Here is a 54738-nt window from a genome sequence, read left to right as displayed (position 1 = left end):
ATTTACACCGTTTGATACATCTTCACTTTAATATTAATTTAAATGTTATCATAAAATGCGTTTAAAATGTCAAATAAACTTAACAAAATTTGACAATAAGGACTAAATTCACGCATTTTTAAATGTGAATGACTAAATTGGTATAAAATTTCAAAGAGGGACTAATTCCAAAATTCACTGAAACTTGAGGACCAAAAACATATTTAACCCGTATAATTTTAGCAATTTTTTGACTTTTTTTTTTAGCTAAAACATCTAGATAGATATAAATAATATTTTTTTTGTGATGCTTTTTTCTGTAACTAAAATCACTGTCATGTGCAGTAGAAGCTAAGATCTATGCAATGTGTACGAGGCTATAAATGTTCCCAAGAAGAAAAATTCTATACTTTGGAGTTTATGTGTATCCACATTACGAAAGTGAAAGGCATCTCTGTTTTTTTTTTTTTTTAATAATGTGAATAATATGCATTAATTTTGTTTTTCTAATTGAGTAATGTTTTAGGGAAAATAAAGAGTGTACATCTAGAGCTCTTCGACTGAGACATAATTGCTTAATCTTTTTAAAGCATAGAGAGTTAAAGATTTTAACAAAAATCTAAAGACATGATTATCTCTTACTAATAGTAACCTTAATTAACCCTTTATAATTTGAATATTTTCAATTATTTTTTTAATATATTGATTACTTAAATTTGTTATGATTTTTAATTCAGTCATTTTTGTTCAATTCTTTTATTAATGATTGGTGCAATTGTTTATAGTCTTGCTTATTGTCTCTACATATTAAAAAAATGTGAGATTCTTTATTAATATAAAACAATAATGTGATTAAGTAAAATGACAAATTATTTTTATGGTTTTATGTTAGATAATGAGATTGTTATATTCTTCGATACCTATGACTAAAGAAGTGTCACCATCATCATCATTAATATGAGTGACAATTGTCTCTTATTAAACAATATGTTTTTAGTAAAACACTATAAGAATATCAGTCAGTAAAATAATATTTATTGATGAATTTCACTGACGATTTTCTAAAAAAACAAATTTCTACGAATAGATTATACAAACAAATTTTAGGATTTTAATAATCGATAAAAATATTCATAGATAAAACTTATCTGTAAAATCTGCCAATAATTCATAACTTTTATTACGAACGAATATTTTTGTTGATAAAGTAATGTTAAAACTTATGTTTTAGTTTTGACCATGTCATGATAAAATTATTTGATAAATTCATCAATAAATTAATATTTGTAAAATTCTTAGTAAATCTGTCGGTAATTAAATTTTTTAAAAATTCGTCAATAAATTAGGTGCTGCACTTTATGAAAGTTATGTTAAATTACTTTCCAACAAACAAGATGTGAATGTTTCTCCTAAGACAAACGAAATTCCACGGTATACTATATTGTAACCTCCACATATTATTTATCGAGAATGTAGAAAGTATATGAGTGAGGTACTTTATAATTTAGTTTAAGACAAAACATATTTTTTATAATAATTTGAGAAAAAAATACATATTTAACACTTTTTTAAACTTAATAATAGTTAAAAATCATTGTTGTGCTGATTAAAAGCGTCAAAACATATCCAAACTTGTCGGTAGTATTTTGGACTGATTTTAAATGCTATTATGTTAAAATTATTAGTCATGATAATTCTAAACTAACATAAAATTAAATTGAACCTTATTTAAACTATGAAGAACTTAAAATAAAAAAATAAAAAAAATAAAGAGTTAAACATATATACTTAACCATTACAATATAATGAGTTATCACAAATCTAACTATGACCTTTTCAACAATAGATCTCCAATTATAAACATTATCAAAGAATTACTAAATAAAAAGTCAATCCATGAAACATCCTCCATTAGTAGAAATTCAAAGTCAAAATGTAAAAAGTAATGCATTTTAAAGAAATTAATATAGAATTCTATGTAACTTTAAACTCTCTAGTCATCCATTAAAATTATATTAAATAGGTTCAATCAAGTGACTAATAAACCATATCATCAAAAAATACATTGGTTTAATGTTTTGAATCTAAGATAAAAACGTAATTGACTCATAATACATTGGTAGTAAGTTAGATTTATTTTTCAAACATTTTGTTAAAATAAAAATATATTTTCAAACTTGTCTGGTTTTTAAGTAGCTCTAAATTAATCCCATTTTAAAAATTAAACTCAGTAAAAATCCTAATAAGTTAAACTATGAACAAAACCTATTTTTACACCATGAAAATTCTTACACTTGAAAATCCTATTTGTGATGAAACCACCCCAAGAAAACCGAAGCAAAGGTTTGCAATTGTTTTTACGACATGCTAACATTAACACAGTGAGACATAGGATAAAGATTTAATTGTAGAAAAAACCTAAAATTTATGTTCATATAGTTAAGCATGTGATTCGGGTCATACAATCCATATATAATATATGTTCCAAAAATTGAGTTCAACTACACCCACCAAAGTAGTGAATTAATGGCCAAACGTTAGTCTCGCGTTGACACCCGCGAGTGCCAGGCTTTGACGGCTCTACGAACAACCTCGTTCCTCTATATATGCACATAACAAACATTCTCTGTTTTTGACAACCCTCATACACCTCATCATCTCAGCAAACAAACACAACAACTTCTCTCTCTCTACTACTTTCTTTTTTTTCCTTTTTGTCTCTTCTTCTTGTTGTCTTCTCCTTAATTAATTTCCATTTTTTTATCGAAAAAATATCCCTTGAGGCTTCATTTTCTAAGCATATATGCATTGGTTTTAGTCACCAACAAGACTTGTTTCAAACCCTCTTTGTGACCACACCAAATTTCACTTCTTTCTAAGACTGTGTACATAGATTTCTTTGTTTCTGTGCAAAAGAGGATTCTTCACCACCATGTTGCAGGATGTTATCCAACCCCCTACACCAGATGAGCAACAACAACTCCCCATTGTAATCACCTCAAGCTTCTTATATTTGGTTTTAATGCATGTGTTGGAACTAACCTACATAAATTGTTTTCTTCTGGTTTTCTGTGGTTGTGTGTGAATAACAACACAAGTTTCTTTGGAAAATGGCTTGTTTTTTTGTCAAAAATCACACCTTGGGAGGGAAGAGACACAGACAGACAAACATAGACAGACCCCAGAAAAGTTAAACAAAACAAGGTCTAAGTTTGATGCAAAGATTAATGTTTGAAGCCTACAATTATTACCTTGTAGGAGATGTGAAATCAAAACGTTGTAAGGTGTTTAAAAATTCATCTGGGGTGCTTTTTTCTTACATGTTGTGGCCATGTGAAAGTAATTAATTGATTAATTAATAGTTTGGATGCATGAATGATGAATGAATGATGGAAGATTACGGTTTGTTAGTGTGAGTTTGGCGTGTTAATTAATTTGATGATAATTAGGCTCTGAGAAATATGCAGAATGCTTCCCTTATTTGGTGATATTCCTGGGGATGAGTGGAAGCTGCATAATGGTATTAGCTATGATGGGAAAACCAGAAGCCATGCTCAGAATTTGTGAGATGGAAGGTTTTCTTTCCTCTATTTATATGGTTGGAGAGCATAATAACATAACGTAATTTTATTGACCGAAGAATTTGTGAGTGTGTGGTCTTTTTGATATTATTATCATCCAAGGACCCTACCACCAAAATGTTAAATAAATGTCACTTTCGAAGGGGCGAAGTTGTAAAAAGATGTTACATTTCCGTGATAGTCACTTAGACAAATAGCTTTCGGTTGGTGTGGAATATATATATCTCTTTGGGGGCTTGTTGTGTAAGCTTTGCTAATTTTGATATTCTTTATTGAGTTAGATAGAGAGAAGGGTGTTAGTGAGAAAAAATCACATGGATAGCATATATAGCATTATGGGGTTCCCTTCAAGTGGCTTTCAATTCCCATTGAAGAACAAAATTCCACTAAATGAACAAAAATAACATAGCAGGAGGTTCCTTCTTTGTTTTCACATAACTTGTATTTCATGCTAACATTGGCTCCTACCTGTCACATGAAGGCATAGATGCACATCACTTTCACCAATAAATAGCCCAACAATGCAAACCCTTTTGGAAAATTTCTCTTCAGTCTATTACCAAATATGGACAAAACTGACTAGACTATGCAACAAACCACATTCAACTATTTCCTTCTCTTCTTGATAAATAACAAGGGGGTGCTCATGCTCTGGCAGAGATACTATTATATCATTTGGCATGTCTTTCACTTTTGAATGATTTTCACTTGATCAGAGAATATTAGCCTTTGAATTTCTTTTCTGTTCTAAGTGATCAGATCAGACTCATGTCTATCAACAAAAAGAGGAATAGGATTCAGATTTCAAACCCATCATAATGAAAAAAATAAAATACTATAGAGAATCACGTTTCTAGTTTGTTTTATAAACAGGAGAAGAGGCTCTGTTAGGACTATTCTCAGACTGTGTTTGGTAGTGTTTTTTGGTAAACATGTTGTTCACAATGCTTATATGTCATCACTCACTGCAGGAAGAGATTTCAAGCCCATTCGGTGGTCGATATTTCGAACTTTGTGACCCTGATCTTTTCCCAGACACACTGCAAATTTCTGAGGTTACCTCCAGCTCAAATTGTTGCCATGAAGACAAGTCCTCATATGCCACAACCATATCTCCACCTTTAGATGCAGTAGACAACAAGATCAATATCAATAGCAATAGCAACATAGTCACCACCTCATCTAGTACTACCACAGCCAGCACCACTACCAACAACAACAACAACAACCTCAACAACAGCAACAACAACAACAATAACAACACAACAAACAGCAATAACCTGTCTCTCTTCTTTGACTCTCAAGATGAATTTGACAATGACATATCAGCCTCCATAGACTTCTCATCTTCTCCTTCTTTTGCTGTTCCACCACTTCTCCCAATCACAACTCAGCAGGATCACTTTGATTTCTCTTCAGCTCAGCAACAGCTGCATCTATCAGCATCAGGTTCAGTTTTGAAGGGCCTCTCTCAGTACCCTACTGATCCTGTGGTTGCACCCCTTATTGGGGCTCCATTAGCATCAGTTTTTGATGATGATTGTATCTCTTCCATCCCTTCTTATGTGCCTCTCAACCCTTCATCTCCCTCTTGCTCTTATCTCAGTCCTGGCATAGGAGCCTACATGACTCCTCCTGGTTCCCTTGCCACTGCTTTATCTGCTGACAGTTCTGGATTGTTTGGTGGGAACATTCTACTGGGGTCTGAACTGCAGGCACAAGAATTGGACTACCAGGGAGAAAATGGTGGAATATATTGTACAGATTCAATTCAGAGGGTGTTTAACCCCCCAGAACTTCAGGTATTTGAAACTTGATACCTAATTATAGTTTAACATGATTACAAGTTTTTTTACATTATCAATCAATCAGAAATCATTACTGATATGCTTTTTAGATAATTATTTTAAAAATCAACAAATTGGAATAATTTCTGATTCGATGATAATAGAAAAATTCTTTATACTCGGTGCATATATTGTTAATTCTTCAATGTGTTCAGAAAAAAGAAAAGAGGAAGCACAGTGGTCAAAGAAATTTGTTAATGCTGCAAAGGTTACTATACCTTGCAGCAGTGAAGTTTTTTTTTTTTTTTTTTTTCAAAATAGAAAAGGCCTTGTCAGAGATGGACTTTTAGGGAAGTTCATGGTCCACAAATCTCTGAACTATAAACTCATAGGTGCTCCATGACCATCAAATAGTAGGTACCATAAGCTTTGAGTCCTCTTATAAAGTCATGCATTAAAAAAACATTATAAATTTGGCCTAGCAAGAAGGAATAACCTAAGCACTTTCTGCCAAAAGAAAAACAGGAAAAGGATAATAAGTAGCAGCATCATTGGATAGAAAGACCCACTTCAAGGGTGCTGTGCTACATCTCTTTCTACAGTTTCTTTAAAGTTAATGTGCAGCTTCTAATAGTGAGTGGGCCAACATCTTTTGTTTTCTGTGTTGAACAAGACAAAAAAAAAATTGATCTTTGATTATAATTTCTCTCAGGCACTTGGTAATGAGAGTCAGAAACTGGTATCTGCTGGGGGCTCTGGCACTTTGGCACCAGAAATTTCACACTTGGAGGACTCTACCCTGAAGGTTGGAAAACTTTCTGTTGAGCAGAGGAAGGAAAAGATTCACAGATACATGAAGAAGAGAAATGAAAGAAACTTCAGCAAGAAAATCAAGGTACTGTATCTCAATAACAACACCGAGAAATTACAAATTTGAAATCTTATATTATGTCACATGAATTCCAATTATTGCATCAAGTTATAAACTTCAGAATTCAACTAATGATGCAGTTTCTTTTAAAAAATGCAGTATGCTTGCCGCAAAACTTTGGCAGATAGCAGGCCACGGGTGAGAGGAAGGTTTGCAAAGAATGATGACTTTGGAGATAGCCATAGACAAGGAAGTAGCAACCATGAAGAAGATGATGAAGAGGTAACAAAAAGTAACTTTTACCAATTAACTTATTGATAACTGAAGTTTAGTTTATGCAGAAATTTGTTTTCAATCTTCTTTGTGCAAGTGTTCATAGAGGACTTTTTACAAACAGTATGAAGAATAGAAAATTCCCTATGACTTTGCATTTTCAATTATTTGATGGCATAATTCCTTGATGCCATATTCCTTCCATTCTGTACTTGCAGATAACTGTGAAAGAAGATGATGATTTGGTTGATTCCTCAGATATCTTTGCACATATCAGTGGAGTGAACTCTTTCAAATGCAACTATTCCATTCAGTCCTTGATTTGAATTTTCTAATATAGTTTGAATAGTGAAAGCTTATATATGTTTAGCTTGTGTAGATTAATTTTGGCAGGACTCTTTTCCATCATTTGATGGTTTGAGGAAACTGAATAATTGGGGTCCAAAATAAATATACCAATAAATGAAGTGAGTTAATTAGGAACATACAGAGATTAGAAACAGTACACAGTTTTGCAGATATTGTGTTTTTCATCAAGTTGTATTAATTAACCAAGAAAATCCCATTTTCCCCTCCCCAACAACACTCATGTAATCATGTAATGTAACACATTGATGTAGCTTCTTTTATGATATTTTAACTTAGGAACCTGGTCTTAAGTATTTTTTTACACACTCTAATGGTTTTTATTTTTATTTTTATTTTTATAATCAGCAGTTAAATTGATGTATAATCAATGAAGCAATATTGTTGAATGTTACAGACTAAATTGAAAGATAAAGCTAATTTTAAATTTGGAAAATTTGCGAAAATTATATATTTTTTAATAATCCATCTAATAAACAATCATTTTTTGGATAAGATTACAGGAAAGTAGTTTTGAAATATTGTTTTGATTGGATGAAAAAAAAGAGAGTCAGTTATTGCATGAGAGAAACAATCTATATGATGCTTAAAATAAATAAAAAAGAGTGGTTAAATATGTTTACATTTTTAGGGAATGTTTTTTTCGGGATAAATATGTTTTTTTTCTTCTTAAATATGTTTGGATTTTTCTTGTAGTCTCTAACAAATTCTTTTGTTGATTTTTATTTTACTTAATTAATAAATTGGGTATTTTAATTGTTTTTTTTAAATATATTTTAATAAGTAATCATTTTCAGACAAATTTTAGCACATGTTTTCCACTACACATTGATATATCAAGTTAACAAAAACAATATAATGATTGGAAATAAAAAAAAAATATTGAAGGAGCAGATGATAAGAACACAAATTACAAAAAAGCAACAAAAAAAAAATATTAACTTTCAATTAATGTCTCAAACATACAGCTTTTATATATATATATATATATATATATATATATATATAATGATTTTTTTCTCCATAAAAACAGATTAAATATATATAATCATTCTTTGAATTGTTTTTATTAATGACTATTATTTATTAGTTATTAATAGGTTTAATTAGTCGGATGATATCCACTTTCGTCTTTCGTTCAGATGTGTCAGTTTGTTACTCGCTTTTAAAAATGTGTCAATCTAGTCCAAACTTTTGAAAAGATGTTTTAATCAGACCCCTTTTAAATAAAAATTACTAAAACCGTTAACTTAATTCATGACTTTTATCACTAAATTTTAATATAAATATCAATACTTAATTTTATAAGTCATTTTAAATATCAATACCGTTAACGATATTAATAATTTTTGGCTAAAAATGACCTAATTAAGATATTTTTTCAAAAGTTGAGATTCAATTGACATCTTCTTACACACGGGAACCAAACTGACACATAAATGAAAGTAGATATCATTCGACTAATTAAATTAAACCTTTTTAATATGTTAGTTTTATCGTGAAACCCGTGGACTAAACTAGGTCTAATTTGCAACTTATTAGCTAACATGTCAACAATAAAACTTTTCTTTTTATCATTTACCAACTCTCAAGAAGAGATCCACAATGAATGGAAAGGAAACAAATGTACTTCTATTTCAGAAACTTTAAGAATATTTGTCAAAATTCTCATCCAAACTTTTAGAACACTTTAAAAAGTATAGTTATCTTGTTCTTGTTTCCTCTTGTAAATATTTTAATTGTCAAGCATAAATGATAAATGATTTTTACTTCCATCGGGAAGATAATACAATGAAGGATTTTATCTTATGATTTTTTTTTAATAGTTGATACAATATTTTACTAATTAAAACTAGCTAATGAAAAATTAAAATTTTTAAGGTACATGTTAGAAAAGAGAGGTCTGAGTAAATGAAAGAATTGGCATATAGATGGAATAAAATAGGAACCTATTTTCTTCTTTTAAAAAGATATTTATTCTCTTAATATTAAATTATTTGTTTAAAGATTAATCAATCATGAGATTGAATCAGTGACATTACTACCTATTAAATAAATATTTACTTTTTATTTATACCCGTTTTAAAATGGAGAAATTAAGATTCCATTGAGTTCAAAAAGTTTAGTTTGAAATCAAGTCATTCACTTTTTTTTAATAAATTAATATTATATATATTACTTTTCTTAAATAATTTGGATATAGATAATAGATGGATATATGGTCACAGTATTTTTTTTAGGAGGGCGAATTTTTTGAAATTTTGTCAGAAAAATTTAGGAAAAGATTATTAAAATTGATATTTCATGTTGCACAAGACCTTGAATAGTAAAGTTCTGTTTTACAACACAACTTCATAGTCTAATTTTTAATTACAAATAGTATATTTTCATTTTTAAAATAAATTGAAAATCATGTTCATAAGCTGGGTTTTCATAGAATAAAAAGGAAAAAAACATTAAATATGATTTATATATATATATATATATATATATATATATATATATATATATATTCCAATAAGTGGAATTCACATCAATAGTGTAGTGAGTTGAAATAGTTTTGAATGGTCAATTTATGTCAAATCCAAAACTTTTACTCAATGGTTGCGTAAAACTTTGTAGCTTCTCAACCATATCAAGAATCCTCATCTTATATACAAAATTTAATGACATTTATTTTATTAAATGTTACGGTATGGAAAAAAAAGTATTTAAATATAATAATTAAATTTTACATTAAGTTGTTAAGTGAGTGTCTAACTTAATTCGATAATTATTATTTATTTATTTATTTTAATTATTTGAAACATAATTTTGTTTAACAATATTTTTCATACCAAACTTTTTATTAATATAAGTGATATAGATAGCGACGGATCTTCCATAAATATTTTACAAATATCAACATTTTTATATAAATATATAAAAAAATAGATGCCAAATATATAAAATATATTAAAATTAAAATTAAAAAAATAATATATATATATATATATATATATATATATTTATTGGAAAAGATAATATGTTTTGAATAATTTACTTGCACGGATCAATTCTTAGACCTTTCACTGTCTGAGCTTTCATAATTCCACTTCATGTTCTTCATTTGTCCCCATTGGCCTAATAATTATCAAATAGAGCTAAAGTTACTTGAAGTTATAGATAGAGAAGTTTCATTCACATGCAACTCTTTAAACCTTTTACCCTTCTCGTAATCCCTATTCTATTTCTCTGTGTTGTCTAGGAAAAAAGAGAGTTAAAGTACTAACATTAAATGATTGTCTACGTCAGTGGGAGCTATGAATTTAATTGGAATGTACTTTTCCTGATTTGTTTAATGATTATTATAACAAAATTAAGTGTAGGTTTAAATAATATTTTTGTCTCTGATTTGGTATAGTTTATTTAATTTAGTCTCTTATTTTTTTTTTAATTTGGTCTTTATTTTGTTAAATTATGTTAAATTTGATCTTTTTTTTTTGATATTGTCGTTAGTTGATGACAGGACATTGTACAGGACAATATTATTTGTGTTACGTGAACCTTTTTTTATTATGTGACCCTATAATGAATGTAGTTGTTGCAATGATTATTATATTTTGAAATGAAATTGGGGATAAAAGGAAAATTAGGGTTTGGAAGATAATCTGGTATGGGTCTTATCATGACATGATTTAAATGAAGTTGTTGGTTACTTACTCTCATGAACTTTTAGAGAGTGTAGATAATAGTCATGTTAATTGTGTTTCAGAAGTTGACAAAGAGGACGATGAGGGTGACGAAGTGGAGGTTCAAGGGGCAATAAAGTGGAGGAGGGTCAGGAGGTTGATGAAGTTAAGGTCGTGGTGATGAAGTTAGGGGTTAATGATGAAGAAGGACTAAATTGAACATTATTTAACTAAAATAGAGACTAAATGAATATTATTTAACTAAAACAAGGACTAAATTGAACAAAACACAAAAATTCATAATTTCATTTAGTCATTCATTGGTATACATTACAAACACATTACGAACTACACTTCAGTCACCTTACATCACACAACCTTAACACATCAATGTAGACACAAACACACCATTTCAATGTTCATTACACCAACAATGCAAACCATTCCTACTAACAATTGGATTCTTTTTTCAAAAACTCTCAATGATTTCTCCAAATCATAATTTTTTCTCCTTTGTTAGTCAATGAAGGCATCCTCTCATCAGCATTTTCTTCACACCACCATTTGAAATAGTTACACCATAACACATCAAAAGAACCAGTCTTTTATTCAAGACCATAATAACATAGACAGTATCAATTACCCAAAAATCTTTCTATTACAAAAAAATTAAATATGCTATATTAATCTAATCTTATGGTTAGGACAACTCCAAAATTGCCTACCAACATTCTTTAAAGTTCTTATCATTCTTAACACTGTCATCTTTCTACAATTGCAAATGGGGTTTAACCCATTCCCCTTGAATCAACATCATGTAAGAAACATCAAATTTGTTACCCTAAAAATATTTGAAACTATTAGTATTACTAAAATAATTTTTAGTCGAGATTTAAGAAATGAAGATTTAATATTTTTTCATTTTTCTTGATTAAAAATTAAAGATTTAATATTTTTTCATTTTTCTTGATTAAAAATTAATGGAATGATAATTTATCTTTAAAACTTTTCTTTTTGTTCTCACAAACAATATGGTTAAAGGATAAATTTAAACACTAATTCTTCCTTTAATTCTATAAAGAGTTAGTAACTATACACTTGTTCAATCTATGTTCAAATAACAAATTGTATTTAAGTTGGAGTACCAATAGTTGTATGTTTTTATAATTTTAATGGTTTGATTTTTTCTTTATTACACGTTTAAAAACAAACAACTAAAGCTTCGAAGACCAAAACTACTCGAGCAATGTATACTGTAAGGCCCAATTTTCATTTCTGCCCTAATGAGTAAGGGCTGGCCTTAATCTGTTGGGTCTAAAGGGTGGCCCATAGGGTGCTAAGGCCCTAAAGCTGTTAGGGTTCCCTTGTCAGCCTCACTTTTGCAAATTCGTACCTAAACACTGCCCCTTCTGTTTCAGAGCTCCGCTAGGGTTAGCCGTCATCCTCTCCGGCGAACTTCAACTTCTCCACTCTATGTAAGCTGCTATATTTTATTGGTTTCCTTCCAACCGTTGTTCTCTTTCCTTGAGCTGTTGTGCTCTTACCTTCTGTGTCGAGGGCGTGTAGGGCTGTCTTGCTAGCTTATTTCCAGGTAAGGGAAGCTAGAACCCTATTGTTTGGTACAATGATGGTTGTTTTGATGATGTTCTGTGATTTCCATGCTTATATGTGGTTGTGAGTGTATGGTATGATTTGTATTGTTGTTTGGGCATGAAACTGTGTTGATGGTAGAGAGGAACAATGGCGAAGTTTGATAAACTCGCCTAAGCGAGCCTGTCTCGCCTAGGCGAGATTAACAGAAACTCGCCTAAGTATTTCTCCACGAAGGGTCGCCCAGGTGACCCACTGTACTTTTTTGGCGAGCGAACGTCTCGCTTAGGCGAGGAGGGTCTCGCCTAAGCGAGAACGCGTGCAAGGTTCTTATACTGGAAGTCGAGCTCTCGCCTAGGCGAAAGGAGCTCGCCTGAGCGAGGGCCCTCCTCGCCTAGGCGAGACCTTTCTGCCTGAGCGAGATGCTGGGCGAGAAAGGGGTTGGTCTTGATGCTTCTTTGATTTCAAAAGTGGACAACATGCTTGTAGGAGTATTACCTTTAAGTTCATGAGCTGAATGGCCTGTATGAATGAGGTGGTGTGTGAGTTGTGATTTGTGAGTTTTAACATGATGTGAACATGATAATTGTATGAGATGATTAACGAAATTAAAATGATGAGTTTTGGTATGAGTTCGACATGAGACATGAAAGGTTGGTATCAATGTGGCATGGTAATGATGTGAGACAGAGTTCCATATTCTGGGTTCGAGAATAATGAGTTGGCATGGTTGGTTGAGAATACGAAAGAAGTGAATTATGAGAAACTGTATGAGACGTATGTGTATATACTTGTGGGTATGCATGCTGAATCTGTTTGATTGATCAAGAAAGTTGGTCTGTGTCAGTGCGTAATTTCTTGGGATCTCTAGGTGATATTCTCAGGGTCGTGCTTCAGTGGTTGGGATGTAATTCCATGGCCCCTGTTAGTGGGTGTCCATGGTGGTGCTCCATCTGTATAACTAGGTAAGGATTCAAGGTAAGGTTGCATTTTAACACTCTAAGGAGTCAATTAGTCTCACCTAGAGCGGACTGACCCCTGTGGTGAGAGTAGCAGGAGACCCGAAATTCATTAAGGACTAACCTTGTGGTGAGGGAAAATTGATTCATTATAACACTTGTAACACATAGCTCGGGGGTGAGCATCTCAGGGGTGAGCAGAGGTATCCACCACAAGTGCAAGCATCCGCTGAATCCGACCAGGTTATATGTATCCGGATGAGTCGAGTCGAGTCGTAGTGTATTATTTGAGAAGTCATAACATGCTTGGTTGAGATATGTGTATTGGATTGTGAAAATGTATCTGCTTGTTTAGATGAAATTTTTATGGCTCTAGCTTACCCTTTTGCTTGTTTGTTTGTCTTGGGTGTGATACTTCTCTTTTGCGATGATCATCAATTTATTGGTGTGAGGAGAGGTTCTCGTGGTCAACAAGAGAACGGGGACTCCGCTGCATAGTCCATCTAGGCTGGAGCTGATGTTATTTTGTTGGACTCTTATTAGGGCTACGACCCATGTATCCGTTTGACTTATGAACTCCTTATGTTCTTCTTAACTTCATAACTGGTTTTTCTATGGTACCATGGTGTGTCTTATGTTGTAAGGAGTTGGGTAGGACTCTAGGACTGCGCTTTATGTTATCTCGTGTGACGTTTCCGTTAATTTTGTTTATTAAATTAAATGGAACGTTACATATACTAAGTGGACTAAAATTATACTTAAATTTAAAAAAATATATGTAAAAAGTAAAATTATTTAGGCGAAATTGCAATTGTGACCCTCTTAACTTTTTTTTTTATCCATGATTTTGCATATATATTTTTAACTCATTTTAAAAAATATGAAATTTCAAATCCTTAGTTATATAAACAATTGTTTTCATTTGTTCGTTGGGCAAATAAACCCTAAAAATCTAATATATCTATCTATATATTTTATTGGCGCAATTAATCAATATTTCAATACTTCACGTCAAGTTAATTTAATCTGGGAGATAAATAAAATAATATTTTAAGAAAATGAGTAAAGTCATACTAATTTAAAATTCCATAAAATATAATTTAATTAATCAAAATATATATAAAAAAATTGATTGAACCAAAATCACAAATAAAATAAACACAAATAAAAAAACTAGTGTAACTAGAAGAAATCATCCTAATATAAACAATTATACAACAATCTCATGATGTATTTGTGATTGAAATTTATGAACTGAGCAATTAATGAAGCAGCATGAAGAGAAGAAGAATAAGAATGTGTGATGAATATATAGCAGAAGTGGAACTGCAGAATTATGTAGACTTTGTTGGGGTCAAAAGTTGGGTCAATAGGTTCTCCAAAGGTATATATGTTCCTCAGAATCTGAACAATGGCCACCTTAACCTAACCCTAATCTCTCTCTCTCTCTCTCCTTCACATGCCATGAAAACAACAAGTTCATCATATCATGATGTCCATGCATTAAATCAGAGGAAAAACAATTATCAGTTTAAAGGCTGAAACTCTGCAAGTGGCACCTGCTTTGTCCTCTAGTGGACTCATGTACCCATCATGCACACCAGCTCATGTATTCATCTTCACATCATGCTCTTATCTTGTAATCAAGTTTAAAGTTTCATCTAATCCATGTACATTCTTAAGATAAATATTAAACTTTATATACATTAATGATTTGTTAGTTAATTAGAAAGAGAGTGGAATTGAAGTTTTCTTGGTATGTACAAGGTTTAAACAATGTTGTTAACCATAATCATTAAGTAAGAAGAAAAGAAAGAAAGAAATACCCTTACTCAATAAGATACGTGTTACATTGCAGAGTATAAAATAGTTTTTTTTTTCTTCAGTAATATATAAAATGATATATGTAAGTAAACACAATGTAACCTTGTAAAGTACCTGAATTTCTTTATCCTGTGGGAATGGTTACAAAGAAATTGGTCCCACCAAAGAACCCTGATTTTGAGGAGTGTGTGTGTATGTGCACTCTCTCCCTCTATTCGTCTATTCCCTCCTCAAATCAAGACTCAAGAGTGTACATTTTTTCAACCAACAAACGTGGCTTACCAAACCTATGTTCGTACCTCCATCATGTTATGTCACTACCTTAACTCGGTTGGTTACTTAGTTTAGTTAGTTTTTTTTTTTTCTCTTTGTCCCTTAACTCTACCTAGAACTATGTCCAATGTCCTCTTCCAATACATTACATTTTTTTATATATACATATTTTGAAAGATTACAAAACTATTGCATAAAATCTATAAATTATATTATAATCATCACATCTGTTATTTGTGTCTTGATCTTTTGTTTCCCACTTTCCCACCACTTTCTTCTTCTTCTTCTTCACAATCTTCTTCCCTCCATCCTCTCAAGTGGGTTCATTAGCACTCCTCATCCCATCTTTGAATGTTGCTGTCTGAAAACCAGTTACTTCTCCTCAGTTTGTTTCTGGTTTCTGTGCTTTTGGTTGAGGTTGGTTCTTCTTGTATGGTATATAAAGTTGGTCTTTGATATATAGTTCTAAATTTTTTTTTTCATCTTTATGTTGTTGATTGTTCATTTCCTTTGTTTCAGTTTATTTCTGTTTTAGAATGTTGATTGACCTTCCTTTTCTGGTTATTTTGAGATGGTGAAATGCTAAATTATTGGTGTTGTCTTTAGTAACAGCAGATACTGTCTTTTAGATGAACTCATTGAAGTACATTTGTCTGGGTTTGGTACCCTTACAAATTCATGAATGTGCAATTTACTCTGAAAATTCTATGCATTTGTCTTGAACATGTGCATTTATATGAACTGCGTATATTCCTTTGTTTCTTTTCTTTTATATTTTGTTTTAAATGTAAGAAAGTCGTGTGCCAATGTGCCATAATTTGTGCAAAAACAGTTGTTTTTGAAGTTTTTGTTTTGCACACTTTTTCTTTTGTTATGCTACCTTTTTATTCAGTTCTTTTCCTCCTTTTCAGGATGCTATTCTTATACTGCTTAATTTCTAGTTGAAGGAAGATTAGGGTTAAAAAAAGGGATTTTTCTGCCACTGGGATACTGTGGTGTGATAGAGGAAGAAGATGGAAAATACACTGAGTTGGGTTCAAAAAAGGTGTCAAGGTAAAAGAGATTCATTATATGTAGCATCTGAGTCAAAAAAGTTGGCTAAAAGAAGAATTTCTCACCCAGCCATGTCTGCAAACACTATCCAATCACAAAATAGTGTTTTCCCAAAGCATTTATTCTTTCTACTTGTTCATGGACACTACAAGATTCCAAAGCTTCTGGCAAGTGCAGATGAGATGTATCTTCGTCGCTGTCTGGAATCTGTGCACAATAGTGCATTGAAAGCCTCTCAACAAACCAAACCTGTGAGCAGATCCTTAGAAACCAAAAACTTGTGGATTTCAGCAGAAAGGTTGAGCACAGTGGAGTTTATTGGTGGAACAGAAAGTAGTGGTTCCATGACTGAGAGTTTAGTTGATGGTGCTGATGCTGCAGAGAATTGGACTTTAGGCACAGTAATGGGGACAAAGAGTATGATCAATATACTGAATAGTCCTTTACTGCAGCAGTTTAATGCTTCAGAAAGAAATGAAAATTTGAACAACATGAACTTCACTGATGCTAAAAATATGACATGCTATGATTTTGTGGATTCTCCAAGTGTAGTAATGGAAACACCAATGGTGGAAAGTCATAAGTATGGTTCCATTTCAGATAATAAAAGAAGTACTTCCACGAATAACTCTGCTTGTTTTGATTGGATGATGTCTTCTGCTACTTCTTCTAACGTGTCTCAAGGAATGCTTCAGTGCACTTGGAAGCAAGGTGTTCCTTCTTTTGTTTTTTCTGCAGATGATCAGAAGGAGGTATATGTAGCCAAATTGAGCAAGGTGGACACAACACATGACGAGGATTTGGATTATGTGTACCTGTTTCACTTGAACAACAAGGAAAGACAAAAGGGTCGCGAGTTTCATGACAATAATCTGCAACTTGTTGGTAAGATGAACGTATCAACCTGTCTCACCCTCTGCTCTGAAAATTCAAGAGTGATGGAAACAAGGTTTATATTATTTGGTGATGGTAAAATTTGTGAGAAAGAAATCTTCACTTCAAGCCATTCTCACGTAAAGAACAAGAGCATAGCTAAGAAAGCATCACGAGTGTTAAGAACTGGTCCATCACCTATACACAGAACACTCTCAAGGTTCACTAGATCAAAAACCATAAGAGAAAGTTCTGCATTGGATCAACAATCATGTGGTCTAGATGAGACCAATTTATTAGCATCCAATGTTCCACCAAATTTTGAGTTGGCTGCCATTGTGGTCAAAGACCATCTTCCCTCTAAAAAAAGTGTGGACAAAGTAGGAGGCTGGGGTATGAAATTTCTCAACAAATGTGGTGGGAATCAAACTACATTGTCTTCTGAAAGTTGTAATCGAAGTTGTGGGGCTTCTTTAACTAGCACAAGCATCATCATTCCAGCAGGCCTTCATGGAGGACCTAGAACCAGACATAATGGTCCCTCAAGTCTCATAGATAGATGGAAATCTGGGGGGTGCTGTGACTGTGGTGGCTGGGATGAGGGATGTCCCCTAACAGTGCTTCAGAGAAGATCTACCAATGAGAACCTTCTGTCTCATGTAGATATGCAAGGAGAATGCAAGTCTATTGAATTAGCTACTCAGGTATGTTATGTTTTTGTGGTTAGTTTTCTTTTGAACTGAAAATGTTAGTTGGAAACTGTAAGAATTTGGTTTTCCATTATATGTACTTTTGTTTCTCCACAAAAATTGGTAGGAAGTGTATTGTATGTGTTTAAGTGGAGGCAAACCTCACTTTACAAGTCAGTTTTGTAGGTTTGAATTAGGCTTAAAGTTCACTTCTTAAAAATGTATCAAAATTATGGGTTAGAGTTTATCCTAACAAGATTTGTTATTTGTTGGTCTATTGTATTAGTCTATATGACCACCTATTAATGTCTAGTTCCATGTTCATATAAGAAGATGCAAACCTCACCTTACAAGCCGATAGAGTAAGATTTAAAGTCTATATCTTATCGAAATGAATTGATAAGATAGGGAAATCACCATGTTCATTGCTCAATTTGACTGAAGGTCACCAAAACTCTGATGTAATAATTCCATAATCTGTCTGTGACATTTAAAGTTCTGCTGCTGCTGTTGTTTTCATCATGAGATTCAAGTCATTTGGTAAAAAGGTTGACTGCATGCATCTATAATCTTATATGTGCTCTTTGTGTTTGGTTAAGAAATGCCAACTATTTTTCTATTCAATGAGATGATCATATTATCCTCTGATTTCAGGATTCAAGCAATTTCAGCCCCTCCATGAGGATGGTTAATATTCATAATGGATTATATTTCATTCATTTTCAATCACCCTTATCTGCACTACAATCTTTCTCAGTAGCAGTGGCGATTATTCACACGCAGAGTTCTACTCTTCAGCCTAAATGATGCATAGGAATTGTGATAACAGAAAAAACTTAGCAGAATGATGAGAACATTTAGGTGAACACATAAATCAGGTTTTCATTCCATTGTTTGTCATAGTTAAGTAGGTAACCTGGTTAGCAGAACTAATTCTCTTTGTTCATTTTACTCAATTCTTGTAACCATATTTTTTTCCCCTACACTTTTTGCTGAAGGGGGTGGAATGTAAAAGCTTTTTGATGGAGAAAATTTGGCAAATCCTAGTATTGAGTTTGGATTTGTTATATTTGTTGAAAAGAGGATATTGTAATTAGTCCTTAACCTGATGAATAATTGTTTGAAGATAGAAATTGAATTGTGCTTTTCAATTTGTGTTAGTCAAATATGGTAGTTCCAAATTTCTGAAAAGTGTCTGATAAAGTTGACCCACATTGCATCTATTAGATTACTATGATTAGGATCTCTTTAGCATGTGATTAACACTGCCATTGTCACCTAACTTCTACTTGCTCAGTTGACCAAATGGGAAAAGAAGATAGCAAGAATGATTCTGATAACCATGTTAACAAATAATAAAAAAAAAGGTAAAAAATAATTCAATCACAAAAAGAGACACCATAGAATAATATTGTGCAGATGATTGATTAAAAAAAAAAAAAGTGTTGGGAGTACACACAAATTCCCTCCTCTGAATACAAAATAAGCACTAATTGCAGTAAATAATGGTCGATAAATAACACAAATTGCTTCAAACTTTTTTCTGCAATTGCTCTGTTGAATCCTTATATGAATCAGTTAATAAAGGATACCCTGGGATGATATATATTCTCTTGTGTTGTTCTTTTAACAATTTTTGCATATTTTGAGTACATGCATTTGCCAATAAATATGAACTACATAGCTAATTTTTTTTCAGTCATAATTTATTATATAGATGGAAATAATAAAGATACGAAAACAAGTTTATTAAAAAAAATCGCTTGAAATTGGCGGCTTAGCATATGCAGAAAAGAAATATAAAAGAAAAATATTTTGTTAGTCAACTTTTTTAAAAAAATTAACTTTCAAAACTTATAAACTTATATTTTGTGATTCAACGTACTTAAATTAAAAATATATATATTTTGTAAAGAAGTATTGGTAGAGCAAAATCTGTAGTAATACTTTATTATATAATTGCCAAATTCTATTTGAATTTATATTTTATATAATCTCAAAAAATAAGTTAAATATGTTTTGGTCCTCAAGTTTAATTGAAATTTAGTCCTTTTAATTAAAGTTTGTTAAATTTATCTGACATTTCAAGCGCATTTTATTATAATATGTAAATTATTTACACCATTTACACATGTTTGTTTCAATATTAACTCAAATATTATCATAAAATATGTTTGAAATGTCAAATAAACTTAACAAATTTGATAAAAATAATTAAATATACATATTTTAAAAATAAATGATTAAATTAATATAAAATTTTAAAAAATAACTAATTTCAAAATTCAGAAGATAAAAACATATTTAACCCTAAAAACAATACATGTAACAGTACAATGTGTCGGATGGAATGCAGCTGTCTGTCTCAAACAGAGGATGCTGATGCGTTGGGTTCATACTATGAGGCCACGACGACATGGCTCATGCAACTCAAAAGAGTAAATAAAGTGAACCAATTGCTTACATTTTCATCTAGAACAAGAAAAGTGCATTCGTTCATCAGGAACCTAGTTTCCTTCATTGAGTTTATTTTTTCTTCTTATGTAAAAGTGCAGGTGATTTGAATTTTAGAGGCTCATTCTAGGTATGTTTTAATATTCAAAGTACTTACTGATTTTCATTGACACAGAGGTTTTTGTTCAGAAGATTTAGCCACTACGATGGCATGTTTGATATTTCTCCATTTGTAATTTTCTTTTCTAAGAGAAAAAAACTTCTTACTATATTAACTTCACCTTCTTGCATGCTGGTGTTGTGGTTTAGAGATTTTGTTTTCAAAGGTTTCTCTATACCTCCCATGACCAGCTATATCATTACTGTACCCAACTTTACCCTAACCTGGTGGTTACTTTTGTATATCACCCTGTTAAGGTTGGCACATTTTCGATCTTAGTATATATTCATTTTCTTAGCATTTTTACTTTAATTTGGTTTGTGTGTTTTATACCAATTTCTTATAGTTCAATAATTGGTACCTTCTGAAAAAAAAAATTGAAATGCGGGTACTCTGCATTGCAAAATTGATAAAAGTACACATGAGAATGTTCATCCCATCATATCCTCTTTAGGCTGCATCACGACTTTCTTTTTCATTACAAAGTTCCATGAATAGTAAACGTTTCGTCTGCTTAAAAATCGATTCGAAAATTTTCCCCAATCTAAAAAGTGATTCGAAAATTGAACAAAAATCAGCACACTATTTCCCAATAGGTAAATAGGTCCAGATATTGACAAAATCTGAACAAAACCATGGAAATAACAGCCTCAGCTTTTAAAACCACACATCCTTTTCAAGATTGCGGAAGAGTTTAAACCAAAAAATTTCCAAGCAAGTTCTGCAGGCAAGTGAACAAAAGTTATTGTAAAATCAGTGATTCAAATACAAATTATGCAAAATAAGGCATCTAGGAAAATGTCTTCCTTACCTCTCATTTCTCCCTTCGAATAGACAATGGCACCTGCATTATGTCGAAAGAGAATATTTTGAATCAGATGCATATTAATGGAGCAAATCTCAGAGAGCTAGGTAGTTCACACACAAATAACTTCACTGAACCTCCTCATGATTCATATTTGACCAAACCGCAATATTAATCATGTGAATTAATATCCCGGATTAAGTGGGGAAAGGACACTTTTCAGTCATGTGTAACTTCCCAATTCACATACAAATGCAGAAACATTGGAAGCCAGAGAAAGCACTATTTTAAGTGCAATCATATGCATAGAAAAAAGCACCGGCCATATTGGTGAACAACGAACGTAGGAAACTAAAATGTGTTCCTATCAGCTGAAATTTTAAAGCCTCAGAAGCAAAAACAAATTTATAATTGTGTCAAGAAGGTAAAATTATTATGACAAACCATAAATGTTTTTCTTTAGCCACTTAATTCTTAAAAACCCAAACAACAAAAACATAGACCAATACACAACTTGAGTTATGAATAAAGGAGGCTCAGATTCGCCTTTTCTCAGACAACAGAGGGAATGGCTTGTGCGCAGGCTGCGTCAACAGCATCTGTGCAAGAACCAGAAGGAAAATTTAACACAGATACCATGTCACCTAGCCAGGACACAGCTCTTCACTCAAATCTGGTCTAATTGCAGAAAATATCATCATTGCCTCGTGATAGCAAGAAGAAGAAGAAGAAGATGAAGTAGCAGAATATATGTTTGTGTGTATGCATGTGGAGAGCTGTTTGGTAAACTCAATTATAATGATCATTGGCTTACACAGCAACTTCAAGAGGGCAACAGCTATCAAGACAACCTTCTCTCAAAGAGTGAAGCCTCATACTTAAACTAATGACTAATGAGTGTAACCCTAATATCAGGGTTTCAGAAAAAAAGGCTCAGATTCAACTTTACACAGGCAAAAGACAGAACAGAAGAGCCTCACCATGGCTGCATCATCAGCGTTTGTATAAAAAGGTCACGATGTAACCGACACTGAACTACCTTGCCAGGACCAAGGCTCTTACTAATGTCCATTTTCTGAACTAAAAGATGAAATCAACATCACTGCCTCTCTTTTGACCATTATCCAGAACAAACAGAAAGTGGGTCAAATATAATCTACCCCTGGTTCTATGACTGAGGATGCAAATAGACATGAAAATAACTGGTACAAAAATCTGGTATGAAATGGATAAGCATGAAATGCATAACTGTATTCAGAGAATATTATGGATGAAAATGACATAAGCACAGGATTGAAAATAATACAAATGGCGGTTCTAACAGGGTTTTTGGAAATAAGTTGTTCTTATTTCCACCATTGGAGCTTGCTCACATGACTGCATGACTGCCAACATGAGCCAATTGTAGAATAAGTTCTTAGAGGGCCTACTTATTTTTCATTTTGTTTTTAAACTGAATTTCATTTTGTTTTTAAACTGAAATTATAGTTTACTAACAATTATTCAAACAAAAAAGTTAACAAGGACAAGAATTGAATAGTTACTATTTCCCTTAAATTATGATTTTTTATAAATTTTGAAACCCCATCAAAGCTAGCTAAAACATTCTGCCATATAGAACATGTAGATTAAAGAAAAATGCAATAAATTATTATTGGATAACAATAAAAGTGAGGAGGTATATGGACCCTATACCTGTAGAGCCCCAATGGAGCAGATGTGAGCATGACAAAAAGGTCATCACATCTGTAACGATGGACTCGATTTAATTTCCCAGACCTGTAACTGTATCAACCATAGTTTGTTGACCAGGATACCTTACTAATGTCTGGAGAAAACAATGAGAATGAGTAAATGACTTATGTAGGGAAATATGTCAACATACAAACTGAGGATATAGGATTTCAAAAAATCAAAAAAGATTTTAGTTCGTAAAAAAAGAAAAACTAAAATAACCTAAAAAAAATTTGTTTTTCGTTGTGTAATATAGTGCAACAGAAATACATAAAATTCAGCCACAAATGTGTAGAGCCCCAATGGAGCAGATGTAAGCACGAGAAAACTATCACATCTGTAACGATGGGCACATTAATTTTCCAGACTTGTAACTGTATCAACCATAACATTTTTAGGAGAATACCTGACTAAGTCTGAAGATAGAAACTATATATCGGATAACTAAAACCTTCAAAAGATAAATAGATGAGAGAGAGATTAAGTCCACAAAACTAATTAGCATTACCAAAACCTTCCGTTATAAATTGTATCTCTTCGGATATTCCATTTCCCAAATGAACAGAAATTTCATAATAAAAATCGAAAAATAGAATCTACACACTACAATACCAGTATTTTGTTTTATAAAACCAAATTGTACTCAGTTACCTTTCAATATTAAATATCAACAGAACAGGACATCAATCATCATAAAGCCAGAAAAAAATTTGAAAGTATGAAACAATGTATCGAATGGCGAAAAGTAAGATCCCATGAGAGATCCAACTCGATATATTCGATTGCATGCATTGATCTAGCTGGTTAAATATACATGAAGCTAACATATCCTCATGAATAATAGGATATGTGATGCTCAACCAGCAACATTTGAATCCTCCCACTTAAAGAACAAGTTCTAAAATCATTAAAAATGCATTAGTCATGCCCTCGAACCTGTTTAACTCTCACACATGATCTTTTTTAGTAGGTTCGTGTGAACTCAAGCAAACTCACTCAACTCAAGTAAAATCACAAGTTTAGAGTAAGCTTGACCAGCTCGGTTGGACAGCAGAGAAAACAAAATGGCACAGGATTTGTACGTTTCTAGGCATCGATTAGAACAGAACACACCTTCGTAACAACTCAGTGGTTCACTGGTTCTCTATTGCAAGTTTCTGTCCGTTTCGGGTGTTGATGTTATTTTCTGTTGAGGCAAACCATGTTTTCTTTCACCAATATGACATAAAGATTCTTAGCCTACCATAATGTTGTCTACACAACTCACCACAGCTGCACCTGGCAGAGCCAGTGACATTCTCAACTTGTTTCCAACAGAAACAACTCGTCCTGAAACAAAAACAAAGGTTTTTTTCTATAACGAGGTGACCATAGAAAAGAAATGCTGACAAAACTTAACTGAATGAAATGTCATGAAAACAAGCATTCATGTGTAGGGGAAGCTGAGTTTGTTGTTGTTTGAAGCTACATCTTGGATTGTGTTCCTTGTTTTCTTGTTGTTTATTTGATGAATGAAACCGGAAAAACATGGATGTGTAGGAACCCCAACCAAATTCCAAATTCACTTCAATCGATGATTAGAATATGAAAAAATTCAACCCAGAGGGAAACCCTCTATCTTTGTTTTGTTAAATTATTATGACCCACCCACTCCAATGGCAACACAAAAATGGGTTGATGCCAGAAGATCTACCGCGCTAAGAGAACCACATAATTGCAAAATTCATGTCAAGCCAACCTCATTTCAAGTATTAGATTGCAGAAAAAAACAAAACAAAACTCAAAATAGAATAACCCAAAAGCTAAAATTGTTTCTTTTTCTCTTTTGCTTTTTTAAAATAACCCAGGTTGGCAGAAAGAGAGACAGAGGGAGAGAGATGGAGATTGCAGAATTGTGCACTGCATAGTACGGAACAAATGAGAGTGGAAGAGGAAACATGAACTATATCAAACCTGGCTTTGACATTTTGTTGAGCCGCCTGACTAACAAGAAATGGCACTTTTGCATAATTAGGGTTTTGTGTTGGGATGATATTTATAAGGAGCGGGGTTGAGTTAGGGTTTTGGCAGTGACTTGGCTTAGGTCACAACCGCGAAGCAACTCAGAATAATTGAATTCTAAAAAGTTAAAAAAATGTAAAAAAGAAAAGTAATTCTTTGAAGATTTCCCAACATCTTAAAAACCGGAAAAACATTTATTTTTATTAGCGAACAGCGCTGTTTATTTGTATTTTTTAATTTTTAAAACATTTAAGATCATAAACAAATATAACTTTTAAAATGGTTATTAAATATAAAATTAAAAAAAAATATATATATATATATATAAAGAAAATTTAAATAATGATTTAAGATAAAAGAGAAAAATGATTAAAGAAAAAAAAATATGTAAAAAAAAATAATTAAAAATAAATTATTTATAAAATAATTAATTTTTAAAATAATTAAAGGTAAAAAAATATAATTTATTTTATTATTTTTAACTCTTTTCGAAAACATATTTAGAACGTTAATCAATATATTTTTTTTTTAATTACTTCCTATGATAGACGAATTCTTTCAATTTTATTTTTTAGTTATCTTTTAAAATAGCTATCCATGACAACAAAAATTATTCATAATAAAATAATTTTGTTATGTAATTACTCTGTAAACTCTATTATAACTAATAGTATTTTTTTAATAATTATTTTTTGTTACATCTGTTATTTATTATTACAATAAATATTCGTTTAAGTTCACATTTTGATATTAAGAGTTTGATGCAGACTTAACTGGAATACAAATTTATAAAATTTTAAAAATCACATTATAATATAAAATATTAGGAGTTATAATATAAAATATTATGAGTGTTGAAAAATTTTAAAATTATAAAAATATTAGATATATAAAAAATATGATAGATATAACAAATATGTTACAAAATAAAAAACTTGTTATATTATTTCATTCATATATATATATAAAACAAAATATGAACTCAAATGACTTTACAAAAATTTTTTCTAAAAATAAAATCACAAAATCATTAATCCAAAAATTTTTACATTTAGACGGAAAACAGACTTAAACAAGTATCGACAATTTTAATTTTTAAAAAACAACTACAATTAATATTCTTTGGAAAGTTTTGGTTTTAACATTTCAATAATTATTTTTAAAAATAATATTTTTACAAAGATTTTAAATTGTTCTAGAGATCTAATTTCATGATCACTAGTTTTAGATTTTTTTAAAAAAATAATTTTAAATATTTTAAAAATCAACATCGAATTCATCCAAAAGTTTTTACTTTTCAAATTTTTTTCTGAAAATAAAATCACAAAATCATTAATCCAAAAGTTTTTACTTTTCAAATGCGAATTTAGACGGAAAACAGATTTAAACAAGTATCGACAATTTTAATTTTTAAAAAACAACTACAATTAATATTCTTTGGAAAGTTTTGGTTTTAACATTTCAATAATTATTTTTAAAAATAATATTTTTACAAAGATTTTAAATTGTTCTAGAGATCTAATTTCATGATCACTAGTTTTAGATTTTTTTAAAAAAATAATTTTAAATATTTTAAAAATCAACATCGAATTCATTCATTTTTCACTTTGCATATATTTTCTAAAATACCTTTACATGTATCACCCAAAACTTTATACATATTTTCTAATTATTTTTAAAATAAAATTTTTATTAATTTTATTTAAAATATATTTTTAAAAAATAATTATAAAAAATAAGCATACAAAAACTAGTATAATTAATAAAATAATTTATATTAATAAAAATAAAATTATAATTAAATATATACATCTTATGAAGACAAACTTTTTTATATATAAATATAGATAACACGTTTATAAAGTATAATAATTAGGAAAGGAAGTTCGTTGGAAATTTCATCATCTCCATTGCTATCTCTAGAATAAAGAGGAAGACTTATATTTAAGTTACTTTTTCCATTTTAAATATTAATTAAATGAGTTTTATGAAATTATAGGAATATAATATTATAAGAAGTATATGGATTTTTATTTTTAATATTAAATATTAAAAAATTATAATTATATAAATATAAATATAAAATAATAATATCTTAAAATTAAGTTACAAAATAAAAACAAAAAAAATATAATTTTTTTAAATTATATAATAAATTACAAATATTTTCTTAATTTCAAAAGAAAACATATAAAAAAGTACAAATTTCTCTATATTTAACTTAAAAATTAAAATATTATTTTAATCTGTAGCTCCTCAATTCTCTGGAGATTGTCAGATTCTTTTTGAGAAGCCGATTCTTTCTCATGTATAATTATAAAAGAGTAACTATACAATTAATTGTCACATTAAACTTCTTATTAGAAAACTAACAAGTGTCATTAATTTTTTAATAAAGTTTAAAAAACTTCGATGACAAGCTAATTCCTTCTAATGTATCATTATAAAAGAGTAACTATAAAATTAATTATCACATTAAACTTGCTATTAGAAAATTAACATGTGTCATTAATTTTTTAATAAAGTTTATAAAACTTCAATGACGTGATTAAACATGCTATTAGAAATTAACAACTGTCATCATTTCTTTAGTGAAGTTGAAAAACTTTGATCCTGTAATGGATGGAAAATTGATTAAATATGATAAAATTATATTTATTTAATATTTTTTTTATGAGATTGTATAATAGAATTGTGTGAGCATGGTTAAGGCAACATTTATATGTATTATATCCTACTTAATTTATTACCAGTGCTATCCTAACTTTAAGAAATTAAAATAACTTTTAAATTTACTATATTAAAAAACACATTTCCTTGTTTTGAAATTTTTTAAAAAATTAATACGAATTTTGTTATGAAAAATAATTTGTAAAAAGTGTTACCATTTTTGTTTTTGAAATATTTATATAAAATACTTTCCACAAAAAAAATTGTAGAAAAAATTTGTAAATTTCATAAAATATTTATTCAAAAATAATTGTCTGCCAATTAAAACTTTTTAAAAAATGGCCAAAAAAGTATTTTTCTGCCAAATTTATTAATAAATTTGTAAAAAAAATATCATAAAATATGAAAAATTTTAGTAGTACTATTTAGTTTTTAAAATTTATGTTTATAAGTTGTCTTTTTCTTTTTTAATTTAAGAAATTAAACTTGAAAAAATATGTCCAAAATTTCAAAGACTAAATGCATAATTCAACCAAAGTTTCAAGAGACTAATTCTGTAGAATAAGATGAAGTTTTACATTAATATTTACATTGTACACGTCAATAGACTAATTGTATAATTCATATTTTTTTCATTCAATAGATCGAAAATAATATACAAATAGTAAGAGGAAAATTTATCTATTTGACTTTCGTTCATCTGTTATATATTATTTTTATAATAATTATTTATAAAATTATAGCAATAACTTATAATTAATTCACAACATAAAAATCATTAAAACAGTTTTACATTTCCAGCAACATTCAGTTAATATAAGAATGGCGTATTAGTATGAAAACATACAGATACTATAAACACAATATCAAACTTGAGTGTGTGTGTGTGTGTAAATATTAGTTTTATACTGCTAAATAATTATCTACACTTTTTAAAATAATTAGGGATGCTTAATTTATATGTACCAATAACAGGTGATACCATTAATTGTTCATGTCAGAGGCTTATTATTCTAGTGTTTGTATGCAAAAGATAAACCAATTTGTCATGTGAATGCATGCAAACTATATTTTCTCTTTTGCAGTGAAGTTTCTGACTTTGAAATGAAATACATAGATAGACATTACCTTGCTCATAGTGGACATTTTCTTTAGTTTTGGTACTTTCGCCAGCCATAGTAGCATGTGAGTTGATGCAGCTCAATTCTTGTGCCAATCACATTCATTCCTACCCATTTGACTTGGTCCCATTTTCAAACCGTTGAAATCTGCATACAAAAAATAAGCACTTTAAAAGGGAGTGATTGGAGTTGTTATATCATCTGCTAAATTCTCCATGCATGCACTTTTTCTAAGGAAGAGAAAATGGGGAAAAAAGCACTTTGGTGGTGTTTGGTTTTGACATGCCTTTTGGTTCCTCTAGCAGGTGATGGATTGAAGATGAACTTGAAGAATTATTGTGAGAGTTGGAGGATGAATGTGGAGCTGCACAACGTTAGGGACTTCCAAGTTGTGCCTGAAGAATGCATCGAGTACATTGGGAAATATGTCACTTCCACACAGTACAAAGTGGACTCACAGATGGCAACTGAAGAATGTCTGGTTTATCTCAGCACAAGCTGTAATCTGAAGAGAGATGGCTTGGATGCTTGGATTTTTGACATTGATGATACCTTACTTTCAACTCTTCCTTACTACGAGGATAATCTATATGGGTAATTCCAAATTTCACTCTCAAGTCTATTTTCTCTGTCATGATATTATTAGGAATCTAGGTATAATTTAAAAGTCTAAGAAGAAATGAGAATGAGAAAGACGTATCAGAAAAACAACATCCACAAACATTAAACTTGGTCTTATATTGAAAGTAGTGTCAGTTTTTTTTTTTTTACATAGACAATTCATGCCTCAGACGGTTAATATCCCTAGGAAGTTCATGATCATTGTGAATGATTGTGAATGATGACGAATTTATTTGACAACAGGGGAAGGAAAGTGAGTGTGACATCTCTAGAGGAATGGATGAAAAAGGGTAATGCACCTGCTCTTGATCACTCATTGAAGCTTTATAATGAACTTAAATCCAGGGGTGTGCAAATCTTTTTGGTTACTTCAAGGAGGGAACATCTCAGATCAGTCACAATTGACAACCTTGTAAAAGTTGGTTACTATGGTTGGACTAAAATTATCTTTAGGTCAGTACTATTACCTCTACTTTTCCTTCAATAGTCCTCAATTTTTGGCTGAATGTTTCTCTTTTTCTTACACTTTTTGTTTCTGTGCAGAGACCCTGCAAATGAATTGGTATCAGTGAAGAAGTATAAATCTGATGTGAGAAAGCAAATAATAAAAGATGGTTATCGCATTTGGGGCATTCTGGGAGACCAATACAGTAGCATTGAAGGAATTCCAAGCCCTGAAAGGGCATTTAAACTCCCAAATCCAATGTACTATGTTGCCTAATGTGTAATTGTATTGTTTCTTTCCTCGTTTACGACTTTTATTAAAACGTAACTTGTTCCATGTAATTGGACATGTAGATGGTCCAGAAATAAAAATAATTTACATTATAAATGTCTTGTGAAATCTTACTTCAAAAGTTAGTTAATTATGCTTCAAATCCACCTAAATATGGTTGATTTCTCTCATTCCACTAACAGAATTTTAATTTTAACTCACTCCCTCAATTTCAAGTTATGTATAAATTAATTTTTTTACATGATTGTATGTGTGTGCAGAGTGAAACATAAATCCAATAATGAATATACGAAATGAAGAAAAATGAAAGAAAATGTGAAAAATAAAAATGAAATAGAGTGAGAAGTGTGACTACTTGTGTCAGGTGAAAATAATATCAAAATAAAGGAATTTGGACCAAACATAATCTTCCACTGGTTCTATATATAACAGAGGATGCAAATCCACATGTAAATAACTAGAAGAAAAAAAATCTGATACGCAATTCAAGACCCAAAGATCAGAAGCATGAAATGAATAACTGTATTAAGAGAGTATTATTGAAGAAAAATGTTCTGAGCCCAGGCTTGCAAATAACAAACCAGAGCATACCTCCTCAGAAAATTGATTGTCCAAATCCTCATCCCTCTCCCATCTAAGAAATAAGTTGTTCTTATTGGTTTCCACCATTGGAGCTTCCTAACATGGCTGCCAATTGTAGTAAAAATCTCCGTTGGACACTAGAAAAAAGCAAAAAACAGCACTGGATTTGTTTGTTTCTAGGTATTGATTTATACAGAACACACCTGAGTAACAATTCCGTGGTTCACTGGTTCTCTCTTACAAGTTTCTATCTGTTTTGGTGTTGATGTTGCGTTCTGTTGAGACAACCCTTCCTTTCTTTCTTTCTTTCACAGTTACGATGTAAAGATTCTTAGCCTACCACTGTGTTGTCAGTACAGTTCATCACAGCTACAGTGACATTCTGAACTTGTTTCCAAAAGACGCTGACAAACTCACTGAATGAAATCTCATCAAAACCAACATTCATATCACACCAACCAAATTCACTTCAAACACGATGTTTAGAATTTGGAAAATTCAACCCAGGAACAGAAAGAAGTAAGATTTTTTCACCTTTGTTTTGTTAAATTACTATGACCCACCACCAACTCTACAATGCCAAGATGAAATGAGTTCATGTCAGAAGATCTACAGAGAATAACATTATAGCAAAGTTCATTTTATGCATTGGATTGCAGGAAACAAGAAAAACACAAAATAGAATACCCAAAAGCAAAAAAAGTTTCATACGCTCTTCTTCCTTTTTTAAAGATTATTGTGCCCTGCATTTTCAGAAAACCAGGTTGGCAGAAAGCAATAGAAGGAAAAACTGAGATTTGTAGGGTAAAGTAACTGAAAAAATGAGAATGGAAGAGGGAACAGGGACAAATTCAAACCTGACTTTGACCTTTTGTTGATATGAGACAACAAGAAATGCACTTTCCCAGAATTAGGGTTTTCTTTTGAGGTAATATTAAGAAATTATCAAAATGAAAAAAATTAGTGAATCAATTTCATCCTTACTCATTTGTTATTACAAAAGAGTAACACTATCCAATTTAATTTTCACATTAAACATGTTATTAGAAAATTAACAAGGTGTCATTAATGGTTTTGTAAGATTGAAACACTTTGATTACTTGATAGATGAAAGATTGATTCAACATGATAAATTTAGATTTATTTAATAATTATTTAGTAATATTATAACATCAACGTGTGAGCACGATGAAGGCAACATCCATATGTATTATACCCTACTTGATTTATTATTATAGATTTATAACAAACCTAACATCTTATTATAATTTTGAAAAAAAAAAGTATCTTATTATAATCACTTCTATATTAATAAATAACATCCAAAAGCAGTAGTAGCAAGCAACTAACCCAACAATTTGTACCCTTAAATTAAATGTTGCAGAAAATTACTTTTAACACAAGTTTATGTTTGTGAGCATCGTATTTTGAGATCCAATATCTTACTTTTTTTTTATTGGAACAAATTTACATGGTACAAATGATTTCATAAAAAATATAAATGTTTTTTTATGCCACTTGACAACTTTTTTATTTTTTAGAAGTATTTTGGTGATTAAAAAAAGCAAAGTTTTATAAAAGCTGAGAGGAAAATCTATCCATTTGTCTTTCATTCATCTGTTATATACTATTTTTTTTACAATAACTATTTAGAAAGTTTATAACAAGAACTTATGATTAAATCACAATATAAAAATTACAAAACAGTTTTACATTTTCAGTAAAATATAAATGAAAACATTTACTTAAAATAAAGAGTAACTTATTTTTCTGATATAACTAGAGATGTTTAATTTACATGTACTGATAAAAAATGATACCATAATTGTTCATGTCAGAGGCTTATTCTTCCAGTGTTTGTATTCAACAGATAAAACCTATTTGTCATGTGAAAATGTGAAAGCATGCACACTTTAGTTTTGTCTTTTACAATAAAGTTTCTGTCTCTGAAATGAAAATACACAGAATTTCCTTCTTCATAATTGACATTTTCTTCAGTTCTGGTATTCTTGCCAGCTATGGCACATGTGAGTGATGCAGCTAAATTTCTGTGCCAACCACATTCATTCAGACCCATGTGATGACTTGGTCACATTCTCAGAACATTGAAATCTAAACACTTTAAAAGGGAATAATGGTTAGAGAGTTGTTCTATGATCTGGTAAGGAAGAGAAAATGGAGAAACCAGTGTGGTGGTGTCTGGTTTTGACATGCGTTTTGGTTCCTCTAGCAGGTGCTGCTGCTGATTGGAACATACTGAAGCTGAAGACACGTGATGGATTGAAGATCAGCTTGAAGAATTATTGTGAGAGTTGGAGGATGAATGTGGAACTGCACAACATAAGGGATTTCCAAGTTGTGCCTGAAGAGTGCATTGAGTACATTGGGAAATATGTCACTTCCACACAGTACAAAGTGGATTCACAGAGATCAACTGAAGAGTGCTTGGTTTATCTCAGCACAAGCTGCAATCTGAAGAAAGATGGGTTGGATGCTTGGATTTTTGACATTGATGATACCTTGCTTTCAACCGTTCCTTACTACAAGGATAATCTATATGGGTAATTTCAAATTCCACTCTCCATCTATTTGCCACATCATGATATTTGGCTACATAATGTATGTTTAGATTATCATTTGTATAGTTGGTTTTAAATGTTTGTATCCACACCACACTTCTAATATACCTTCTAATGATCTGAGAGTGAGAGTGGGTGGAAGAATAAATCTAATAGATTTTCCCGTGATAGACTCTAATAATGATTATAATGTCATGTTAAGTGATAGAAAGTGAACTTTAAACCTACCATAATCCTACAAAACAAGAATATAAAGTGAGGTTTGCACCTACTTAGATACTTTCAAATCGGTTTATTTATAGTCAATGTGTAACTTCCAACCCCTCTCTCATGCCGAGTTATATATATTTCGAAAGTAGCGTAGGACTAGACATTAATGAAAGGTCCAACAATGGTCTGATAGCGGGTGGAACAATATGTTCAAATCTTGTTAAGATAGACTTTAACTATGGTTCTTATACCATATTAGGAGTGGACTTTAAGTCTAACTCAATCCCACAAAATCGAATTATAAAATCAGATTTACACTGACTTATATTCTCTTAAATTATCTTTATCTTTGGCCAATGAAGGACTTCAAACACCGAGAAATGAAATGAATTTCCGACAGTTACATATGTTAGTATGAAAATCTTGAACTTGTTTAGATCTTCTTTGCTTGGTGATGATCATTGTGAATGATGATGGATTTCTTTGAAAACAGGGGAAGGAAACTGAATGAGACATCTCTAGAGGACTGGATGAAAAAGGGTAATGCACCTGCTCTTGATCACTCATTGAAGCTCTACGATGAACTTAAATCCAGGGGTGTGCAAATCCTTTTGGTTACTTCAAGGAAGGAACATTTGAGATCAGCCACAATTGACAACCTTGTAAAAGTTGGTTACTATGGTTGGACTAAAATTATCTTTAGGTCAGTACTGTTACCTCTACTTTTCTTTCAATAATCCTCAATTTTTGGCTGAATGTTTCTCTTTTTCTTACACTTTTTGTTTCTGTGCAGAGATGCTGCAAATGAACTGGTATCAGTGCAGAAGTATAAATCTGATGTGAGAAAGCAAATAATAAATGATGGTTATCGCATTTGGGGCATTTTGGGGGACCAATACAGTAGCGTTGAAGGGATTCCAAACCCTAGAAGAGCATTTAAACTCCCAAATCCAATGTACTATGTTGCCTAATGTGTAATTGTATTGTTTCTATCTCGTGTACAACTTTTATTAAAAAAGTACTTTGTTCCGAACAATGATTAAGATCAATTTCTTTTGTATTTTAATTTAAAGGATTAAATATGTTTTTATTCTCTCAACTTGAAATTTGGAATTAGTCTCTTTTCAAAATGTTTGACTAATTTAGTCATTTATTTTTAAAAATATATTAATTTAGTCATTTTCATCAAATTTTAGTTTATCTGATGTTTCAAGCGCATTTTATAGTAATATTTGATTTGTTTACCATGTTTGACATATTTTCGTTTCAATGTTAAATCAAATATTATCATAAAATATATTTAAAATGTCAAATAAACTTAATAAAATTTGGTAAAAAGGACTAAATCCATATATTTCTAAAGACGAAAGACTAAATTGATATAAAATTTCGAAGAGGAACTAATTTCAAAATTGAAAAAAAAAAACATATTTAGTCCTAATTTAAATAATACAAATCAATCTCTCATTTCACGATCGGATTTTTAATTTTGTAATTTACTCCCTCCAATTCAATTTATGTTTAGATTGAAAAATAACGTAATTCTTGAAAAATATTTTTTTTAAAATTTGTTTAAAAAATTAACATATTAAGTATTATTCTTATTCAATATTCTTAAAAATCTTGAATTACAATTATTACTTATTTGGAGAAAAAATATTACTCTTTATCTACTTAAGATAAAAAAAATGGAGGTATTAGATAAAATTAATTTCAGTTACCTTATTTGATGTTGTTATTCTAAAAATACATGTCTATTTAAATTAAGATATCGTCTCCATTAAACATGTCTAAAGGTGATTTAAAATTGCTCTTTTAACATTAATGACTTGGGAACAAACAAAGACAACTTATGTTATCAATACAAAAATCAGATGAACATATACAAAATTTAGAGAATTTAGAGAATGGTATTAGTGGTGAATGTTAGAACTTGTAGGATTTATAAAAGAAAATTTTAAAAGTTAAATTACAATTAAACAAAAAAATATAACAATAGGTGTCACATCGAAGTTTGATAAACACTAAATAAATAATTGTTTTTTTAATAAGATCACATGGTTCATGAAAACATCAAGAGAATTTTCTTACCTTAAATAATAATTAAAACATTTTGTCAATTCTATTCAAATTATTTACACTATTTTTTTTTTCACTTGGAAGTATATAATGGAAAAATATAATCCTTGCATTACAAACATTATTAATATTTCAACAATCAAATATTTGACCGTTAAGATATTAATTATGTTTAAGATTTAGAATTTAAAGTTTAGAATAAAACTTAATTAAGCTTGAGACTAAGGATATATTACTGTATTAAAATATATGTTAAAAGAGATAAAAGAAGACACTCTCTAAAATTATTTTTCATACACATTTTGAAAGATGGATAATATATGCATTCACCAAGTTTTTAACACATATGTAAAGAAAATTTTCATAAGATTTAATGGTTCATGAAAAAACCTTAGAACTTTTTAATAAAAAATCAATTAAAAATATTTAAATTTATAAGATAGTTAAAAGGTAATTAAGTTTATATGTAATTATTGTAATTAATTGTTAACTTTTTAATATTTCATATTGATTTTTGAGATGTGTGAATTTTATAATTTAAGTTATATTTATGTTTAGTTATAACTCCAATACTCCCATTTAATAATAAAATACAATAATATAATTTTTACCATATAATATCTTATTCTCTTATCAATTTTACACTCGTTTATATAATTTTTAAAAAGCAACCAAATACAATATATTAGGATTTTGGCTTAGGTCGGTGCAAAACACACACAAAGCCCTAAAAGCCTAACTTCATTCCTCTTAGCGTTGCTGAGAGAGAAAGAGAGAAAAATGGCAACAAGCGATGAAGTGGTTGCGGCGGCGCCGGCGCCGGAGGCAGGGCTGAAGCACAAGCTGGAGCGAAAATGGACGTTTTGGTGCGACAATCAATCCAAACCTAAGCAGGGTGCTCCTTGGGGAACCTCTCTGCGCAAGGTCTACACTTTCGACACTGTAGAAGAGTTCTGGTGGTATATATATTTTTTTCCTTCCTTCTCCATTTTGCTTTCCCCCAATTTTCATTTTTTTTTTCAATTTATTTTAGAAGAATGGAATCTGAACATGCAATCTCGAATCCTAGGTTTTGTGTATTCTTATCAGGGGCTTGATTGATTAATTAAAAAATTGAACTTTACGGATCTCAGGAGAGAAACTCGTAAAGGGTCTGATTTTTTGTTGCTAACATGAGGGTTTATGAATTTTATGCTTTTCATTGTTATTAAGCTGCGTTATGTTTGTGGTTCTCCTATACGAGTAAATTTTGATTTTAGTCAATTAAGAATATTTTTCTTTGTTTTTTCGTCCCTCTAAACTTGAAAATCACTGCATTTAATCTTCACTATTATCTATATACTGATTTAAAATTTTGGAGGATGAAAATTAAAGAAAATTTACAAGGACAAAAACATATTATTACTATTCGGAGAATGAGTTGAATGTTGTTGTTTTTGGGTTTGGTGGTAAACTATTGGGAGAAATGACTTTGATGTGAAAAATGTTGGTGTAGTTTGTATCATGAGATTTTTAAGCCCAGCAAGTTGCAAATCAACGCGGATTTCCACTTGTTCAAGACTGGCGTTGAACCTAAGTGGGAAGATCCTGAGTGTGCCAATGGAGGAAAGTGGACTGTCACTAGCAACATCGGCAGGAAGACTAACCTTGAAAACATGTGGCTTGAAACTGTAATTTTTTATTTTATTTTATCGCCAATTGTTTTTGTTTTTGGGTTTGAGAAATGTGGGGAGATCTGGTGTTTAATTGTTATTGGTCTTCTGAATAGTTGATGGCGTTGATTGGGGAGCAATTTGAGGATGCTGAGGACATATGCGGTGTGGTTGCTAGCGTGCGCCAGTGGCAAGACAAACTTTCACTGTGGACAAAGACAGCGGCAAATGAGGCTGCCCAGGTTTGTCATTTTCCTTTAAATGGTACTTGCAAATTGCCATTGCAACTTATGTTTATGTTCTGTTATCTTGTCTGCTTATTATTCCTATTGTAGAATCAGGATAACAAAGGCCCTGAAACATCGATAGAAGTTATGATTGGATTCTCTAATTTCTGGTCTTATGTTCAAGTTATAAGTCAATTTGCTCCTATCTACAATGTTTTCACTCACTGCCTTGATTGAAAGCATCAAATGTTTAAATTATGCACCACACTTTCATCACTGATGTGTTGCTACTACATTCCAGTGTATTGTTTGCTTATTAAAGAAGAGACTAAAGTATTGTTTTCCTTTCCTTTTCTTCTCCACGAGAGTATTTTGTCATCTTAGTTCCTTTGCAAGGCATAGATGATAGATAATCCCAACTCTACATTTCATGTGCTTTTGTATTTTTCTGTCAACTGTAACTTGAACCTTGTCGTCACCAATTCAGTAGGGATGAATGTGGAAATTTCCCTGCTATTGATCAATACTACCATGATGCATCCCTTCAACCCATCCCAGAACTTTAGAGACTTCCATGCTGTCAACCCAACAATTGTATCCTGCAGTAACTCGGGTTTTAATTTAACTAATCCTCTATTGCCATACCTTTTGTCTATCGATTTGCTTCCCCTTCACCGTCCCAATATCAAAACATTTAATCACGTATTTTAAAAAGTAGAAACATGGCTAGGACCATATTTCTTGTCATATCAACAACATTCCCTCTTTTGACCTTTTCTCGCACTTTAGCACTAATCCATCTTGTTTCTTTCTTGCATTGTGTTAAATGCAGTGCTTCCCCCTTTTTCACTTATAACTGTGAGGTTTGGGATGTTGAATTTCCATTTTCATCTTTTTTAGCTGTTTGCCTTTTCCCTCTATAGTGCTGTTACTTTTGGCCACTGCTATGTTTTTCTTCTCCAATATGCATGCTATAATTTCTTCTCTTAACTCATTGGAAAATATTCCCATAATAACTGCTCCTTCATCACTCTTGCTAGCCTTTCGAATTGGGTGATTAATTCACCCACTGTCTGCTTGTTTCAGGGTTAACAGAGATTCTAAAAGATCACCCCATCAATACTAGTTGAACCTTCTCAATTGGGGTAGTCTTGAATCCTTCCCAACTTTGATTTGAACTGCAAGTTTCTCACCATTGAGACCATGTCAACACATCCCCTTTGAGAGTCACCATCAATGCCTGTCTTTTCCTGTTCCACTAAATCGAAAATAACACTCAAATTTCACTATGCATCCTAAAACATCCCCCACTTCAAAGATGGGTATTTCAAGCTTCGTCCAGTCGATCCCTTTCACTGGTTCAGGTTGCGTGCTTGCATATTTGCCTTGGACTTGCCCTCGTCCATTCAGGATTCCATCTTTGTATGTGTGGAGCTTTTCTTGACCTTCTCTTTACAGACCTTTGGCTTTTATATTTATATATTTGGACTACAAACAATCTGCCCGAGTCAGAAACTAACTATATCTAACTAACCTCATCTAGTTATATACGAAACTCTATCTTTGTGTTTTATCAAGATATCCATTTTTTGTTGAATGTTTTATATAATGTTGTGACATTATATAAAATACTCTACAATGAAATAAACCTAAATTTGATGTGGTTTTAGAGGAATAAACGAGATCCATGGCCAGTTATCTGTAATTTTTAGAAAGGTTAGCTACTAAAATGGAAATAGGTGAATTGGAGGAGTGAAAATGGCAGATGCTAGTAGAGGGTGTGCTTGGTATGAACGAAATATTGCTGGAAATGATGGACTGTAAAATTCTTACACATCTTTATACGTTAACCAGGATCTACAATTTATACTGAATGGAAAAATCTGGAATGTGTAAATCTATCAGTCTAAGATCCAGAATTGTAGTTTTGCTATTCCGAGCAAGTGCAAATTCCTTGCCAAAAAGTCATGTATATATTTTTGACTCATCCCAATTCTCAGCATGACATTTGAAGTGAGCCATTTTGCCGTTGTCTTTAATTTTGCAGATGAGCATTGGAAGGAAGTGGAAGGAAATCATTGATGTTAACGACAAGATAACATACAACTTTCATGTAAAACCTGTGCTCATAAATTTTGATTGGCTAATGCGATTCATAAACATCTATGATTCTAACATCTCTGGTTGTCACAGGATGATTCTAGAACCAAAGGAGCAACAAAGGGTCGATACACCGTATAAACAGTGTTGGAGCATTTTCGGGCACTTGTGCTGGAAGGCTTGTAGTACTGATACCTTCATCATGTGTCATATGTACTAGACCATGCTACTTCTTTGGTGAAGGGCTTGGTTTTACTTTTGTTCATTCACCCCACTTTGGGGTGTTCATACTATTGTACTCCTCATTTTTGAAATGGTCTGTCAAATTTTTCTGCAGAGTTCATTGTAGTTTTTTTATGTCACATTCTTAAAGCTTTGAATCTTGAAATTTAGGATGAGTTTGATGTGCTGCTTGTACAATTATAATGGAGAAGTAAACCTTTATTGTTCTGTTCAGTGCTTCAACAAGTTGAGTACTGTTTGCTTTGGAAGTTGAAATATTTGAAACACATGATGGTGGGTGAGACATAGTAAGGGAGTTAACATATAAGCACAACAGCGAGAAATTAGGTGTGTTTTTATTTTGTTTAATTATAATATTAGAAAACAAAAATTGTATTCCAAAGTTGTAGCTTAAACTTACATTACTTTAGTATGTGTTTATCACTAAATTACTTGATAATTGTTTAAATATTGACACAGAATTTGTGGACGACTAAGGTAGCAATATTAAACATTCATCGTATTAGTTTAATGAATGGAATTTATATTAAAAAAATTAAATTTATGGATTACTCTAAATTTTTTTATCCTTGCAGTATGCTCTGGAATTTGTAAATAGATTATCCGTGAGTAGTAATTTAGAAAGTTGACCTGAACAAGTTTTTAAAACCAAGTAAATTTTTTCATTTGAGTTATAATATAGTTCATCAAATTTTGTTTTATTTATTTTTTTTATCTTTTTAAATCATAGGATCGATGAATAAACTTTAATAGTTATACTATTACTGTTTCATTGACTACTCATTAAATCATTGTCATACAAAATAGTTTATCTCAAATGGACTCTGATTAAATTTTAATCATAAAGTTTTTTTATATAGAAGAGTAACAATAATAAAATTGAAAGGCTTAAATTCATTTTTTTTATCCTTGTAGTATAATGAACGTGTAATTTGGTTTCATATAAAATTTAATTATATTTTGTTTTCTGGATTTTCAAAATTACGCAAGTTTAGTTCACCATAAATATACATCTAATATTTAACATAAAAATGTTAATATGTGTTTATTATAATAACATGTACTAATATTAATTGTCAAATTCATTAATATCTCGATTAAATTAATAACACATTATTATCACTTAGATACGTATAACATTTCTTGGTAGTAATTAAATGGTATATTAATATTAATAAAAATTGAGTAATTTAACACACAAACTAAAAGATCAAATTTATAATTAAAATTTTATAGAAACTAAAAATGCATGTGTTAAACTGTAAGGATTAAACCGTAATTGAAGGTATGGTTAATAATATTCTTTAAAACTACAGATATTTGTTAAAAACATTTTTAGTGTATAGTTTAATACTTTTAATAGTTTTAAATTATAGTGTTAGAATTTTTTTAGTATCTTCAATTCAAGAAAATAAAGTGAAGACGGCTGCTATAAAATGAATGCTTACTCTACTAAAACCACACCTAATTTTAAAACTCCTTTTTAATAGTCCTAAGTGATTTTAACTCAGATTTTCTAGTTTAGCACTTTGTTTAAATAACCATTTTGATAAAAAAAAAAATCTTAGTTTTTACATTACTCTTATAAGCCAGTGTCAAAACATGGTTGTGTTTTCAGACATAAAGAAAACAGAACATCATTAACATCTGAATCTGGTTTAAAAAGCAACACATTTGTTCATAATCAAAGTATATAATAGTTGGAAAGAGAAGGTGCAGTAGAATCTGATCTGCAACATATCCAGCAGCATCTAAGCACATAGTTTGGAAAAATGATATGAGCATTTAGGATAATCAAAGTTGAAATTGATTAAACTTTTTACTCAAATGGTTCACTAAAAAAGCGGCAGAAATTTTTGTGAAAAAATATGCTGTATAATAATAGCATTGCTTTGTTCATTGTATCAACGTTGATATGTAGATCACCTCTGGTTTTATAATACTTGATGTATCTAGAGGACAAAATAAGAGAACAATATACTTGAGAATAAAAAGTCACAACTAGAGAGAGATTTGATCCTAGTTTACATTCTTCTGTCAATTGAAAACCACCAAGTTCAAACTTGATTCTTTCTCACATGGTAATTACAAAATATGAGCAACATTTTTGCTAATCTATCATGCAAGAAATCCAAGCCATTCTCCATTCTTCTTGGCCAACCTGATCAACCCTTGTCTCTGTTTTCCATCTGCTCCTATTGATTTGCAAAATTCCGTGATTACCTAACATTTCAAAGTGTAAAACTTCAGCACAAGAATGAAAGAACACGTTTCATGCTCACATCAATGTTACTAGACAGACACATGTTTCATTTTTACATCAATCTTACCTGTATTGTTCTTTCTTCTAACAGGTGTTTTAACAAACACAAAAGGTACAGTTAAGGTATGTGTGTGTGTGTGTGTGAGTGAGTGATGGATCCAAATTCATTCTTCACCGATCTTTTATTTTCAACCCTTTTACACGTCAAACCAACAAAATTGAGATGTAGTTCTGTAGGTGCTGATACTGTTTTCCAATCAGATTTGAAGTTTTATTTAGATAAAAAGAGGTAACATTTGATCATCAGAATAAAACTCTGAATTACGATTGAAAACAACAAAATAATGGTATAATGGTATTCTGCATCTAAGTTTTTTGTTTCAAACAGATCACCCTTTTGCAGATTCTACTTGTACTTCTGTTTCAACAGGTTTCAAATCCTTCAATCCAATGCTTGGAAACAAAAACAAACCGCACAAACCACACAAAAAGCATACCAAGCCCGATTCACAAGAACTCATGACACAACATGAAACATGATCCCAAGTTCAAAAATTTCCCCCACCCCACAAACAGAATCCTCAAATTAAGCAAAAGGGTGATCATAAAACACACCAACTCTTGACAAGAACACTGAATTTCACCTGGGAGTGTAGGGCAATTGCTTTGCCTCTAAGCTGGTTGAAACGCTTCTTGCCAACAATGTTTCGAGTGATGACAACAAGAGGTGCAAAGATACCCTTCCCTTCATTGACATTCTTCATCATTGGCTGCAATCTCACTGGTTTTCTCCTCCCCAAGCGAACCTGTGATGGCACTGACTTGGCCAACACGGTGTAGTCCTCACCAACAATTGAAGTGCCCCAACTTCCATAGAAGGAAGAACCAACACACCCAGTTGCAGAAAGTGAAGTAGCCATTTTTTGGTTATGCTCTCTTTGTGGGTTTTGTTGTGTGAATATAATAAAGGTAGAGAGGTCTTGTGCTTAGTTTTGAGCCTCTTGTTGGAGCTTGAGATGGATGGTTCTAATGGCTTATATTGTGCCTGTGAAGGAAGGGATATTTGTGTGTAAATTGGAGAGCCAGTGGTTTGAAAATTGGACTATAGTGTGATTCACAACATAGAAGCATTTCGAGCCACACATATTGGTGGCTTTGATTTTTAGTTTTCTGTGCTTAATTATGATGAAATTCGACAACTCAAATATATGACTCGACTTCATGGTACCTAGCTACGTGGACAACAAGATCTAAATCTCAAATTCTACTGGATTACACGTATTTTCTAGGGTCATCCCTCTAACCCGCATGATGTTTTTTTTTTTTTTTTTCTTGAAAAGAAAAAAGAGATTACTGGTGAAATGAGTTCATCTCATTAAGAAATTGATGAATATTTTATGGTAAGAATTTACTTGGAAGACACAACATTATGGTTTGGGACAGGTGTGAACAGATAAAAAAGTGTAGAGAATCTAGAACTTCAAAAAATTGACCAAACCTACCAAAATTGCATTTTGTTCATAAATTCAGCATGCAACCATAGTCTAATTGTAATGCCGGCCAAATTATGCATTTTTGACAGTATATATATATATAATGAATTGATGACTAGTAATACGTCACTCTACTTAATTTATATATTATAATTTGATATTATTTTTATTAAGATATATCGAGAATATATATATATATATATATATATATATATATATATATTATTTTAAATAAATGTATCGAATTATGAAGATTAAATGTTTATAAATGGTTTTTTAGGAATCTCATTAATCTCATGATTTCATACAAGGCTTAAATATATTTTTGGTTCATTAACTTTCAATGAATTTTAGAATTAGTCCATTCCGAAATTTTGAACCAATTTAGTTATTCATCTATCGAAATACGTTGATTTAGTCATTTTAATCAAATTTTGTTAAGTTTATTTGATATTTCAAGTGTGTTTCATAATAGTATTTGACTTAAGATTAAAGAAAAAATGTGTCAAACAATATAAATAACTCAGATACAATCTCGAAATGTGTACGAAACATCAAATAAAACTAAAAAATCTGATTAAAATGACTAAATCTAAGTATTTCAAAATATAAAAAACTAACTTGATTCTAAGTTTTGAAATAGACTAATTCCAAAATTTACTGAGACAAAAATATATTTAACCCTTGACAAAATTAAATTAATATGTTTTAAATGATTCTTATATCATTTTAGTAGATGAGATTATATGTAATTCAATTTCACAAAGTGCTACTTATATATTATAATAATTTATTGTAATAATTTAACCTTACGCGTGTTCTATTCTGTAGGAGATTTGCATAGTTTTTATTAAATATGTGATATTAATAATAAACACATGTATTTTAAAAACATGCTTGTTGTATGAATAATAATAGCAATGGCTTTTTTTTTGACATTTTTTTATAAAGTTTAAAAACAATAAAATTAACAGGGAAGAAACGTTAGTTGTTAAGGAGTGATTAAAATTTTGACTATACATATTTATTTATATATGTTTTAAATGTATGAATTTAAATTTTTAGAAATAGATTAATATTTTAAAAAATGCATATTTTATTAAAATTTGTTTGAATTTAATTTAATAAATAAATTTATTTATTTTCATTATCATTTTATTAATATACTTTTATTTAATTCATATTTTCAAATTAAATTTTTCTTTGAGTTTATGATTTTTAGGGGATGATTTAAATAATTTTATCTGATTAAAAATATATTTAAATGTATATATCCACAAATATAAAAAAAAATGTGCATGTAATTTGATATGGATTTAAATAAAATAAGTAATGAGTAAGTGTTATCCATATCTGCATTGCCAACAAAATGTAAAATTAAATAAATAGAATTATGTTGTAAATTATTTGAATTTATTTTTTACTGACCAGATACAAAATAAATGAAAGAAAAATAGATTAGTCAGAGATTGTGAGTGTGATGGCATACCGATCCTAGTTAGGTGGCAAAATTGAAGCTATGAAAGATGGAATCGTTTACAACCTCAAGAATTTTGAGGCCATGTGGACATGCCACAAGGATTCAATTCTTTTACACGTTTTCTTTCTTTTAGTCTTCGCCGTCCAAAATTACAACAATTTATTTATGTCAAATATTTTTAGTTTAAGGGTCAAATATCAAAACAAAATAGATTACGAATTATCACAATATAAACTCAATTTTATGTCACATATTATTTAATTATTTTGAAAAACTATAAAATAGTAGAAAAGAGTAAAGCTAAGACGTTATTTTATTAAAATCATCATTTTTATAGTTTTTTTTACCCTCTCTTTAGATTTTATTTTACATAGTTAAACACTATATAAAATAAGATTTATACTCTCATACTCTTATTTCTTTAAAATTTTGAGATAAAAGTGGTGTCAAATATCTTATGCATATAAGATTTATGTCATATATATAGAACCATAATATCTCAATATCTATAACCCATATATATATATATATATATATATATATATATATATATATATATATATATATAATCATGATAATATGTTTAGATTTCTAATAAACAATTTTTAATTAAAGTAAAAAAAGCTGGTAGTAATTATACACCTACTAAATTTGAGCATTACTTTGACAAAATCATTATTTTATTTTGATAATTATTGTAAAAATTGTTTTTATTGAAATAATATTATTATAATTTAGGCTTAATTAATCGAATGGTACTTACTTTCGTTATTCGGATGTGTCAATTTGATACCCGTTTTTTAAAACGTGTCAATTACGTACCTTTTTTTTGAAAATATGTTTCATTTAGGTCATTTTTAAAAAAATCATTAACAACGTGCCACGAGTGAATCTATAGTTTTATTTTTATTGCTTGAAAAGAAAAAAAATTAAATGTCAAGTGTCAAGTCATTAGTGTGTGACACGTGGCACTGACAGTGTCACGTGACAAGGTATTGCCACGTGTCAATATCATTATCAAGTGTCATTGTCTCAATTTCAATTTATCCACTTGTCTTTTTGTTTTAATGTAGTTTCCACATATGTCTCTTTGTTTTAATTTATTCCCCACATAGGTCTTTCTGATTCAATTTAATCCTAATTATTATTTTTTTCAAAATGAAATAATATTATATGTCTCTTAAAATTGAGATCAAATTTATTATTTATATACATGTTATACTCATATTTTTCATTGAAAATGTCGATATAACATATTATATTTTTTATTAATTATTAACCTATGTGTTGTTATTAATTACTTTTAGTCCCTAATTGAAACGTATTTGAAATGTTAAATAAATTTAACAAAATTTGGTTATGGTTAAAAAGACTAAATTTATATTATTTTAAAGTTGAGGGACTAAATTGAACTAGTGTTTCGAATAAGGACTTATTTCAATTTTCACTAAAAATTAAGCGACAAAAAACATATTTAATTGATAATAGTACTTAATTTTATAAGTCATTTTTAATAACAAATATCAATATAAAATTTATATAAATAATAAATTTCGTATCAAATTTAAGAGAGATACAATATTTCTCTATTTTGAGAAAAAAAATTGGGATTAAGTTGAATCAAAAAGATAAACGTGGGAATTAAATTAAAACAGAATAACATATGTGAAGACTAAATTGAAACAAAGAGATGCGTGGACTAAATTGAAATGAAATGTCATGTGTCACACCAGAGACCTAACACATGACAATTTAAAAAACAAATTTAAAAAAACATAAATTGACACATGGCACGTCGTTTACATCGTTAATGCTTATTTTTTTTAAATGATCTAAATTGAAGCATTTTTTCAAAAGTTTTGAAAGAATTGACACGTTTTTAAAAACGAGTACCAAACTGACATATTTGAACAAATGTGACAATTTGTGGGGACTAAATTGAAATAAAATGTCATGTGTCACACTATAGACTTAACACATGACAATTTAAAAATAATTAAAAAAAAACAAATATTGGCACATGACACGTCCCTTACATCATTAATGTTTTTTTTAAATACCTACTCAAAGCATTTTTTTTCAAAAGTTTGGACATAATTGACATATTTTATAAAATGGACACCAAACTAACATATCCGAACAAAGGTGGGTACCATTGGACTAATCAAACCTAAAATTTATAACTAATGTATTCTTTTGAAACTTTAATTTTATAACATTCCTATCTTTAAAATGTCTTAGGAAAATTAAGAGAGAAATATATATTTAAAGTGTCTTTAATATTCACCACCAAATAAAATAAAATTATTGAATATATTTAAATAAAAAATATATTAAATTAATTCTTAATCGATGGTACGAATTTATTTTAGAGTGATTACACGTAATATAATATGATATTTTAGAAAAATAGGCATATTTTACTATTTTTTTCAATTTTCGAAATATTTTTAGGCATTTGCCGATTGTATAAAATAGAAATCCAACAAAATTCTAAAACAAATTACTTTTTAAATAAGCAAAGGTTGATCCAAGTTATATTCAATTGAGATGCAAAAAATAGTAAATTATTTGTATAATAACATGTTTTCTTAGTCTTTTAAATGAATTAGGTGAGTTCATGAACTAGAAACCTTTTCCTAATCTACCAATTCATGGCATAAATGTATTAATTGCGAAATCCTTTTTTCCCTTCTCGTTTGCACTTAAAATAAAAGTCCACTAAGTAAACATTTAATCCTTAATTATGAGTTTTATTTATGTATTCCAATAATTTTCTTTTTTAACCCTTTAATATGTTTTTTAGTTATAAAATTATGTTAAGAATTTTAAATTTCAAAAATATATTATATACCAGTGACCCTAACATTTTATCACTTAAACAAATAAAATGACTTGAGATTTAAATAAAAAAGGAGTTAAGATGATTTTTGCTATTCTAAAAATATATCGCTCAATATTCTTTTAACACTTTAAGTATAACACTTTATATATATATATATATATATATATATATATATATATATATATATATTTTGTATAAGTTTATATTATATCATATTCAATTAATTGAATATCTATTTTGAAATCTAAGATAATGAAAAATGTTTCGATACACCTAATAAATCTCACATCACTTGAAAGTTGAGATGAAATATAATTTAAATATATTTATCTCTCCACCTGTCTTTTAAAGATAAAACCGTGACGGAGTTCAAACATCTCAAAATAGACAAATAATTCATTAGAAACGCAGTAATTATTCCTAATAACGATTGTCAAAATTTTTTCATTTTCATTGAACTGGATAATTTTTCTATATCTTCTACATCTTAGATACTTGTTTCTCAAAGGCATAATATATTAGGAATGAATGACCCTAATAAAGAGAAAAGTGTGATAAATATAAATTCAATGACACGTAGAAAACCTAAGTTAGTGGGAAAAATATATTTTAAAGAATAAAAATTAATAACTAATCCCAATAACAACTACTATTTGCATAAAAAAATTATTCTAAAGTCAAGTGCAATGAGCTGAAAATAGAATGATACTTAGTCCATCTGAATAACACATAAAAATATCAAATGAATTAGAAAAAAAATGGAGAATATGTAATTTGGATCGGAAAGAGTCTCACAGAAGTACCAAATCTTGATTTGTTTAATGTGAATTTGCAATATTTTTGTGTATGTTTTGATCGAGTGAAAACCGTAAGAGAAGGAAAGAACAACCTTAACAGACATAACTACAGTGCAGATGGCATCGTTGGCGACCCATCTGTCCGGTTTCATCATCTTCTTCCATGTTGGGATTCGGCGCTTAGTCTCTTCAACTTCCCTTTACCTTCAAAACCCCTCTCACTTCCGCTCCAAGCTTTGGTACTTCTCTGACCCAAAGTGGAAGACCCTTGATCTCTACGCTGTGCTCATCGCCCTCCCCGTCTTCTCTTTCACCGAGTTTTTCCTCTTCTTCTCGTTTTCTGGTCACCCCGCTTACAAATTCTCCTTCTTTCAACAATCCCTGGCCGTATTGGCCTTCTGGCTCTTGACCATTTTGATCATATTCCGTGAACGCGTGGGAGGAACGTCGTTGGTCGATGAAGGTTTTGTTTTTTTGTCCGGTGGGGTTGTTTTCTTGATGGAGTATTCTGTGATGGGAAAAGGGGTATCGGGTCTTGCAGGTTCTGTGTATGGATATTTGGGAGGGTTGACACTGGTGTGTGCTGGTGCTTGTGTTTACTTAGCGGTTAAGCCTTCGGCTTTTTTTGCCGAGTTTTTGTTGTCTTGTGGGTTGGTGTTTAAGGGCACTTGGTTGTTGCAGCTGGGGTTCTCTTTGTACACTGATTTGTTTGGGCTGAAGGGGTGTAGAAAGATCAATTTTTTAGAGTCCCAATTGCAGCTTGTTGATGTGCATTGTGATCTTGATGAGGATAGTTTGAGGGGTGTGACTTTGATGAATTTTCTGTTCACTGTGCATGCTACTGGGGTGGTGGTTTTGGCTTTTGGGGCATTTGGGGTGCTGGCAGGTAAGAGGAGTTTGAAAAGTGGTGAGGCAAAGGGTCCTTTGCTGTCTGAGAGTGAATCATCAAGCTTTCGGCCGTGGGCTCTTCCGGATGTGGAGATGGAGTGAAATGTTAATGGCTTTGGTAGAATAACAGAAAGGGATGTTTGCATTGTGAATCATTGGTTTTTCACCTGCCAGGTAGGTAGGTTGTGATGCCTACCTTTGATTTTGTTTTTTGTGTTGAGCTGACTTTGTAGCAACGTTTCTTGTCTTGGTATTTTGAACTATAAATGTTTACAGATTACAGTTACAGTCTATGAAAGTAATGACATTTGGATTAAAGTTAAGGTCTCATTCATTTGTATTGGTTTTCTCTGCTGTTGAAGAGAATACATTTAATTTTTAAATCCTTCTTTCCACATGCAAAACTAAAATTATGCAATTGGGAACCATATTAATAGTTTGATACGTCATTGCATTGCATTGCAGTTATTAGTTTATTATGTGGAGGTAGATTTGTTTTAAACGTGCAGTGATAATCGTGTTCAATTGTTTAGAAACATTTTTTTTTACCACATGACAGCTTATTGTCAACGAGTCTAGGTGAAAACTTATGTCAATGACCTGTTTTCTTGTGTTCTTGTAGTTATAATTAATAATTGTATTACATCAGACAATAACAGACCTATAACAGTTACTTAACAACACTGAAGTAATTAAATTGAGATAACAGACTTGTTGTTGCAATTCACTTTTCAATCTTACACTTATCTATTTGAATACTTAAATGAAGCAAACATTAGATGGAATGGAACCCCTCTTGAAGGGATTATACTCATATTATGTAAAAAATTTCGGTATAAAACTTCATTGTGATTTCTATACATAGACATTACACTTGCAACATTACAAATTTGGTAGATGTCTAGACCAATGAATATGCTCCTTTTTTATTTCAATAAAGTAGTTGAAATCCATATAAATTTTATAGCTAGGCATGATAAAAATAGGCAGTGAAGTATTCATTTTCTTGGACCATCTTTATGAACTCCATATATTACATAAACTGATATTGGCACTGAATTCTACTCTATTTTTGTATATCCTGTTGAAAATTTTGGGAACCTCAACCATCGTTGACGAAACCGTGTAAATCCATTAATTTTAAGCCGGAATCCCATCCTCTTTATTTTTCTTCCAAAGGTTCCCCATCTTTGTTTCAGGATGACATATTTTGTTGATCTCACTAGTTTCTTTGTGTACCTATATACTGCACATTGAAAATCAATTGTGATTGAACAATTGGGTTGCTGGAATGCTGTCATTCAACTTTCTTAATGTTTTTACTTTATATTGTTTTCATTCATATCTATGAATTGAATATGTGTATGTTATAACACTAGCACGTTGTCTGGCATAAACAAAAAAAATCACCAGTATAGCCAAAACAATACTTTTAATTCTAAAACAAGTTTATAGTTTAATTTGTCTCCTTAATTTGTGGATTATATTGTCAATATTGAAATGTGTTATCAGAAGGTAGACCTTGATGTTGTTTGGTTTGTTCATTTTCTTCTGAGTTTGTTTGGTGCAGTACCTGCATGAAAGACAAAACTATCAACATTTCTGTAACTAGATTCAGTTATTTATGGCGAGTGTGTATTTCTTTATGCAAATAATATAGTTTCTGGAATAGGAAATGCCTTTAGGTAGGTACTTTAAGCATAAAATGTGTCCCATTTAGGTCTCATTATATGCCTTGAGTCTTAATGCTGCAAATATCTTTGTTCAGACAATGAACTTAGTGCTTGAAATTTAGTGTTTCTGTACCTCAACCAAGCTTTCCAAACGCTTCCTCATCCTTCTTTGAATAAAACCTTTGGTGCTCTGCAGTACAAAGATCTTCAAAACTTGGAATATCAAGGGATTTACTAAGCAGACTTTAAGAAGAAAGAATAATATTGATGTTACCTTTACATGATATCTAACATAGGTACTAAAATTTAATAGACTCCAGACAGTTTTGTCTAGCCTATTGCCTTCAACATGGCGAGAAGAGATATCTATTAAACATGAAAAAGGTTGTCAGTGTCAGATACCTTGGATTCAACTTACTCAACGATTCTTCTATTGATATCTTGTTTGAATTTAGAGTTTAATTTTCAAAACTGTGTTATCAGTTTGTGGTTTGTAAGAAAGTAGCTCATGTCATAATTACTGGATGATGACATTATACCAAAAGTGAAAAACCCTCCATTGGTACTCAAATCTTCAAAAGCTTCTCCTCTTAACTCTGGTGGAGGAATGGCTGACCAGTTGCAGGGTGGTACCTTGGCCCATTTATCTGAACTTCCCACATCCACAAGCTCCTGTGATTGAATAGTAAATAAATGCGTTCGGAGCACATTGAGTTGATGAAAATAAATTACTTGGTTTCACTTTATCAGCTACAAACCTGAAAGAAAGTTGTGGCAATAGTCACATCTGACTTTTCCTTGAAACGAATTGGGAATACTGCTATGATTCTTTGTGGCTGCATGTAGCAAGTGTCAGGTTATGAATTTGGAAAATCTTTAGCATGCAAATATCTTTTCAGACCATGAAGTTGGTAATGAGTTGTCTTTGGGTACTTGGTTGTTGAATTTCTGTTTCTTCTGAAGAACAACTAATTGGAAGGTAGTTGTTATAAGCTGACAAAAATATGGAGGAAGAGAGGTTTTCATGTGTTATTATATTATTGATATTTGAACGGTAAATTGGTGAGAATGAACTAGTAATGATATTATTTTAGATTATTCTTAGCTTCTTGAATTGTTGACATACCTCACCCAGTTTATTGTATCCATGGTTCTGACAATCCTTTGATTCAGGTTCTTAACTTCCTAAGTACATGATATGGTGCTCATGAAACACCTCACATCTTTTATATATTATGGTAATCTTGTTCATTTTATTTGGAAGGTCTTTTTACACTTTGTTTTCTTGTTTTTCTTTGTTGCATTTGACATGACAGGTTAAAAAATTAAGTTATGGAAGAATTACCTGTCTTATGAGAAAGAAAGGTTCTCTTGGATGGTAGACTAGTTTGATGGGTTTGTACATCCCCTGAAGTGCATCATCAGAATTCACGTTCCATAATATTTCTTTCAGCTGTGAACTCAGAATTACTGAATGTACTGATGATATTTCCCTAATGATCTTATCATAGTCTGGAACAAGAATTTGGCATCATCACACAGGTTGAAATGTGAAGTTAGATTATCCGAGTCCATTTACTGAAAAGCTGCCTAAAAAATGTTTATTTGTGTTTCTTTTTTATGCAGATATTTTATTTTCTGAGCAATTTAAATGTTGATAACATCTTTATACTTATTTTTTTCATTACATTTCCTTGGACTACTATAATTCTTTTTTTCGAATTTAATAAATATATTTTGCTTGAGTATTCATAATGTCACAATAGTTGTGTATCTAGTTTGCATAGCATATGCTGGTATATGATATTTTGTGAAGTTTCCTTTCTCCCCCTCTTTAGTCTTTCGTGAAAAATTGTGAGGAACATTAACTTTCAATTCACAACTTTATTCTTAAATAGAAGGAAAACTAGATAGCCATTAATTCTTCTACTTTTCTACCATGAAATACCATTATTTTCAGTGCTCACACTGATTACGAATAAAATATTTGTAAGCACTGCTGTAGTTGTTATAATAAGTTGAATGTGGCAACCATGTTGCAAGTCGGTGGTTAAGGGAAACAAACCTTTGTTTCTTGGAATCTGATTAAGGTTAAGCTTCAGAGTAAGCTGATATCCTTCTTTGGCAGGGTCTATAATCTCCACAACATTAGGACATAGACCCTTAACCATTTCAATGGTCTTGGAAGAAAGTTCCTTTGGCAGGATTCCATGGCAAAGAGGTGGCATTGATATTGACAAGTAGGCTAGTTGTGGATCAGAGGCTTGAGACTGCAAACATAGCACAAGTAATCAATGTTACCTATAAAGTTTGTTTAAACTTCAATCTAAGATCCTTAGCAAATTTAAAGATTTGCACACAAGCAAACTCTTTTCATGTAATTTGCTGTCATGTACCAAGTTGCTTTTCACATTTTGTGTGAGGAGAGGTAGTTGACTACATCACTGGTTTACTTCAAACATTTTGTTTGAAATAAAGGAAAATGCTATTTGTTGATTCTACTCAAGGAACTGGGTTATTGTTGGCTTATTGTGCAACAAAAAGTGTGATTACATTGTGCAAGCTTTGAGGAGTCCAGTTTTTTTATTGGTTTTTTTAGTTGTTCTTTGCTAAGTATTAAAAATATACTATTTTGGTTCAAAATTAGTGGTTAATAATGTATTTTAACAGCACAACAAAAGAACAATGCAAAAAAATTCAGTAGAGAATACAAATTTAGTTTTGAAACAAGATAAAAGTTTTACCTGAATATGGTACTCCAATGACCCAAATTCATACAAGTGATGATCAATCTCCAAGGGCTTCTCAGCACTGCCATGCCATTGACAAGCACTTAAAGTACTGCTGCTTTCTTAATGTGGATTACCACTTACTTAAGCAACTATATTATCTTGTGTAACTTTCCCCTCAAGAAAACCTTACCAAAGAAAAAGGAAAGAGCAAAAACAGACACATATACACACAAACTAAACCATGTTCTGCATATACTAGGAAAAACTTGAACAACATAAGATAAGGCCTAGAAAATTTTATGGCTTCTAAACTTAATGACTTTCATGCATAAGCACTTCTTACCAGTAAAGTTTTAGCAGTATTTGGTTCAGTGCTGGAGATGCTCTGTCTATGCATGCCATTCTCATATAATTCTCTTCTCTTCTGTTCTGAAATTGTGTGAACTCTTGGCTTGTGTTGAAGTGATATACAATTTGAGAGCCTCAACCGTTTTTGGATTTGAGGTTTGAGTAAAATGCAAGTTCAGTGTTGCAATCATGTTTGGTAAGCTTTGAAGCAAATTCACATATGTAGCCACACACACTCTTCCACTCAACAACATTGGTTGGTTCCTTTTGTGATCCTTTCTTTCTGTAACTTTCCCTTCTGCTTCACTCCTTCCCACATATTCGAATTTTATCCTTTATGATTCATCAAGAAATTAATTAATGAACTCATGCCAGTGTTTTGGATTGTACTCCCACTTCTGATATTTTTATGATTATATATATATATATATACACACACATATTAGCTACAGCGAA

The 54738-nt window shown here is 30.7% G+C and overlaps 8 protein-coding genes and 1 long non-coding RNA gene across 22 annotated transcripts; 6 read left to right on the top strand and 3 right to left on the bottom strand.

Moving 5' to 3' along the window:
* Nucleotides 1-2621: 2621 nt before the first annotated feature.
* Nucleotides 2622-7165, top strand: LOC114190622 (uncharacterized). Of its 2 annotated transcripts, none has more exons than XM_028079583.2 (5): nt 2622-2968; nt 4532-5362; nt 6060-6242; nt 6378-6500; nt 6710-7165. In XM_028079583.2, exons 1-5 carry the CDS (start codon nt 2912-2914, stop codon nt 6815-6817), a joined length of 1302 nt encoding a protein of 433 aa, XP_027935384.2. In that variant the 5' UTR covers nt 2622-2911; the 3' UTR covers nt 6818-7165. The 2 variants fall into 2 exon arrangements, with proteins under 2 accessions (XP_027935384.2, XP_085531751.1); XM_085675625.1 differs by having other exon boundaries at nt 2622-2979; nt 4507-5362.
* An 8187-nt stretch (nt 7166-15352) lies between these two features.
* On the top strand, nt 15353-18869 carry LOC114190833 (cadherin EGF LAG seven-pass G-type receptor, putative (DUF3527)). Its single transcript, XM_028079882.2, has 3 exons — nt 15353-15591; nt 16086-17804; nt 18444-18869. Exons 2-3 carry the CDS (start codon nt 16188-16190, stop codon nt 18594-18596), a joined length of 1770 nt encoding a protein of 589 aa, XP_027935683.2. The 5' UTR covers nt 15353-15591; nt 16086-16187; the 3' UTR covers nt 18597-18869.
* Nucleotides 18870-20765: 1896 nt separating this feature from the next.
* LOC114190975 (uncharacterized) lies at nt 20766-31703 on the bottom strand. Of its 10 annotated transcripts, none has more exons than XR_014996825.1 (11): nt 31531-31545; nt 31361-31416; nt 31208-31244; nt 30877-31089; nt 30683-30778; nt 29823-29903; nt 28742-28881; nt 24056-24271; nt 22904-23036; nt 21215-21247; nt 20766-21124 (listed from the first exon to the last, which is right to left on the bottom strand). It is a non-coding gene; the product is annotated as an uncharacterized LOC114190975 (long non-coding RNA). The 10 variants fall into 10 exon arrangements; XR_014996823.1 differs by having other exon boundaries at nt 31208-31282; nt 31385-31416; XR_014996827.1 differs by having other exon boundaries at nt 31385-31416.
* Nucleotides 28927-30224, top strand: LOC114190974 (acid phosphatase 1-like). Its single transcript, XM_028080079.2, has 3 exons — nt 28927-29328; nt 29599-29808; nt 29899-30224. Exons 1-3 carry the CDS (start codon nt 28979-28981, stop codon nt 30074-30076), a joined length of 738 nt encoding a protein of 245 aa, XP_027935880.2. The 5' UTR covers nt 28927-28978; the 3' UTR covers nt 30077-30224.
* Nucleotides 31704-32805: 1102 nt separating the features above from the next.
* On the top strand, nt 32806-34568 carry LOC114190973 (acid phosphatase 1-like). The gene is made up of 3 exons (XM_028080078.2): nt 32806-33234; nt 33956-34165; nt 34256-34568. Exons 1-3 carry the CDS (start codon nt 32849-32851, stop codon nt 34431-34433), a joined length of 774 nt encoding a protein of 257 aa, XP_027935879.2. The 5' UTR covers nt 32806-32848; the 3' UTR covers nt 34434-34568.
* A 1672-nt stretch (nt 34569-36240) lies between these two features.
* LSP1 (Eukaryotic initiation factor 4E protein) lies at nt 36241-39970 on the top strand. The gene is made up of 5 exons (XM_028078033.2): nt 36241-36500; nt 37037-37211; nt 37310-37435; nt 39468-39533; nt 39614-39970. Exons 1-5 carry the CDS (start codon nt 36322-36324, stop codon nt 39659-39661), a joined length of 594 nt encoding a protein of 197 aa, XP_027933834.2. The 5' UTR covers nt 36241-36321; the 3' UTR covers nt 39662-39970.
* Nucleotides 39971-41728: 1758 nt separating this feature from the next.
* PGR5 (proton gradient regulation 5) lies at nt 41729-43040 on the bottom strand. The gene is made up of 2 exons (XM_028079428.2): nt 42671-43040; nt 41729-41986 (listed from the first exon to the last, which is right to left on the bottom strand). Exons 1-2 carry the CDS (start codon nt 42944-42946, stop codon nt 41882-41884), a joined length of 381 nt encoding a protein of 126 aa, XP_027935229.1. The 5' UTR covers nt 42947-43040; the 3' UTR covers nt 41729-41881.
* Nucleotides 43041-48605: 5565 nt separating this feature from the next.
* Nucleotides 48606-52950, top strand: LOC114191676 (uncharacterized). Of its 2 annotated transcripts, none has more exons than XM_028081014.2 (2): nt 48606-49703; nt 52519-52950. In XM_028081014.2, exon 1 carries the CDS (start codon nt 48759-48761, stop codon nt 49629-49631), a length of 873 nt encoding a protein of 290 aa, XP_027936815.1. In that variant the 5' UTR covers nt 48606-48758; the 3' UTR covers nt 49632-49703; nt 52519-52950. The 2 variants fall into 2 exon arrangements, with proteins under 2 accessions (XP_027936815.1, XP_085532276.1); XM_085676150.1 differs by having other exon boundaries at nt 48606-49707.
* ARPC2B (actin-related protein C2B) lies at nt 50346-54468 on the bottom strand. 3 transcript variants are annotated; one of them, XM_028081013.2, is made up of 10 exons: nt 54278-54465; nt 53947-54013; nt 53268-53472; nt 52548-52714; nt 51961-52038; nt 51742-51874; nt 51477-51568; nt 51336-51392; nt 51051-51102; nt 50346-50775 (listed from the first exon to the last, which is right to left on the bottom strand). In XM_028081013.2, exons 1-10 carry the CDS (start codon nt 54340-54342, stop codon nt 50591-50593), a joined length of 1101 nt encoding a protein of 366 aa, XP_027936814.2. In that variant the 5' UTR covers nt 54343-54465; the 3' UTR covers nt 50346-50590. The 3 variants fall into 3 exon arrangements, with proteins under 3 accessions (XP_027936814.2, XP_027936813.2, XP_085532275.1); XM_028081012.2 differs by having other exon boundaries at nt 51336-51568; nt 54278-54468; XM_085676149.1 differs by having other exon boundaries at nt 51336-51568; nt 53947-54119; nt 54278-54408.
* Nucleotides 54469-54738: the final 270 nt, after the last annotated feature.

Source organism: Vigna unguiculata, chromosome 7 (assembly GCF_037176805.1).
Source record: "Vigna unguiculata cultivar grain cowpea cultivar isolate G323 ecotype 2 chromosome 7, ASM3717680v1, whole genome shotgun sequence".
NCBI lineage: Eukaryota > Viridiplantae > Streptophyta > Magnoliopsida > Fabales > Fabaceae > Vigna > Vigna unguiculata.
This window is presented reverse-complemented; position numbering and strand designations above follow the sequence as displayed.

Bases quoted from the DNA above. Each gene is read 5' to 3' on its own strand.
- LSP1 (XM_028078033.2), top strand. From the start codon at position 36,322: ATGGCAACAAGCGATGAAGTGGTTGCGGCGGCGCCGGCGCCGGAGGCA. The intron at 37,436-39,467 runs GTTTGTCATTTT...TTAATTTTGCAG, and splicing joins CGGCAAATGAGGCTGCCCAG to ATGAGCATTGGAAGGAAGTG. The intron at 39,534-39,613 runs GTAAAACCTGTG...TGGTTGTCACAG, and splicing joins AGATAACATACAACTTTCAT to GATGATTCTAGAACCAAAGG.
- LOC114190974 (XM_028080079.2), top strand. From the start codon at position 28,979: ATGGGGAAAAAAGCACTTTGGTGGTGTTTGGTTTTGACATGCCTTTTG. The intron at 29,329-29,598 runs GTAATTCCAAAT...ATTTGACAACAG, and splicing joins TACGAGGATAATCTATATGG to GGGAAGGAAAGTGAGTGTGA. The intron at 29,809-29,898 runs GTCAGTACTATT...GTTTCTGTGCAG, and splicing joins TGGACTAAAATTATCTTTAG to AGACCCTGCAAATGAATTGG.
- LOC114190833 (XM_028079882.2), top strand. From the start codon at position 16,188: ATGGAAAATACACTGAGTTGGGTTCAAAAAAGGTGTCAAGGTAAAAGA. The intron at 17,805-18,443 runs GTATGTTATGTT...CTCTGATTTCAG, and splicing joins CTATTGAATTAGCTACTCAG to GATTCAAGCAATTTCAGCCC.
- LOC114191676 (XM_028081014.2), top strand. From the start codon at position 48,759: ATGGCATCGTTGGCGACCCATCTGTCCGGTTTCATCATCTTCTTCCAT.
- LOC114190622 (XM_085675625.1), top strand. From the start codon at position 2,912: ATGTTGCAGGATGTTATCCAACCCCCTACACCAGATGAGCAACAACAA. The intron at 2,980-4,506 runs AAGCTTCTTATA...GTTGTTCACAAT, and splicing joins CTCCCCATTGTAATCACCTC to GCTTATATGTCATCACTCAC. The intron at 6,501-6,709 runs GTAACAAAAAGT...CTGTACTTGCAG, and splicing joins ATGAAGAAGATGATGAAGAG to ATAACTGTGAAAGAAGATGA.
- PGR5 (XM_028079428.2), bottom strand. From the start codon at position 42,946: ATGGCTACTTCACTTTCTGCAACTGGGTGTGTTGGTTCTTCCTTCTAT. The intron at 41,987-42,670 runs GTGAAATTCAGT...TTGAAATGTTAG, and splicing joins CAATTGCCCTACACTCCCAG to GTAATCACGGAATTTTGCAA.
- ARPC2B (XM_028081012.2), bottom strand. From the start codon at position 54,342: ATGAGAATGGCATGCATAGACAGAGCATCTCCAGCACTGAACCAAATA. The intron at 51,875-51,960 runs GTTTGTAGCTGA...ATTCAATCACAG, and splicing joins TTGCCACAACTTTCTTTCAG to GAGCTTGTGGATGTGGGAAG. The intron at 50,776-51,050 runs GTCTACCTTCTG...TTCAATGTGCAG, and splicing joins ACAAACCAAACAACATCAAG to TATATAGGTACACAAAGAAA.
- LOC114190973 (XM_028080078.2), top strand. From the start codon at position 32,849: ATGGAGAAACCAGTGTGGTGGTGTCTGGTTTTGACATGCGTTTTGGTT. The intron at 33,235-33,955 runs GTAATTTCAAAT...CTTTGAAAACAG, and splicing joins TACAAGGATAATCTATATGG to GGGAAGGAAACTGAATGAGA. The intron at 34,166-34,255 runs GTCAGTACTGTT...GTTTCTGTGCAG, and splicing joins TGGACTAAAATTATCTTTAG to AGATGCTGCAAATGAACTGG.